The 72,089-nt window shown below is 35.1% G+C and overlaps 1 protein-coding gene across 1 annotated transcript; it reads left to right on the plus strand.

The window, feature by feature from the left end:
* Nucleotides 1-6,637: 6,637 nt before the first annotated feature.
* Rgs18 (regulator of G protein signaling 18) lies at nucleotides 6,638-33,177 on the plus strand. The gene is made up of 5 exons (XM_038349559.1): nucleotides 6,638-6,939; nucleotides 7,396-7,497; nucleotides 8,731-8,792; nucleotides 29,628-29,794; nucleotides 31,839-33,177. The coding sequence occupies exons 1-5, from the start codon at nucleotides 6,821-6,823 to the stop codon at nucleotides 32,094-32,096; spliced, it is 708 nt and encodes a 235-aa protein (XP_038205487.1). The 5' UTR covers nucleotides 6,638-6,820; the 3' UTR covers nucleotides 32,097-33,177.
* The last annotated feature ends 38,912 nt before the right edge of the window (nucleotides 33,178-72,089 follow it).

The following is a 72,089-nucleotide window of genomic DNA, read 5'->3' on the forward strand; positions in this document are numbered from 1 at the left end:
CAGCATAAGGAGACTGTTGGAAACATTTTTGGGTTAGCTCTGCAAAAGGATATAATCAACCCTGAAGGTTCCTTATTTCTAATAATGGTATATCTTCAACCAAAGCCCTCTCATCATTAAATATATTCTACTGGTCTTTACACATATTTAAATATATAGGAGAAAGGACTCTCTCTTGGAGCCCCAAACTGTATGTATACATGTATATAATGCTATGTGGATTACTACATATCTATCTTTGAAGTTCCTTAATAAACCAAATTTAATGTGCTCACTATATGATGTTAACTTTTTTACATTTGTATTAATATCAATAATCTTGTTACTCTTTGAGTTCTTGAGGTTTTTGTATTAATAGAAGGAGTGGTATACTTTGATTTTTAAAATAAGAATTATAATTCAGAAAAACTGATAATTCTATTTGTTATTTGGACATACTATATATCATGAATGTCAAGTATAACATATTTGAACTGTCGTTTGGGGTTGAAAAGTAACCAAATTGTTATGAATAAGAATAGTATTAAAGCAACGATTCAAAGGAAAACTTAATTACCTTTCAGGTTCCTCTTCTTAATGCTCTTTACACAGTTAGCTTTCAAAATTGATAGTTAAATATTATGTTAAATTTGACTAGTTTTCCAAGGCAGAAGATGAATTTCAAAGAAAGCTATAAACAATCAATTTTCAGGTAAAATCTTTTAGGCAGAATTTAGGCCTTCATTTCCAAATACAAATTTGTATTACCAACATATCTTTCATTAAATCCACAAGGGTAGTTGACAGTTTTGTTTATTTTAGTTACCTTCTCTTTCCACCCATTATTGTTAAAGAACTAAATGATTGGTCTAAAGCTTTTACACAGTCTGGATCTTAGACATTATTCATTATTCCTGTAGTTCAAACTTTTCCTCTAGCCTACTCTCCTACTGACAGCTGATGAATAGGTCCAGAGAATTAGACTGAATTAGATTTGATTATTTAGCAAATTCTAGGTAGTATATGCAATGTTACAGAAATACCATAGTGCTTAAATATCTTCGAGTGATTATAACAAGTAAGACAATTTATTACTTTTAGGAAATAATATGCTATCAATTAAAATGTAAGTTTCTAACACTTTTTTCTGTTTCTATTTGCATTTAAGGACACCTTCATGAGAACATTTCCTTCTGACTATTATATTTTCAACATTGATAGGGTGAGCTACTGCAGAATAATTTCCCTGAGTATTAACCACTTTTCATGATAATAGACTTATTATGCAATCCACTCTAAAAGATAATTCTCTTTTGCTATCATACTGAATTCAGGGATATGAAGGCTTGATCTGTTCAATCTATTATACATACTAAGTTTACTGATGCTCAAATGAACTCATTTTGCTTACTAAAACATTCCCAAAATTGAATTGGATTGAGTTGAATCCCCAAAATTTAATTCATGTTATCAGATTTTGATCACACATGCAATTGTATATGATAAAATTGGAGGTTCATTTTGCATGTTTCCTTTTTTAATTACTATTAATTTTGAATCTACACTTACATCATTTACCTTTTCCCTTTCCTTTTTCCATACACTTCCATATATATTTCTAAATATATAAATACAACTTAATCAGTCTGTAATGATACTTATTATTTTATGTATAGGTTTTTCAATTAAACTTTTAAAACAAATATAAAAATAAATTTTGAAAAGCACCTATAAGAACAAATGACATCTGGAGTATAAATCATTATCCAAATAGCATAAAGGATGAATGTGTAACCTCTTTAATAGTACTAAAGAAGTAGAAAAGCTGTAATTTTGTAGCTCTATCCTGAGAAAATATAGCCTTCCCAAGTGAACATGAGGAAAAGACATATCATGTGTTTTCACAAATCTTATATGTAAAAAAAATGATAAAAGAATAATTTTTATGTAGTGTTACTTCCTAAGAGAAAAATTATGCATGTGTGGTAATAGATATGCTAAATAGCTCAATTTTGCCACACCACAATGGAGACATACAAAGAGCTTTGGAATTTCTGGATCTGAGAAAATGTGCTATCAGTAGACATTATGTAAGGAAAATGTTCAAGAAGGCCTTTATCATAAGATGATGCCAGATGGGAAACTCTTATCTACATGAAGACATGAAGAAAGCAGGAAAATGAAGCGTGAGCAAATAAAAACTGACTATAACTTGTCCTTTCTAACAACAATTGAGAAGAATGTGTATAATAGATAGAGGACCGGGTGAAGTCATCATCAGTCAGCACCCACCTTTTCTTTTCTCACCAGCACTGGCTCCATTTGTCGAGCCTCCTTTGTGTAGTATGGAGGAGCAGGCTGCATCTCGCTGCCTGGCTAGCTTAACCCCTGAAATAACCATAAAGAAGTTGTATTAATTTAATTACTGCCTGGCCCATTATATCTAGCATCTTCTTGGCCAACTCTTACATCCTGATGTAAACCATTTCTATTAATCTGTGTTTACCACCACAAGGTCATGGCTTACAGGGAAAGATTCAGCATCTCTGACCTGGCGATTTCACAATGGCTCTCCCTGTCTGTCTTCCTTCTCCCAGCATTCAGTTCTGTCTTCCTGCCTATCTAAGTGCTGCCCTATCAAAAGGCCAAGGCAGTTTCTTTATTTAACCAATGAAAGCAACAAATACAGAAAAACCTCCTACACCACCTTTGAAGTAATGTACTTACCCCTATAATTACACAATTTCCTTTTCAAAGTTGTACCAAATAATGGAGAGCTTATCTTGCACACACACACACACACACACACACACACACAAACATTCACTAACTCATGATGTGGGAGGTCATTCTGTCTATGTATTACTTTTATTGGTTAATGAATAAAGAATTTGGCTTGGCCTATAGCATGGGAAGAGGAAGAGAGTTAGAGAGAAGTCATGGAGCTGCCAGAGACAGATGCTGGGAACTTTACCCAGTAAGCTACAGTCACACTGCGATATACAAGCTAGTAGAAATGGGTTAAATTAATATGTAAGAGTTAGCTAATAAGAAGCTAGAGCTAATAGTCCAAGCAGTGATTTAATTAATACAGTTTCTGTGTGATTATTTCAGGTCTAAGCTGTCTGGGCAGCTGGAAAATAACAAGCAGCTTTTCTCCTACAAATTGGCGCCAATGTTGTGAACTAATTCCACATAAAACCTGAGAGGGCTTGGAAATGAATTCTAGACACTAAAAAACAAAGTTTAGCTGCATTCACAGTGATGGATAAATGTACATAGGCATAAAAGAAAGAATAAAATGAGTATAACAAGTTATAAAATAAATTAAATGGTTTATAAAAAATATATAGTCTTTAAAGAGACAAAGTACAGACAGTGTAGATTTAACTGAGTATAGAAAATGAGCTATGTAAAGATGGAAAATTCACAGAGTCTGAGTCGTGAATATTATTGTTTTCTTTGAATTTTTTGACCATGAAGGAGCTAAGTAACCAATATACATTAAAGGTATTTTGTCTTCAAAATTTGAGTCTAAGGATATGTTGCTTTGGAAAAGAAGTTTTTCTTTTATTTCCACAGAGTATGAGAACCTGCGAATTGCTTCCAGACTAATACAGTTTTATGGATCACAATCCCCTGAAAGGTTACCATGAACACTCCCAAAATATTACTCCACACAACTGCTGACTGATATGAACCTAACACAGAGAATACCCATGAAAGACCTGATTAACAGCATCCCCAAACAGCAGGAAGAAGTTTGGACAAAACTACAACCATATTCCCAAATATTGTTTGTAAATGCTTCTTTACATTTAAAGGGTGTTATGCTATAGAGATTTGCATTGGTATGGATTTTTGTTTATTGATACAAATTTAAGATCAATTTTGTTATATGTATATTTCTTTTTTTTTTTTTTTTTGGTTTTTCGAGACAGGGTTTCTCTGCAGCTTTTTTAGAGCCTGGCCTGGAACTAGCTCTTGTAGACCAGGCTGGCCTCGAACTCACAGAGATCCGCCTGCCTCTGCCTCCCGAGTGCTGGGATTAAAGGCGTGCGCCACCACCGCCCGGCTGAATTTTGTTATATGTATATTTCTGTTTTTGATTAAGGTATTGTGTTTGTGCAGCTCATTTAAAATGTAATATATAATTAAGAAATATAAGTTAATAGATAATCACCTATAATAGTCAAGCTTGTAGTCATGTTAGTTAGAATTTCTAGTTGAATAAAGATATATTTCAAATGGATAGGCATTCTTCAAACCTTTCAAAGATTAGAGAATCTGGCATTTAAAATATTTTAAGAGCTTAAGACATTTCATGACCATGGGACACATCTGCTCCTGGCAGCACCAGTTACTTCAAGAGGAAGATGGGCATTGAAGAAATGCCATATGGAGTTTGCTAGCAATTTGGACAAGAAACTGCTCCTGCTGGGACTGCTGAACTGGACATGCAGGATGCACAGAAAAATGACTGCTGAACTTGCCTAACAATCCTTCAGGGTTCCTGCTTCATGAAAAAGTCTAACAGATATTCTGCAGGACAAAGAAGAAAATGGCTGACAAACTGCTAATATAGATGGAATTGTCTTTAAAATGTCCTGCTTCATGGACAAGTCTGCTAGGCCTGTAGTCTGAAGATGGGTACCCAAACAGTACAGAAGAACTTTGGGAGACTGTCCAGGCAGCAAGATGTCTCTGTCAATTCTAGAACTTTGGAATTTGCTTACAATGTACTTCCTCTTTACTTACATAATATTATATCCTTCTGTAGTCTTTGTTGGAGTTGAATTTAGTTATAGTTTTTCTTAGTTATGATAAAAGATAAAGTATACATAAATATTTTAACTGTAGTTACTGTAATTCTTGTTTGATACCTGTTTTGTCATATTTAATTTTACTATAATAAAGTTAAAACCTTCATTTTGTTTAAACAGAAAAGAAGAAATGGTGTGGGAGATCTTTCTCTCTGTGTGTTGCTTTTATTGGTTAATGAATAAAGAAACTGGCTTGGCCTATGGAATGGGAGGAATAAGGCAGAGTTAGAGATAAGCCATGGAGCCACCAGAAACAGATGCTGGGAACTTTACCTGGTAAGCCACAGCCACTTGGCAATACACAGACTAATAGAAATGGGATACATTTATATGTAAAAGTTAGTCAATAAGAAGCTAGAGCTAATAGTCCAAGCAGTGATTTAATTAATACAGTTTCCTTATGATTACTTTGGGTCTAACCTAGCCTGGCAGCTGGGAACCAACAAACAGCCTTCCTTCTACACACACACACACACACACACACACACACAGAGAGAGAGAGAGAGAGAGAGAGAGAGAGAGAGAGAGAGAGAGAGAGAGAGAGAGAGAGAGAGAGAGAGAGAGAGTTTCAAGCTTGTCTCTCTCTGTTTGTAGTAGATGAAAAATAGACTGGTAATGAAATGATAACCTGAATTCATTTTCCTCAACACTTAGCCTCATCTGACTGCAGGGAATGCTCATGAACATCAGTAGAGTTCAGGGTGGGAACTACAAATGTACTGAGCATCTAGCTGATGTAAAATCATATCATATGTAATATTTTTAGTGACAGTTTTTAAATCAATGTGAAGAACTTTAAAAATGCTTTTGAAATAAAAGTCATAGATTTGGAAGTTTTATCTTTAAATACACACAAAATGTTCCTTAGTTTCAAATAAGTGTTTTAAACTCCAAACTAGCATACTTACTAAATATTCACTTATTAAATAAAAAATTTACTGGAAATAAATTTTCTTTGACATTTGTGTAGTTTGATTTGCTACATGCAATTTATATAAAGTAAAGCATTCTGTACTTAATCACAAACTTATAAATATTACATGCGAGTTGTTGATCAAACACTGATAACATATAGGCACCTATAGTCTGTTGAGTCATGGCTTCTTTTTCTATAAACGTGGGTTCCAGGCTAGATAAATATTTCTCAAACTTTTAGATTCATGAAAGAATTTTAAAAATGACTAAATCAATTAGGGTTGCAAATTTTCTTTTGGAAAAAGGATTTAAAATAAACCAACATACAAATTGTCATTACTAGTTGAAACATTTCATTAAGAACATTTTAGCAATAAAAAGCAAGGTGCCAAATTCCAAAAAGATATTCTATATTGCAAGTAAAAGAATGTGGTGTTAAACTTTCTGTGTTACTTTTCTCATTTCCTTTCAAATACTTATCCAAATAATCTAATTTGTCTCAAATCATTTTATGGAACCATGCTTTTAATGTATTCGACGATGTGAGTTCTATTCTCCCTGTCATTTACAAATGGTGACCTATTGTCTTACATTGATGCGATGTATTAAACAAATTTAATTAATCAACACTACACTGCATTATGTGAACAAATGTAATTTAAGGTAATTTACTAAAGCTAAATAAAATTACAGTTTTCAGGAGAGCAGAAATGATCTGCTAAAGTTTGATAACAAGCCTTTCCACAGGACATTTTCAGTCCTATGGGAGATGACAACGCCACTGACATTCTCTGAAGCTTCTTCCTGCAAGCTTGAAAAGGAAGCTGCGCTGTGGTAACACCGGTTCTTATCTTAAGGGCCAAAAGTGGTTTTGAGAATGTGTGGTATCATTTCCTTCAACAACTCAGGGCAGAACCAATCTTGAGTTCCTCATTTCTACATTGCAAAAGCAGAAACACAGCTCACGGTCTTGCCTGGTCTTTCTCCTCTGCAAGCCCTGTGTGAAGGCTTTTATGCACCATGTATGACTATGAAATAGCATTCTTCCATGGAAGAGAAACAGATTGAGTGAACCTGACATCTCTTGATCATCAGGACAGAATATGGAAATATCACTAGTTTTCTTTCCTCAATTAAATATGTGTGAATCAAAAGAGAAAACCTTTTTCAAACTAATGCATGGGTCAGGAAAAGAAGAAGCAAGCATCGAGTCTAAAATCAGGTAAAATTAGAGATGTTTAAGTCAGCTTTGTACTTTGAAAAGTATGATTGGATAACTTTCATTAGCTCTGACTTTTTAAATACTTTGTTGAAAATATACTGATTGTAGTGCTGCAAATGAGGGGAGAAACTTTCTTATTTCTTAAATTTTTGGAATAAAAAAATGTTTAGTCTAATTTTGTTTCATTTTTAAGAGGTTGATAATTTTAGTCACATCAAAGCATTAAAGTAATATATAGTGAAACAGACTCTCAAATAATAGTCTGTTGAAGTAAAAAAGATTATATGTGGTACATGCTATGCTAATTCCTCTATTTACTGTTGAAGTAAAACTGATAAGTAAAAGAATGTGTATTTCTGACTGGCTGTGCGTGTGTATCAATTCCAAATTTATTGGGTAGGTTAATAGGACTTCTATGACATCAGAATTATCCTGAATGTGTTATTGCTTTTACAGAGCTAAAGAGAAAAGGAACAGATTAAGTCTTCTCCTGCAGAGGCCTGATTTCCATGGGGAGACTCAGACTAGCAGATCTGCCTTCTTGGCCAAAGAAACAAGGTTGGGACCATCATTTCCTTGTGAGCATAGTGTTCTAGTTCTATAATTAATAATTAGAGAAAAAGAAATAAAAATCAATACGCTATTAGAAATCTATTGTAACATGAACATAGTTCAACATTTTTGTTCTCCAAACAGAGAATAGTCCTAAGGTTCAACTACTTTCATAATCCAAAACAAATAATTATAAGAATTTTAAGCCGGGCGATGGTGGCGCACGCCTTTAATCCCAGCACTCAGGAGGCAGAGGCAGGTGGATCTCTGTGAGTTCGACACCAGCCTGGTCTACAGAGCTAGTTCCAGGACAGGCTCCAAAGCCACAGAGAAACCCTGTCTCGAAAAACCAAAAAAAAAAAAAAAGAATTTTACAAATATTCTATTATAATTAATAGACCTGTCCATTTTAAATGATATACTTTATAGCCCATAAATAGATAAATACTAATTTGTTTAAATACTATGAAATTGTCAACAGGAAAGGTTATTTATCTCTTTCCTCAGAAATGTATGATAGCAATACTAAATAAAGAATACCAAATAAAGAAAATTTTATACTTTGGTTAAGCATTTTCTCAACTAAAAGGAAAAGTTTGTCTTATATATTAGCTTACTTTTATTAAAAATTTGAATATGTCTAGTTAAAGAGAAAAAATATTTCACGTTTGCTTTATTAGCATCTCCAATTGTGTCAAAAACAGCTTTTGTCTTATCTGTTGAAACTTCACCAAACTTCATGCATTTTCAAAAAAAAAAAAAGAAACAAACAAACAAACAAATGAACGAACAAAACCAAGCACCTTGCGGTTACAGATTGTAGGAAATTTCATTTTTTTTTTAAAAAAAAAGGACTTTTAAAGATACTGTTTATGCTTTCTTATTTGCTAAATTTTTTTAAATGTGACTTTTAAATGTGATCTCTCTCTCTTTGTCTCACTTTCTCTCTCAAACAGATTTCTATTATTTTTTGTACTTTTACTTTAATATATGACTACTTATATTTAAAAACTACAATTGTGACACTTTGGGTAAACCTGCAATATTTCATTGTTCATTGGGGAAGTTCAAAAGAAAACGGACTCATGTTGAAGATCTTACTGTCAGTTTGACTTGGCTTATAAAATAGGAGAGCGCTTCGGAGGTATCAATGGAAAGCATAGGCTTCAGAGTCCCTGCAGACAGATTCAAAAGTAAACAGGCTGCTCACTCCTTCAACAAACTTTCTCTTTTCTGCAGAGTCTCCCCTCAAGAAGCAGAGAAATGGGCTGAATCATTTGACAAACTGCTTTCTCATAGAGGTTAGTGGTATTTTTATCTAGCCCTCATTTCTAAATAAAATATTAAAAATAGATGCCTGCAGTTATGAAAGGCAAACAGGTATCAGGTGTTTATATAGCCATAAGGAATTTGCAGTAATCTCAGTTCTCATCAAAAGGGATAACTAAGGAAAAGAGTATTCATCTAAAGAAAAAATATTTTTAATTTTTTTACTTATTCAGAAGTACTTATTATTGGTGAAATCTTAATTATTTTCTTATTCCCTAGTTAACAACTAGTACATTTAAATTTTAAATTTTTTATTTTAAATTTCCTATATTTGAAAGAGAATTAGTTTTATTAAAAGTATACTAAATACAGTAACCACATTATTTTGTTCTTAATAATCAAAAACTTGAAGTGGTTTTTTTTGATAGACATTTAGGGAACTCTTATGGAAGATAGCTTGTTAAAAATTGTCATAAAATCCTTTAAGTAGTTCTATAACAGATCCATTTTTAAAAATTATTTCTTTTATTTTTTGATATTATAATTACAGTATTTCCCCTTCACTTGCCTCTTTAGGTAAACTCCCATGTAGTCTTCATCGCTCTTTTTCAATTTCATGACCTATATTTTCACTAATTATTGTTATTTACATATATGTAGACGTATTTTTAAGACAGAATCTTATAGGTAAGTTAAGAACCAGGTGTTTGTTAATGCTGAGGATTGTGTGCTATTTGGGAGAAGAGGCCAAAATAGAACAGGCTTGATTGATTCTTTAACCTTACGTTTGGGTCAGGGTCAGGCAGTCAGGATTATTACTTCCAGTACTAGGCATGCAAACTTTTCTGAACTCAGTTCATCAATTTTCTCGAGTTTGAAATTCAGAAATTTGCACTTACTACTTAATAGAAAAATACAGTTTATTTTCTTTACTTAAAAGTTCTTACTTACTTAACTTACTTAACTAGACACACCGGCATCCTCCGCCACAGCTTTTCTTTGTGCTCTCCTCTTTCTGCATCGTAGTTAATTCTTTGAAACACCATCACTTTTATGCTACTTCCCCAGACTATTGTAAGAACAGGGCAGGAAACCACTTTACCCTTGAGCATGGCAGACCCAGCAGGCTTTCCATGCTCAAGTGCGTGCTGCTAAAAATGATTCTCATGACCAGGGAAACTTGGAGAGGAACACTAGGAACTATGCTCCTTTCAGCACTAGGAAGAAGCAATTGCCTTTGTGTTTCCTCATTTACTAGCATATACATAATGCTCAATATTTTCATTGCTTATTGGGCACATTTAATGTGATTTCTTCTGTGCCAAACAGTGGGTCACATCCTATAATCCCAGTACTATGGAGTTGGGAACAGGAGCAACGGATTTATGATTAGCCTTATTTGCATAATAGGTTTGAAGTCAGTCTGGGCTCTGATACTCTGATTCAAATAATTAAAATAATTTCTCCTAATACTTTAATAACTACAATAAGTTATTGTTCATCTTCACTCCACTATATGTATAGAACACCCAAGTCAATTCTCTTCCAACATAAGTAAATTTACATTCAGTCCCTAACCTGTCTGTATCTTCTACTTCCTTTTACCCCGTTTAGTTTTTTATACTCTATATTCTACTTTCAATTTCTATTAGTGTGTGGTGACCATAACTCTGTCTTCTACCTCTATGAGATGAACTTGTTTATATTCTACATGGAGCCTCTGGTTTATACCCGAATTATTCAGCATGACGTATTTTCACGCATTCCTATTTCCGGATGTACAATATTCTGAATATGAAGGCATACCACACATTCTTATGAACTCACCCGTTGATGCATACCTAAGTAAGCTGTGTACATGAAACATTGCGTGTAAGGTCAGCTTGACTATTTTGCTATACATAATTTACTTCAGGTAAATATAAGTTCCTTCTTAATTGCAACTTTAAAGAATTTACTTTTTAGAATTTTCTTTCAGTTAACATTTTGTACACACTTCTCATCAGTCTCAAATAATAAATATTATGTTTAAAAGAGGATTCTTCTTTAAAACTGAGAGATGATTTGTTAGAAATAGAGATATATGGTTTCATTGGTAGGGCCTCACAGGAACATGAACTCTAAAATATATCAAGTGTCTACATGTTAAAACTAAATTCATTCTAAAAAAAAAAAGTTATAAAGGAGCCCCTCTGAGATGTGAGAAGTTTCTCTAACAGAAATGTCTGTATAATCTTAGTTACTCTCGGGTTTCAGTTCCCACAGCTGTAAACCAAGAATTTTTGATTTCCCAAGCAACAGATTCAAAAAATATTAAATATCATGATGAATATGAAGCTAACAAATAGTGGCATTTACACAAATACAAATGACTTTTGCTATAATGAATTATAATAATTATCACGTTAAAATAATCTTTTTCTATTTCCAGTAAGTTATAAACTAGACAACAAAGAGAAAAGGTGTTGGAAATTCAATTGGAAGTGATGTTTGATCTGGATTTATTACTCCAATTAACTTACTATATAGCAATTTCATCATGTCCTTGACATCCAAAGTGAAGAAATATTAGTACATGGATAAGTCCTACCTCACATTCTGTAAATTCCATTTACGAGTACTGAAAAGCAAATGGGTTAAAGTGAATTTGACACTATTTTCCCTAGCAGTGGAAATATTAACAAGCTGTAAACTACTCACAAGGTAAGAGAAAGCAATGTGAATTTAAACAGTCATCCCTCACCGACTTGCATATTAAAATCACGTCTTATGGCCAAAGTACTAAATAGTTAAATAAATTCACAAATTATGTCACTAGTATTACTTTATTGGTTCAATTATTTTTCATTGCAATGATAATTGTAACACTAAATTATAAAATTTCAATAATTCCCTAAAATACTCTGGACTACAATATTAAACTCAGTCTATTACTAGTAATTTGGCACTGTGGGTGTAAAATAAAATTAGATGAGTAGTTGTAAAGTGATCCTATTGTAAAAATGCATATACAGACATTTCAAAAAAGTCTCTAATCCTTTAAACTATATATAAATTCCCTGGGTTTATATGGGATGGTTACTCAAGTTCAGTATGCCATTATCTGTATAAAGGTAATGAAACATTCAATTTAGTCAAACAAGGAATTAAGTTACATATCAAATGAGGTGCAATAGAAATTTGGTTGCATTGTTTCCTAAAATGAGCTCTTGTAAAAACCAGCAAAGACTCACAGGAAGTAGTAGCTTTAACATTAGAACTACAGAATAAGTAGTGTTGACTCTAGCTCTAGAGGAGCCTTGGAAATTCATTGGCATACAAAATGAAAGAGATGTTCCAAGCGTCAGGTAGTCTAGGTTTAAGACTTCCATTGTTTGACGGATTCGGGGAATCAGAAAAGTGCTTCTTTATTGCAGTATGTACCTTAATATCGGGAGAGTTTTTTTAAAAAAATGAGAAACAGTACCCAGTAGAGTAAAATAGAAGAGTCTCTGGGTTTCCCTATATTCCAAAGAAAGAAAGATAAGAGGTGTTTGGATAATTACCATTTTAAGATTTGTTTATATTTATTTATTTTATTATTTATGCATATGAGAGTTTTGCTGTTCACAAATATACACCACATGTATAAGAACAGGGCTTCCATTCCCTGGGACTGGAGTTAAAGATGATTGTGAGCCTCCATGTAGGTACTCAGAACTGAACTAAACCTGGGACCTCTGCAATAGCTGCAAGTTCTCTGAAATGCTCAGCTAACTATACAGCCCACCTTTGATGATTTTCTTACTCACAGTTTAATTTTTAAATTAACTTGAAACACATAGAAAGTTAAATCCAATGAAATGTGTATATGGCAAGGACTTTTGTTAATAAATAAAAACGGTTTCAGTAATATTATTATGTGTCATATTAATAAAAGGTATTAGTTGTAGAAAAAAATCAAATGAAGATAATATGAAAACAATATGTGAGCATCAAAATCTATAAAAACAAATCTGTTCTAAAATGAATATTTAATTAAGTGAGTTCAATGATACATGGCAAATTTTAATACAACAGAATCCAACTTTTGTTCCTTACGTATTTCTATGACAATTTTCAGTTACTTTTATTCTAAATCTTTATTTATTGGAAATTTGCATGTAGTTGAAAATGAATCCTAAAAAATTATAATTAAAATGTATGTATTTAGTAATTTACAAATTCTGTTTAGTAAATCAAAATGAACTCATGACTCAAAAAATAATATCAAAGTGGTGCCATTCATAGTCATTAATTTCAAATTACATTGACCACCTTTATAGAAGTAAGACTTATCAACATGAATATAAATATTGTATGTGATATAATGCAAGTGAAATGCTGTGTATATTATACACACACACACACACACACACAAACAGAAAGAGAGAGAGAGAGAGAGAGAGAGAGAGAGAGAGAGAGAGAGAGAGAGAGAGAGAGAGAGAGAGAGTATTTTGGCATAATACAAAATCAATTTAAGGCCAAACTTTGGGGAACTTTTATGCTGCAAACCTGCTCTGAAGGCCAATGGAATACCTACAAGGATTTTTCAAATAAAATCCTGTATACTGAGTAAAAACTATGTTGGAAGGAAATTCAATGATCTTGATAAGATACTGATTGTGTGCATCTACTTTAGAGTGAGGAGGTTTAAAGAAAAGGATGAGTCAACAATATCTTGGTTTTCTCTCCATTAAGTGGAAGATAATGTTCCTGTTTTACATGAGAAGTGCAAGAAAAGGCATATAGAGAGTAACAGGTTACTATTAGTGACTCCTTAGTTGACATAAAATCTTATCAGCAGTTTTTCAGTGTTTCTGAGGCTCAGACCTAGAATATTAAATGACTCTGGCACATAGATAGACAAGTTGCAAACTGTCACAAAGGGATTTGGAAGAGAATAGCACCTTCTGCGAGAGGAGTCTCTATTAATTAGGAAATACTTCACTGCTCATTTTGATTGTCCTTTCCTAGTCATTGCAAATATTCAAAATATTTTCATTAAGATTAGTTCATTAGAGGCTTTTATACCTTTAATTATGGTTCTAAAATATTTTTGCTGAAGGTCACTTGTAATATGTAAGGATAAGAATAGAATATCAGTCATTATTCCTTGGATTTAAAGATATAAATTGATTAAACTGTGGGAAATATTAGTTGTAAATTTGAGTATGAACTATAAGAAAACCTTTTGGAAAAGGAAATGAGTATTTCTCCTTATATTTTCCATTTTGTGGTTTTTGAAGTTATTCTTTAAATTCTACTTATATACCAGTTTTCTATACAATAAGGGGTTTTAATGTCCCACAAAGTTAAGTTTGTGACCCAAAATAACCCGTCAACAGATTTATAATCTAGATAAAGGTTAGAAATTTTAAAAGTCTGTATTAAATTTGGGACACATGCTTAAATCGTTATTACAAAGGAAACCATGCACCCTATGGCATCTCAGAACTTCAAAGTCAAATATTAAAAAAGAAATCATTCAATATGATACGTAAGATTTTATACTGTACCTAAGCTTCCAGCTTTAGAGTTTCTTGATTTGTTCGCTTTGGTTTCTTGGCATCTGAACAATACTGTAACAGATGCAAGATGTTCAATTTAGAAACATCAAATTATAAGTACTTCATGTTTGTATGACACATGGAGCAAGCGTCTTCCAGTGTGAATTCTGGTCCCAGATCCCATCAAGCATTTGTGGCAGCTACACTCCCAGCTTCTGCCTACTTGGGATGTTGCTGCCTCTGAGTAAGTTTTTTTTTCTTTGTGGTCTAACCTAGCACTGCCATCCAGAGTAAGAGGAACAGGATGTTCAAAGTTACTAACTTTGCTTGCATATAATTCTTAAACAAAATTTCCTTAAATTTAAAACAAATGTGCATTTTTTTTACTTTATTCACTCCTTCCATGAGTTAATATTTGTCACTGATGTATGCTTATATCACCAAAAGTTATTCACTTAAGTAATCATGTAATGAGATCTCATAGCACACCCACCAAGCACTTTCCTTGATATTATTGTTGCTTAATTATTAATATTTATACCAACCCAAGACTAGCCAAGGGGACCAAAAGTTTTTGTGCGTTGTAACAGAGAACAACGACAGATGAGGCAAACTGCCTTCGTTATCATCTAGAGAAGGACTCTGTGAAATAAGAGTTAGGATCTTTTTCTAGACCACCCATGCTTAACGGGAATACAAGCTGATTCTCCTCCTATTCCAAACAGAACTAATGACTCTTCAATTATTCTTTCTTTATCCTTGGTACACATATGTCTGTCCGATCAGCTAATTTCCATATTAGTCAACTGGTAGCCATTCATTGTCGTCACGGCCACTTATTGGCTGAAGCTGTGTATATTATATAAAATTAGCTTGAGTTCAATCTCCCATGTGCTCTTCTTTCTGAGCAAATTAGGTATCTTATATGTGACATGTACTTCATCTATAAACACACTGGGTTTAATCATGTATGATATTTATGAAAAGTAAATAAAATCATAACAAGTCCTCTGCAAATACTCAGAATTTTTGCTATAATTAATATTAACTATAATATTACTATTACTGCATTTGCATTCCTAACATAGACCCTATACTAGGTGATTCTCAATTAAAATGAACTAGAGATTATTTTCCATTTAATAAAAGTTTTAGATATATGATCAGTGACAATTTGTTTTAGGTATCTTTACAAATATGCTGCTGTAATTGAAAACTTTAATATGAAAAGTAATGGCTATGGTCTGAAGTGAAAACAATTATTCATTCACAGATATCTTCAGTGCTTCAAGTGTTCAGTCTGTTTCCACATGACAAACGAATAAAAATATAATTTGAAAAAAGTGTGTTAACCATTTACTGAGGTCAGTGCAACCACTCAAAAAGAAAATGAACAAAACATTGGGTTTTTATTTCTAAACTAGATATGACTGGAATAAAAAAATTATTGGTACAATATGACGGGCACTTGATTTTTAATTTGATTTCCTTCCATTTGTAGTCAAATAATAAGAAAAGAATAAGTGAGGACGACAAGAAACAAAAATCCTTTTTATTACGCAAGAGAATAGATAGGAGAACGTGACATAAACAGAATAATCCCCAGAGATATATTTTTAATAACTACGGAGGATACATTTCCATATGAATATTCTGTAGTTTTATGATTAAAATTATCTGGAAATGTTCTCAAAATCATTTTTGGTCCTGACTCCAATTATTTTCTAACATATATTTGAAAAGTTCCTACAGAGATTGATTTTTATCAAAACTTTTCATTTAAATATATCACCACATTGAACTTCAGTAAGAAATAAGAATTAATTTAGAAAATACCAAGATCCTAGATGCTCTGACAGTACATATTAGAGACAAATGAAATGATAAACTAAACTACTTTAAGAATCAAGTCTAAGAAAAACTGAAAATTGATTTGGAAGAAACATCTCAATATTTTTGAAATTTGGGGGGAAAAGGAAGTATGGGAGAAAAAAAAACCCAAACAAAACAAAAAAATCCAAAAAACAAAAACAAACAAAAAAAGAGCTTCTTTCTGTAGAGCCAAATATTTGTAACTAGGTCCAGAGGATGTTTTTTCCTTCGTGGGTTGGTTGACTGATTAGTTGGTTGGTTATATTTTAACCCTGATCGGAGCTGAGGTAAAGGCCTTGCCCTCAATTCTAACCATCTGATTCTCAGCTTCTTTTGTAGTGATTCTTCTTTCACTGGAGAGACGTGCTCCACTTTCACTGGAGAGACGTGCTCCACTTTCCAAATCAGCTTTAGCTGTGCAGTTATCGCGTGCTTTCCTTCCACTTCTTACTGTCTTTCTAGTCATTATAGCAGAATATGGAGACTAAGCAATGACAAAGAAGTCGACCAGGAGACTAGGCTGCAGATCTATTGTTTTAGTCATACAGATAGAAAAGGAGGAAGTTTCCCTCCGTGACCAACCAGTAGCCAAACAATGTGTTTGTCACTTATTTTTAAAGGTATCGCCCTGCTTTCCTCTGTCATGCGAAGTACTAAAAGAGTGTTGCAATTGGGTATTTACTAATTAGAGGAAGAAACCCATGGACAGTCGTAGTGACACAAGCTTTAACACAGAAGTCCAGAAACAAAGATTCAGGCAAGGGAGGTATTCAAGCAAGAACACACTGAAGAAAATCACGCCAGGAGGCCCAATTTGCTAGTCCACTGCAGTAAAAGTGGGACCCCTGATTGCTAATTCTGTTAGTTCATTTTGATAGCTGTTAAGATTTTAAAGTATAAAGGCCAGAGATCAATTAGTTTTGCTATGGAAACTTGTATATCTTCCCATATTTGGACATCATATACTACTCATAAAAATTAACCCGAAAATCTCATCCATTTATTTTTCCCTTGAACATCTCGAGCAAAACACATCCCTCAGTATGAAAAATAAACCCATAAATAATACACTGACTGAGCTAACAAAGCAAAAGGAGCGACTAAATATCACTCACTTGACCCCACTGACTGCTTCTCTGCGGTCAGTTCTCTGACTCGTTCAGCAAATGCTGAGCATTCAGTCAGCAAATAGATGTTGTTTTTGAGCTGAAAAGTCTCACAGCATGTAAGGACTGCATGTGCCTTCTACAACTTGCTAGTAGTTTCAAGTTGTCTCCTCTCGGCATTTTCGTCTGGCCTCTCATTTCCTCCATTACTCTCCTCACTAATATGTAATTACCAACATTTGTTCTTCCGGGTCCTTTTGTTACAGAAAAGCAGAACCTTGCTTGACCAGAGAAATCCCAGTGCAGAAGTACAGAGGCAATGTAACGCTTTTGTCTTAAGGGTGGGCAGCCTTTCATTGTTCTAATGCTTAATGATATTTAGTCTTCCCAGCTTTTATCTGACTACTTATTCCTTATAATTCTAATATATTAAAAGGACTAATTACAACATGAAATCTAATCACATAATGCATCATGACAATACAGATGAATTCTCTGAGTTGGAGAAATAAATGTGTATACACAAAACGTAGTTTGGGGGTGTTTTTCCTTTAGCTATATCAACTTTCCAAACTGGTGGTAACTTAATCCCAAATCCAATCTGACAGTCGTGTAGTTGAGCAGTGTAGTGCAGGTGCCATGACAATAAAATCAAAGTGTCATTAGGCACTCATTCTTCCTGGAGGATCTAAGGGAAAATCTCTTTATCACTCATCTGGGTCACCAAGATATTTGTTCTTTTCCCCAAAACAAAGGAAAATCTCACCTTTGAGAATTACGGACATTTCTTATTTCCTATCTTTCATCCTCCAGGTTTAAAGGCAAAAAAGAGAGATACAAATCTATTCTTTCTCCTGTCTCTTCCACCTTTTAAGGACTCTTGACAAGCTTGATCTACCTGGTTACTCTTCCCACCTCACATCACACCCTGAAGTCACATATTCAGGGTTCCTTTGTTTATGTCAGGTTACATATCTCTGGATAATAGAATTTTTATGTCCATTGAGATCAAGCCCATAGACTTGTATATGGCAAGCATAGTTCTGTCACTAAGCTAACCAGTCCTTAAATATAAACCTTTTGAAAATAATTATACTTATTCTATAGTTCAGATTAATCTTCCTTATACACTTGGAATGTGTTTGGTATATGTTGCTCCATACTGTCAGTTATTTTGATTTAGTGAACAATTTATATAGGTAAGTTTTGTCTATTATCATTGTCTACTTATTCATAACTAAAAATATATCTGTGTATATATTTATATACTCCTCATACTGGGTTGCTTTGACCAGCCTTAATACATGGAGATGTAGTTAGTCTTACTGCACTGGAGATGTCATGTTTTGTTAATACTCATGGGAGTCCTGCTTTTCCTAAAAAGAAATGGAGGAGTGGATTAGGTGGTGAGAACAGAGGGGGAGATAGGTCGAGGGACTCAGAATAGAGAAGGGAGGGGAAACAGTGGCAGGCATATAAAATAAATAAGTAAATAAATGTATTTAAAAAGAAAGAAATACAAAAAATAAAATGTAAACAAAATAATTTCTCACTAAATTAATAATTGTTGAGTAGGGAGTCTTGAATACAAAGAAATATTTTAATAGGTAAGTGGATCATGTTCAGAATATCTTATAGAATTAAGAACATGCTAAAGTAGGTCCCAGTGATATGTTAGAGAAAATGGTGTACTTCTGGAAAAAATCTTCCAAATGTTTAGAGCAACCGGCACGTATACTCTCAAAGATGACTCTGCCATTGTTTTAGAATGAAAGGGATTCAGATATTAGTAGAAAACTCATTAAATCAATTCCAACTTAACAGATTTAGAAATAATGATATCAGAAAACGTTCCACCTTTTCCATATGTGCAAACAGATGTTAAGATAAAATAAAAATTTTGATTCTCAAACAGGAAATTGGAACATAAAATAAATGTTTAGTAACATCAGATTGTAGTAAAGCTTAATTTCTCAAAGAGAAGCTACCATACTTGACTATTACATTCATCTGTGGTACAAAAGTCAAACAATTTTGTTTTATGGTTTTTTATGCTACATGACTTTGCTTTAACAATTTCTTGTTTTGTTTTGTTTTGTTTTGTTTTTTTTAAAAAAACTATTCCTTAAAATCATGGACACCAATAAACATGCTAACATAAAAAAAATATCTAATGGGTCCCATCCTTAGAAAAAGAATTACAAACAACTAAAAAATGTTGAGAACAAGAGAAGTAGTCTTTCCAAAGTAAAATCCTCTTCATTAGTTGTCAAATACCAAGTGGTCAGTGCTGCAATCACATACATACAAGTACCCTTCTAAAGATTGAGCTGATTACTAACCCTCTGTCAGATGTACTGATGTGATACAAAGATTTTTCTCCATTCTGTAGACCACTTCTTAATTCAATGAATAGTTTCTTGTGCAGTATAACAAATTTTTAATATAATATCCTATCAAATGCTGAGTACTGGTCCTATTCCACTGGTGACTGAGTCCTTACATGAGTCAAATCTTATAATATACATTCTACTCTTTCTTCGAGAATTTTCAGGTCTAACAATGAGATATTTGACCATTTGGGATTGATATTTGTTCAGTTCTAAAAAAGGGTCATCTAATGGGAGCTCACCAAGGCCAGCTGGACTGGGACTGAACAAGCATGTGATCAAATCGGACTCTGTGAATGTGGCTGTCAATGGGGGGAGGGGTGACTGAGAAGCCAATGATAATGGCACTGGGATTTGATTCTCTTGCATGTACTGGCTTTTTGGGATCCTAATCTGTTTGGATGCATACCTTCCTAGGCCTGGATGGAGGGGAAAGGGCCTTGGACTTCTCACAGGGCAGGGAACCCTGACTGCTCTTTGGACTGGAGAGGGAGGGGGGAAGATGAGTGGGAGAGTGGGAGGGAAATGGGAAAAGGGAGGAGGTGGATATTTTGAACGGCATTATTTATAAACAATAAATAAATAAACAAATAAACAAACGAACGAATGAACAAATAAATGAATAAATAAATAAATAAATAAGGGCCAATTTTCATTCATCTACATGGAGATACCAGATTTCCCTATACCATTTCTTAGAAGGTGCTATCTTTTCTCCAGTATAAATTTTGACATCTTTGTGGAAAATCAGGCAGTGCACATAAACTTATATCTGGGTCATCAATTCCATTCAGTTGGTCCATATGCTTTGTTTCCCCAAATATTGTGTTACTGTTATTATGGCTCTTTGGTATAAAAATCATGTATAATAATACCTCCATCCGTATTTTTATTTTTCAGGGATATTTTTCTTATCTAGGGTCTTTTCATGGGTAAGATTTTTTTTTTTTTTTGTTAACTCCCCTAAAGAATTGCATTGGAATTTTGATTCTAATTGCATTGAGTATAGACTTCTCTGAGAATGGTGGTCATTTCACAATATTATATCAATCCATAAGCACTAATGGTTTCTCAAGCTCCTACTGTCTTCTTCAATTTATTTCCTTATATATTTGAAATCTTAATTGAATAGGTCTTTTATTTCCCTTGTTAGGTTTATTTCAACATGTGTTTAGGCTATTAAGGTTGAAATTGATTTTATTAATTGTTTCTCATTGTATAAGTCATTGGCATAGATAAGGAATACTGATTTGGGTCAATCAGTTTTGTCACATAGTATCTTTGATAAAAAGAGTTTATTATTTTCAAAAATATTAGTTGAACATATTGGGGTATCTCATTTATAGAATCATGTAATTTTTAGAGATTTTTTGACATCTTCTTTTCCTGTTTTTATCCCTTTTATATCCTTCACTTGTCTTATTCCTTTAGGTAGGACTTTGACCTTATATTGAATAATAATGTTATGTGGGCACCCTTAAGAGAAATGATACAAGAATTTTCCATTTAAAATGATGGTGTTTATTATTTTGTTATAGATAGACTTCATTACCTTAAGATATTTCCCCTCCATACTTAGTAACTCCAGGTTTTTACCATGGAGGTTGAATTTTGGCAAATAACTTTGCTGCATCAACTTGAATATTGATTTACATATTTTAAACCATTGCTGCTTCATTGGAATAAAGACAACTTGATCATGGTTCATGATTGCTTGGATGGTCCTTGACTTGGTTTTCACTTGTTTTCTTAACAGTTCTTGCATCTATGTTCATCAGGGAGATTAGTCTATAAAGCTCAGTTTTTCATTGATTTTCATATGGCCCTGTTTTGGGGTTTTTTGTTTTTTTTTGTGTATGTGTGTGTGTGTGTCTGTGTGTTCAAATGCCTATGTCTTTATCTGGTTTTTCATGGCTCTGTCTTTATCTGGTTTATTCATATACAGGTAATATTTGATTTGTAAAAAGAATTTAAAATTTGTCTTAGTGTTTCTATTGCTGCAACAAACAACCACAATGGAAAAGCAAATTGGGGAGAAAAGGGTTTGTTGGGCTTATACTTCTGGACCATAATCCATCACTGGAGGAAATTAGAACAGGAACTCAAGGAGGGCTGCAACCTGGAGGCAGGAGCTGATACAGAGGACATGAAGGGGAAACTCCTTACTGGCTTGCTTCACATGGGTTGCTCAGCCTGTATTTTTACAGAACCTAGCACCACCAGTCCAGGGATGGTCCCACCCACAATTGGTTGGACCCTCCCCCATTGATCACTAAATGAGAAAAGGCCTTACTGCTGGCATCTCATGGAGACATTTTCTAAACTGAGGCTCCCTCCTCTCTGATGAATATAGCTTATGTTAAGTTGATACACACAGCCAGCCAGTAGAGAAGTGTTTCTTCCTTCTCTACTTCATGGAATAATTTCAGTGACACCAGTATTAGGTATTGTGGAATTTGGGGATGAATTCATCTGTCCCTACGATTTCTTTAGTTGGAACATATTTAATTGCTGCTTCTTACATCATTGATGGTCATTGATGTGTTTAAATAATTACATTATGTTGATTTAATTTTGGTAGGTCACATGCTGCTAGGAGTAGATCTATTTCTTTTAGGATTTACAATTTATTGAAATAAAAACTTTAAAGTATTTTTCTGTGATTCATCAGATTTCCTTATTATGTCTTCTAATGTCTCCCTATTCATTTCTAATTAATTAATCTGGGTCACTTTTTCTCGTTCTTTTGGTAATGTAAGTAGGGGTTTGTTGATTTTATTTACATTTACAAAGTTAACTCTTCATTTTAGTGATTCCTATTAGAAGTTTTATTTCTATTTTGTTAATTTTGTCCTAAACTTTGTTATTTCTCTCTATCCATTGTTTTGGGGATTGTCTTGTTCTCATTTTTTGTTTGTATTTATTTCTTATATTCATGCATAAAAATTTACCTTATGGCCATTTATTTAATATCTCTGACATTTCTTTTCATTGTACACACATAGTGCTATAAACTTTTTAAACTATCTTCATTGTACCCATATAGTTAAGTGTGCTGTGGTTTTATTGTTATTTAATTGTAGAATATATCTCATTCCCTTCTTGATTTCTGTAATATCTATTAATAACTCAATAGTATATTTTCTAATCTTTATAGGTATGAGTATTTCGTGTAGTTTCTCATGCTGTTGATTAAAAGTTCTATTCCATTTTGGTCAAATAGAAGGCAGACTTTCATTTCAATTTCTTATGTTTATTTTTTATTCCCTAATGTTTTAATATGTCCTATTTTTTTTAAAGAAGATTCCATGGGGTTCTGAGAAGAAACTATATTTTTTGGTATTTGGTGGAATATTCTATAATCATTTGTTTAGGCTTATTTTACTTTTGATGTTTTCGAATCCAGGAGTTATTATATTTATTCATGTTTTGTGTAGTTGATCTACTACTACATGGTAATTAAATTGCACACTAAGCTGGGACTATTTTGTGACTCTATAACTAGCAGTGTATCCTTAAGAAAACTGTAAGAATTTTATTTATAAAATATATTCTTACAACTGTAATTTCTTCTTTATGGGTTGTTACTCTGATCAACATGAAGTAACCACCATTTAAGTAAATATGTCATCTGATAAAAATTGCTTTGGAGTCTATTTTGTCAGATATTAAATGAACAATACCTATAGCACAATTAATAAAAACCCAGAGACAGGAATAGGGGTTTAATATGAATGTCAGAAAAGCAAAACAGCCAGCCACTAGCTCTTACTTCTACCTTGGTCTAAAATGGTGATCCTGCCTCCAAGAATCTCAGAATGAGATTGTGAGTGAGAGCTGTCTCCTCTTGTTTTATATTCCTCTCTAGTGCTGAGATTAAACATGTGCACCACTGCCACCTGGTTTCTATGGCAAACTAAGGTGGCGACTTGGATTAACGGTATGTGTCACCACTGCGTGGCCTGTAAGGCTGATCAGTGTGCCTGTTTTACTCTTTGAACTTCAAGCAAACTTTATTTATTAAAATATAAATGAAATATCACTACAAATACCTGCTTGATACCTGGTTGCATTTTTTGGAATTTTCTTCCATATTTTTATTTTATGTCTTTGTTCTTCTGTTGTGCCAAGGTATTTTTTCATAAAGGTAACAAAAAAGGAATTTGTAAATTTGTTTTCAAACTCAGTGTACTATCCTATCTCTTTTGATGGATAATATGAGTCCATTGAAAATTAAAGTTATTATTGAAAGGTATGTATTTGTCATTGTCCTATAGTGTAGACATGCTTTTGTTTAATTAGTCTTTCTTTTGTCATACTATAATTTCTTTCCTTCTTGTAGTCTCTTTAGTTGTTTATATATTTTTTTCTTTAGACTGACACATTTCTTCTTGCTTCTTTTGTAGCGATGGCATGGTGGTCAGGAGTTCCTTTAGCCTGCTTTTATCAATGAATGTGTTTCTTTTGTTATTAATTATGACTGATAGGACTGAAGAAACAATTGTGATCTTTCAGTGTTTAAAACTTGTCAATATTAATCAAAGATTTTATATTTGCTAATAGAAAAGAGACTTTATTAGCTAGAGAAATATTTGAAGTCAGGAGATTATTTTCTTTTGATAATTTCTCATGATTTTATATGAGAAAGTTCCAGGACAGGCTCCAAAGCTACAGAGAAACCCTGTCTCAACAACCCCACCAATAAATCTTTTAATAATATTAGTTCAGAGAAGTTTCATTGTTTCTGAAGGTTTTTTTTGACATTTAGTTTTCCTCCTTCAAGTTCAAAAAAATGTATAAAAAGTACAGCAAGAAAGAGAAGTTTCAGGGAAAAAATGTTGACACATAGGAAGAAGCTAAGGAAAAAGGATCAGGCAGCACTGAAGAGAAAATAGAAGAATACAACGTTCTGAATTCTTAAATTGAGGCTTACTGGAGAACAGAGAAAGTTAAAACATGAGAGACAGATTCAGAGAATGGATCAGACACTGGACATGTAGATAAGATGTTTTAAAACTTATTAAAGTGAATTATTGTAACACCCGATTCTGTGTTACCCCCTTGGTACAGTTCGCGTGCCACTGTACCTTACTCGAGTCGGACAAGGGCCTGGAGATAGAAAGAACACCGTTTATTTAGCCTTGGGGAAAATCTTATATACCCCACTCCTGCCCAAGGAATTCCACCCAGGCAGGTGGGAAATTACCATATCTAACAATAGAGTCAACAATGCCCTACAGCTAATCACCAGGCGGGGCAGAGGGAGCACAGGAACAAACAGGATGCTTAGTCATCTGACCAGAAACTGTCCTCAAGATGAGCCCCAGGACAAAGGCAGACCCGGGCCCTACAAATTATATCTTATAAATAATTTTTTATTTGAAGGGATTATAATTACATTATTTCTCCTTCCCTTTCCGTACTTCCTCAAAACCCTCCCATGTACCCCTAATTGATATTAGATATTAATGGTTATCTAATATCAAAGGTCAGTCCTGAAAAATATAAATACAAGTGTCATCATGAAGATTTAGCATGTTACATTTGTATTTTGATGACTATGTGCATAGTGTTTGTGTGTGTGTGTGTGTGTGTGTGTGTGTGTGTGTGTATGTGATGTTGAAGTGTGTATGGGTTCACATGGGTTTGTAAATGAAGACTCAGAAAGTTTGATATTGAACTTAACCTTTAAGGCTTGCAAGGATCCCACCCCCGTTGGACTGAAACCCATCTCTCCTAGTAGTTCCACTTGCTATGTGCCTATAGGATTCATTTTTATTCAAACCACCACAGTATGTGCGGGTTTGAGCATGTGTGTAAAAAGAAAAGAAAAAGAGACTATGAATTTGAAAAGAAAGATTTTAAAGCGAGAGTTAATTCAGTATTATACATCTGTCCAAATATTCAAATATCGCTGACAAATCCTCCCCATGTAACAACTATGACAACAGATATAAAAAGATTTTTTATTGATTTTATTGAGCTATACATATTTCTCTGCTCCCCTTCCTCCCTCTCCCCTCCCTTTCAACCCTCTCCCATGGTCCCCATTCTCCCAATTTACTCAGGATATCTTGTCTTTTTCTACTTCCTATATAGATTAGATCCATGTGTGTCTCTCTTGGGGGACTCGTTGTTGTCTAGGTTCTCTGAGATTCTGATTTGTAGGCTGGTTTTCTCTGCTTTATGTTTTAAAACCACTTATGAGTGAGTATATATGGGATAATTGTCTTTCTGGGTCCGGGTTACCTCACTCAATATGATGAGTTTTCTAACTGCATCCATTTGCCTGCAAATTTCAAGATGTCATTATTTTTTTCTGCTATGTAGTACTCCATTGTGTAAATGTAACACATTTTCCTTATTCATTCTTCAGTTGAGAAGCATTTATGTTGTTTCCAGGTTCTAGCTATTACAAACAATGCTGCTATGAACAGAGTTGAGCAATTTTATAACTAGAAAGTGAGACAAAAATCCAAAGAAAGTTTGTTAAAATACTTTCATTCCAACTCAAAAATGATTTCCTCTAATAAAGTTTATCTAAAAGTTCACATAAAGTGTATTTCCCTTCTCTCAACACCTTTTCTATAATACCACTCCAATACAAGCAAGCAGTTTCAAAATTTTGCACTGATTACAAATGAAAACCTATGTTTAAAAGACAAATGATCAATATATAGTACATATAATTTTTCACATAATTTAAAACTTATGAACTCTAACTTATGATCCTCTTGTCTCCATGTATTTCAGCATATCCTACTGACTAAATAAGAGACCAAGAAAAGACAATATGAGGTGATAATTGAGGACAGAATGAGAACAGAAAGATAAAAGGAATCATAAATGATAACATAGACTGAATTGTCTTAATAATTACAATTCCGTAATAGATTTTTTTCTTTTGTCATAAACAAATGCATAAAAATTCTGGTTAAGTAATTTTTCCTTTTACCAAAAATAGATTTTTTTCTCAAATAATATATCCTGATTATGTTTTCCCTCCATCTACTCTTCCCACATACTCCAATATTCACCCCTTTTCTATCTCTCACTAGAAAACAAACAGACTTCTAAGGGATAATAATTAAATATAATGAGACAAAACTGAAACAAACAAGTAGGAATTAGATAAAAACAGAAAACAGACAAAAATAGTCCAAGGGAAAAAAACATAAGGAACAGATATAGACGTAAAATCTTACTTGTTTTACCACTCAGGAACCCTACAAAAACACAGAACTAGAAGCTATTACATACACAGAAGGGACCTGGAACTTAATAAATTTTAAAAGGAATTTTTAAAAGGGTGAAGAAATTAAAACTAAAAGATGAAATTTAAAAGGCAAAAGAAAAGGCTTTGACACATTATGAAGCAAGAAACTTCCAAAGACCTCATAGAGGTTGTTTTCTGTTGTCTGTTTTTGCTGGGTATGAAACCTACTTAAAGAGTGTTTTGTTTCCCCAGTAAGACATCCTTGGAGAAACTAAATATCCTTCTGCAAGTGGTTATCAATGGAGATTGTTTCTGGGATAGGGATAGAGGCATATCTCCAATTCATCTTTTATCTCTGGACGCTCTCCAATGTAGACCAATATAGTCCCTGTGAATGCTGCCTTGGTCTCTGTGAGTTCATATTGCATCAATCCTGTTGATTTAGAGGGCCTTGTTTCTTGATGTCTTCCAGTTCCTCTGGCTCTTGTTCTTTTCCACCTCCTTTTCCATCATATTCACTTATCCCTGAGTGGAGGGATTTGAGGGAGACATCCCTGCTGTAGGAACTGAGTGTTCTAAGATTCCTCACTCTCGGCATGTCTGGCTGTGGGTCTATTTGTTCTCATCTGCTGCAGGATGATGCTTCTCTGATTACAGCTGAGCAAGGCGCTGTTGTATGAGTATAGCAGAATGTCATTATGAGTCATTTTATTGCTACATTCCTCATTTCTAGACAGTAGTATTTCTTTTTATTCCAGATCTCTGGGCTCTCTAGTCTCAGGTTCTTGGTCACCCAAGCAGTGTTGAGTATTGTTTCCATATCACAGAGTGATCTTATGTCAAGTCAATTATTGATTGATTTCTCTTACAACCTTTGTGCCATCATTGTACTAGCATATCTTGCAGGCAGAACATCATTGTAGATCGAAGAATTTTGTGGCTGGCCTTGTGTTTGCATTTCTCCTTTGGTACCATTCTGCTTTGTCTTCAGCAAAACAGCTACATCCGAATCTACTGCTATTTCAGCTACTGACTGTGGCTCTGCAATCACAGCCCCGCTGCTCAGGTGCAAGTCCTAAAGGAACTGCCTCTGCAGCAAAATATAGTTTTTAATTAAGTCTCTAATTGTTTTATTTTACCAATAAAGACTTGCTAGTCAGATACTGGGGGGAAAACTTTCTAGCTCTGAGAGGGCGAAAAGCAGCCAGCTGACCTTCCTTTTTAGCCAACAACCCACACTCAAAAGTTCCTCCCAACTACTTCCTGTGCATTCTTCTATCCGTTTTCCAGACTCCCTCTCTCTATGAATACTTCTTGTCAGCTCGTCGTTGGCTCCACCTCTTGGCCCAAGGTTTTGTTCACATTGCGATCATATATCCTGTAACAGTATCATGCGGCACATACTCCGGTACCAAGAACACTAGCTAGTGGAGGTAAAGGTACTATGTAGGCACTGACTCATCTTTTCCGTGTTCAGTATGTTGTGTAGTTGTTTTCTTCAACAATAATGTCTTTCCTTTAGATCCTCCCATTTCAGCCAATAGCCTCAATTTTAAAAGTCTCATAACCAGAAAAAGAAAAGATAGCCAAAGCAGTTGAAAGAACACAAGCTTAAAGTCAGAATGTCTTACAGTTGAATTTGAAGGTTGTTATATTTTAACTATAGAAGCTTTTCATGGTTAAACATAAATTATTTATAATGACCACAAATATTACCATCCTCGTCATTCCCACCGCCACCACCACCACCACATGATCGAGTAGTTATCATGTACCAGTCACTTTTTTTAGCACTTTGCAAAGGTCGGCACATCTGATTCACCAGTTAGCTCTGTCAGGTGGATAGCATTTTCTTAATTTTACATATTCAGAAACTTGATTGTGTAAAAGAAAAAAAACATTCAAAGATACATAGGAGGTAGGCAATCATAATATTGAGTCCAGGTAATTTTTTAGAACTTATTGACTATCTCAAGCACTTATAGCATATAAGACAAAAGGACAAAAATAGTGTGTATTTAAATGTTTAAATGGTAAATGTCAAGTTGTTACTTTATATATTTATCTTATTCTTTTAATATTAATATATATATATATACTTCAGAAAATAGTATTTGATTTTATATTCCTCAAAAATTTCACAAATACATATTACTAAGTTATGCCTTTTTTCATCCTCTTTCCATCATGAATTATTTCCTTCAAAGCATGTGAGAAGTCTCATGGAATATGTTAGTCCTGAGAATTTAAGCCTGTTCATACTCACGACAGGCAGGCAGTGTGAATTTGGTGGAGAGACTTGGAAAAAGAAGGCAGAGCATGTAGAAATTGGAAATGTAGAGGCAATGGAAACAGAACTTGAGGGTCTCCAGTATGGTCTGATAGTGGGCAGAATGGAATACAAGAGAAAAAACTTCAGAAGTCTATAAACTTCAGAAGTCTATAAAACAATCCATCTGTGTCATGAATAGAAGAGATGTAAATTGGGCTGTGTAGGATGATTCCTTTTACTCCTAGATTTAAGGATTTAGATCTTTGTGTGGTTTAGCCTTATTTCATAGAAACAGTGCCCTTCTTCATTTGCTCAAAAAGTTATTTTATATGAAGCACTCCACACATACTGGTTAAAATGCAGGTGTAGAATTAGAAGGAGACTAACTTTTACTGTTAGTACTTGCCTATGATTTAATATCAAGTAGGGCGTCTTTCCAGCACGACTGTTTCATAGTAACAAAATATTATTTGGTTTTGGCAGATGGACTGGATTCTTTTACTAGATTTCTTAAAACTGAATTCAGTGAAGAAAACATTGAATTTTGGGTAGCCTGCGAAGATTTCAAGAAATGCAAGGAACCTCAACAAATCATCCTAAAAGCCAAAGAAATATATGAAAAATTCATTCAGAACGATGCTCCAAAAGAGGTACAGTAATGAATGAAAACACATGTAACTACTTAACACTTTTATGGGTTCTGATTCATGCCATTTATTCTACCAGAGAGCTCAAGATTTTGTTAAAGTAAAACTGGTTAATTGCAGATTTCTACTTATTGACATAATATTATAGTGTATTAAAACTATAAAATCAATCTTCAGAGTTAGACAAAGAGTGAATAAAGTTGCAACATTTTGATTCTTTTTATAATCTTTATTAACTACATTAGCAGAAACAACTCCTAATTAGAAACTAAAGATTTATGAATGTGATAAAAACAAGACACACAAACATAAATATGTTGAACACTGTTTAAAAATCATGTAATACATTACAAGATTATACTAAGTCAGCAGCATTAAAGGTGGTTAAACGTTTTTATCTACAAGCCTGAAGACCCAAATTCAATGCCCAGCCCCCACATTGTGGAAGAAGGGAACCAGCTCCTTTAATATGTTCTCTGATCTTCACACTATTGTATAGCATGCATGTTCTCAAAATAATAAATATAATTTAAAAATAATTTTATCTACCTATGTAAAATTTTGCTTGTCCAAAGAAGTTATTTTGTCATCTTAAGACAGCACAAAAGAAACTATTTAATAGACAAATGATGTAACTCAACTTTGGCAGTGTTTTGATTGAAAAACAATTGTCCTTTCTTTTGATTACAACTAAATGAGTACAGTCCATAAATTGACTATAAGTTTAGCAGATATTGGCTGCCATAAAATAGTAAATGATTTGATGTTTCTAACTGTATTCAATAAGCAGTATTTCTACTTCCAGCGTAGAACCAATGCCCTCAATATTCAACTACACATTATTACTCTCATGCTAATTTTTGCTTATTAAACAAATACCTAAGATCATTCAAATTTAAGAAAAAGAAAGAAAATATTTTGCTCCCATTTCAGAGGAAATGTGGTATTGTTGATTTGGGCATTTTGACAAATATATACATGTAATGACAGAAATGAATGGTAGAGAAACTTGCTCACTTTATGGTGCCTGGAAGTAGAGACGGGGAGCAAGAGATAGGAAGAAATGGGAGTTCACCTTCTTATTATCTTCTCAAGGATCCCAAACTTATAGGCTCGATGTCCTTTAATCATGGCTAGAAACCGAATATGAGTGAGTACATCCCATGTTCATCTTTATGGGTCTGGGTTACCTCACTCAGAATAGTGTTTTCTATTTCCATCCAAAATGGAAACAAACTGAGGGAGAGACCAGAATTCCAGTACCATCTTAAAGCAGGATTTCAAGAACCTAACTTCTTTGAGCTAGATCCTACCTCCTAAGGATTCCATCGCTGTCTAATAGTGTTACAGGGTGACAACAAAACCTTGATTACTGTACTTATATTAACAAATCTCTGGAAAATCTTTAATACTGAAGCTATAACATACTCTGTAAATCAATACTCTCTATATGAATATATCACTCTAAGAAAGGGTGTTTGCTTAATTATGTAAAAATATAACAGGTTATATGGTTATCCAAAGTGGAAAACAGGATAGCTTCCTGAAAATATAATATTAATTCCAAATACATCAACAGGAATATAATAAAATTAATTAGATGAGATTGTATGTTAAAGACACATTCATCTGTTGACACATTTTTGCTTGTAGGAAAAATAACAGGATGAAAAAAGTAGCAGCTTGAACAGAAGGGTCTTATTGATATCCCAACCAAGCCCCAAGCTCTCATTTCCTGTAACTTAAACTCTTTAACTTCTGTGACTTTAGTTCCCCACTGTGAAAATGAGTGAGTTAAAGTGATGATCACATGGAAGCCACCATTCCATTATTCAGCTGTGCAGTGATGGAATAAGCATGACTATTAACAAAGGGATAGGAGAGCCAGGTAAGAAACCTCACGTGCACTATTGTATTCCTAGACCCTAGGAGGAAGAACCCCATATCCAAACACACCATAGCCCTTCCAATACTATAAGACCATGAGCTGTTCTCAAAGACATTGTATTAGATAGCCTGTAATTATACCTTGTCCCTATTTATGCAGGTTAACCTTGACTTTCATACCAAAGAAGTAATTACTAAGAGCATCACACAGCCAACTCTCCAAAGTTTTGATGCAGCACAAAGCAGAGTCTACCAGCTCATGGAACAAGACAGTTACAAACGCTTTCTGAAATCCGAAATCTACTTACATTTGATAGAAGGAAGACCTCAGAGAAGAACAAATCTTAGGAGACGATCACGATCATTTACCTACAATGAGTTCCAAGACGTAAAGTCAGAGGTTTCCATGTGGTTATAAGTAGAAGTAATATTCCTTATTTTGGTGGTAAATGTGTGTAACTGCTTCTAAAACACAGCTTGTGTGCAGTAAAAAATTATTATACTTTTCAAATAACCAGGCAATAGTATTTTTAATAACTTTTATATTAAAATAATTCAGTCTTTCTTCCACCATATTTTATAAAAACATATCTTGATATTCTATTCATAATAAAAAAGCCTTTATTTCTTCATTAACCATCAATAAAAAGACACCAGAAGAGCACTGTAACATGTTGAAATAAAATGTAAGCATTTCAGCTATGTCAGGTTTAGTTTGGATCATTTTTCTAGGTATAGAAAATGTACTTAGATAACTGTATATCCATATAATATTGTGTTTAATGATGGGTTGCAGCATATAGAAATGATCTATTTCTTCTCATGGGGAAGGGTGGACATATGTTGTTGTGTACTAATTCTGACTCCAGAATAGCTGTCTATCACTTCAGCATTGATACCAGCAACAAAAAAATGCATACAAACACATTTCTGCCTATAGATTAAACAGATTAATCATAACACAGGTAGATATGGGAGACTGGACCCACACTCACTCTAACTGATGAATATTCCCCATTAGATGGAGGTACACTCTTGTTCACCAGAGCGTGATCCTATTAATATATCTCTCCATATCCACTAAGAGGACAACATTCTTTCCCAGCAAATGAATGTGCCACTGAAATAACACCAATTAGTGCTTGTATGATGATGACCACATACTTCCACAAAAGTTTTTATGTCTCACATTTAGAATTTTAAAATTGGGGTAGAAATTTAAAAGGAGAAGCAATGATAAAATAAATCTACAAACTTGACAACATCGGCATCTGCCAATTATGTTTTTTAACTATTACGTTCTTAAAATCCTTGCCTAATAATATATGATGCAGTAATAAGCATATATCTCTATATCAAAGAAATAGTTAATTGCAATGTGTTACAGGACCTGTACATGCATTAAATATGGTGTACTTTTAGATTACTAAATGCTATCATTTTAGTTGAATTGTAAATAAATTCTACCATTGATAATAATAAAAAACTGTTCAAACTTGTCTATTAATGTCATTTATTTCTTCCAATATCTCCATATTCTTATTTTTGAATAACACTGAGATAGAAAATTCTTATCTATTTTGTCACTTATCTTAAAGTTAAAAATTTATACTTTTTAAAATATGGAAATAATCTACTGTATATTTTAAAGAGCCTCTGGAAAGGTGATTTTTTATTTTTTTCTTAAGTGGATTTATATTTCTTAAAAGAAGCATGTCTCTTCCACAGAATATAATTGTGTTATATACTTAACTAAGATGGCACATGATTATAAAATTTATGATTTTATTTTACTAGCATTATTTTGGAAATACACCCACGATACTAATTTATGTATTTGTTTATTTATTTATTCAGATTTTACCAAGAAAAATTTAAAATATTCACAAAAACCAAATCATTCCTGAGCCTGAGAACCTGGTACTCTGTCCTTGAGATTGAAAGTCTCAATAGTAGTAGTCTCAGAACAGCTGTTATCACTAGCGTGTAATCAATGGACAGGTAATTTTCCAATCCACAAGGCAGGATACTGAAGTCATCCTAATCTTGTGCCTCAATTCTCTGAAGTTCCTGGAAAACTGCTGGTTCCCTTTCCAGGATGAAAGTTGGAAACTCTAGTTTTACTATCAGTGAAGGGATTAGCTGCAGAAGCAAAAATGGGGGCAAAACAACTCCCTGGCAATAGGAGAGGACACAAGAGAAAAGAGAGAGAGAGAACTTCCTTCTAAAATACTTTATTTACCTCCCCCCCACACACATCTTAACAGAATGAGTTGCATTCATAGAAGTGGCCTTCCTACATCAATCAAGATAATTCTTTATATGAGACTCCCTACTGAGGTTATTCTAATCTGCTACAGTTTGACATGAAAACCAGTTATAATAACTTTTAATATTTTTTTTCAAAATGATGCAATGTCTGTGTTAGATATTTAGTTCACTATGATAAGATACTTGAGAGTTACAAATATAGAAGTTATATATTTTGAATGTTTTTGAAATGATCCTTTGGTATTTTACATACCTATTCTAGTTCCTACTTTTTCCCTCTCCTCTTCCCTTCTCCCACCTTCTCCACACCCCACCACCCATCCACTCCTCAGAGATGGTAAGGCTTCCCCTGGGGAGTCAACAATCTTTGACACATCATTTTGAGGAAGGACCAAAGCCCCCAGCCCCCAGCATATTTAGCCTCAGCAAAATATTCCTCCAAAAAGAATGGGCTCCAAAAATTCAGTTCAAGCACTAGGGATAAATCCTGGTCACAGACTGCCAGTGGCCCCACAGACTGCCCCAGCCACACAATTGTCACCCACAATGAGAGGGCTTGGTTTTGGCCTATGCAGGTTCCGCAGCTGTCAGTCAGGAGTCAGTGAGCTCCCAATAGCTCAGGTCAGCTTCAGCTGCTTCTGTGGGTATCTCAATCACAGTCTTAACCCTTTGCTCATATTATATTATCATATATATTATATGTGTGTATCTATTATATGTATGTATATATATATATATTATCAATATATCATATATTTTCTCATTTCTCCTTCTCTTCGACTGGACTCTGAGAACTTGGCCCGGTGCTAGCTGTGAATGCCTGTATCTGCTTCTACCAGTTGCTGGATGAAGGTTGGAGAGATGGCTAAGAGGTTAAGAGCATTTGTTACTCAGTTCCAGAGTTCTTGCATTCAATTCCCAGCAACCATGTGCTGACTCACAACCATCTTATAGTCCCCACTTCTGGCATGCAATCATACATACAGGTAGAATACTGCTATACATAAAACCTAAAAATAAAAAAATAAAAAACAAAAAAATTAAGGTGAAAAGCTATAGGACATCCTTCTGGCCTTGAAATATACACATACAGATACACATATTCACTTACATGTGAGCACACCCAAAATTTAAAAATGTAATTACTTCTTTTGACTCGTGGTTTCAGTCCCTAGTTCTCTGCTTAATAGATTGTAGGGTCGTTATGTTTGCAGAAGCATGTGGGAGAGTCTGTGCCCACAATGGGGCACTGGAGTCAGAGAGCAGGAAGAAGGAAAACTTCTGACATTTAAAGGCATTCTTCCAGGACCCACTTCTTCCATCGAGACCTGCTCTCCCAAAACAGCATCAGTAGCTGGAGACTAAGTAGGCATGCACCTGTAAAGAACATGACATATTCAAACTGTAGCATTCTTTATTAAATTATAAATTATTTGGTGAGTTGTGTAGAAAATAGAGCAGTATGTCTGGAACTCAGAGGATTGACAATCACTGACAGGAATAACACACACACAAAAAAATGAAAGAACAATTAGACATATGGTAGAAGAAAAACATCGACAGCCAGCACAGAACTTTGAGTGAGTGAAGGACAATGAGGGGAAACTAACATGGGATCTCAGAAGCCCCTGTCTGAGCTCCCTCCATGAGATTCTGAATCCCCAGAAACTAAAACATCTACAAGCCTTCTATACTTTTGTAGACATGGACTTGGGGTTTCTAGTTATTTCTGTTCTTTGGTTTTAATAAAACTTTGATGCACATATGAACAAACTCACAGAGACATGAACTCACAGAGTTCATACAATGTACATTTGAATTCACAGAGACTATGACCGCATCCACTGGGCCAGCTGCAAACCAGACAGGGTCCTAATGCTAAGAGAGGGAAATATCCAGGAGCTCCCACTCCTAAGCAAGAAGGTTTCTCTAACTCACAACCACCTGCAAATGAAAAGTTAGTTTTCTTCAATGGAATCTCACTGGGCACATAAACCATACACCTAAGTGTAGGTCCCAGCCTAGCCCTAGACAACCAATACAAAAGAAGCACATGGTATATTTTAGATTTTTAAAATTCTTTTTGTCTCAAATTGCTTTCTTTGTGGATCTTATTTTTAAATCTTCCTAAGCCTTTGGTTTTATATTATGGATTTCTATTTTGTGTTTTTAGAGAAACAGACACAGAGAATATGTCTATGTATGAATTTCTTGTGCTTTATCTTTGTCTTTGCTTTAATTCCTTTTCCTCCTTTTCTCTCCCCCCCCATTTTTCCAAGGAGATAAATGGGTGAGGATGTGGGAAGGATATGGCAGAAGATAGAGAGGAGAAATTGTAATTAGAATATATTGTATAGAGAAAAAACTTCTATTTTGAATGAAAGTAAAAGAAATAAAAAAGAAATCTTTAAAAAATATCTGTGAAAGACAAATAAATATGAAGAAGAGAAACCACATTAATATTAGGAAACTCATTGACGTGGCATATAGCTGAGTGCTGCAGTTTTTACCTAGCATGTATGAGGCCCAAATTTAATAATGCTTAGCACCATAAACAGAGACAAAGAGAGAAAGTTGTTTTCCATCAGCTTACCAGCTGTACCTGAAGCTACTGATATTTTCGTTACTATCTGCACCCATGCAGTCCCACAGTTAGTGTCCCACTAACCACTCAGGCAGAGGTCTGGAGGGACTGGCTTCGCATGACCTCAACATGTAGGTTTTAACTAAGTATCTATTGTTTTACTTATCAATAAAGATTTGGGAGTCGGGTATTGGGGTAAAAACCTGCTATTTCAGAGAAGCTGAGAAGTAACCAACTGACTATTCTTTATTGCCCAGAGACCCAGCACAAGAGCTTCTCTCTCTACACAACCAAGATGAAAAAAAAATCCAAGAAATCTCTTAAGTCCCTGCCTACTGCTTCCTGTGTGTGTCTCTATCCTTCTCTCTGGGTCCTCCATATACTCTATGACTAATTTTTTCCAACTAATTGCAGACTCTGCTCCATGATCTAAGGTTAATTTTATTAACACAGTCTCAGAGTTTCACAGTGCTATCAAATATCCCACAGCAGAAAAACAGAGCAAGAGAGAAAGGAGAGGGGGGGAGGGAGGGAGGGAGGGAGGGAGGGAGGGAGGGAGGAAGGAAGGAAGGAAGGAAGGAAGGAAGAAAGAAAGAAAGAAAGAAAGAAAGAAAGAAAGAAAGAAGGAAAGAAAATTTTAGGAATATTTGAAATGTAGGAAAACTCAGAAAACACAGCTTGGATGTTCTGACCAGTGAAATGAATGACAGAATGCTTTTTTATGCCTTTTTATGTTTTACATACAAATTATTTCTGAAACTACTTGCAGTTGTTGATAATAAAGGGCATGGTTTACTTGCCTCTTGATTTAAGCAGAAGAATGTCTTTAAATGTAAGTACATACACAGATTTGGTTTAATTCTAAATTTTCAGTTCTTGAAGTTCATAAACAAAAGTTGATACTGAGGCTGTTAGTTTTATATATAATAGGTCAATTATTGTCTAGCCACATGGAATCAAAAGAACTTTATGTAGAAGGCAGCACAGTGTTTCTGTAAAGAATGAAGATTTTCAATGAGGCACATGTAAATTTAGACTCTGACTGCGGCACTTTTTCAGAGTAAAATGAGCAAATTAATATAGAAAAATTCATTATTTTGATTTTCAAATTAGAACAAAACATTTTCATACTCAATTTCGTATTTTCTTCTGGTTGACATTTTGACAAGAATTCACTAGTGAGAAAAGTTTCAAGTTGTTTTATACTCACATAGACAGCTTAGATATTTTAAAGTATAATAATTAAAATTATTCTTTTATCTACAGTATGCTGTTATTTTTTCTGATGTTGCACTGCAACAAAATTCATTTGGCAAATATTTAGTTTGATATATTATTGTGAAATCTCTACTTTCCTGAAGATTTTATTGGAAAAATTGAGATTGAGATGGGACACATGTGTTAGCTAACGGTAATTAATGAGCATGAAAAACAATTGATGAGCTTTAAAAATCATGTGAAATGATTTATTATCTTAATCTCCCACATTGCTAATATTAATGATCATGTGTAATCCAACAAATGTCAGTGTCTTACAGAGGAACTAGGTGATTTAATCTACATGATTTTGTTTTTTATGCAGAATACTGAAGTTCTTAGAAAGTTTGAAATAACTGGAGATGTTAAAAAAATCATTCCGTGTTAAGAGCTCCTGCTGTTCTTCCAAAGGTCTGAGTTCAATTTCCAGCATATACACTGAGTTTCACAACCCTTTTTATCTCCAATTCCAGGGGCCCTGATGTCTTCTGGTCTCCATGGGCATTAAGCATGCATGGAGTGCTCAGATATGCATACAGGCAAAAGACCCATACACACTGAATACATTAATTAATCAAAATCACTTTAAAACAGAAATTTAAGAGAAACTTAAATTTGAAGTTTTACCTTCTTACATCGTGGGATCAGAAAACACACCTCAAAAGACATAACTTAGTAATGCTGCAACATAAACAATATTTCAAAAATAACTTAGAAGGTGATTGGTATAACATAAATCATCCTTAACACAGTAATCACACTTATATGGAGATAAATTGATTAATCTCAATGTCAAATACATTAGCAATTAAAAGAATATACAGGCAAATAATCTTAGTAGTAAAAATTATGAATTTAATTACACTAATCATAATTCTTAATATCACGTCATACTAAGTGGCAAAGAATCAAAGAGAAAACAAGATTAACTCTCCAGTTAATCACATGGTGGTAAGCAAGTGTGAGAAAGGTACATGTTTAAAAGGACACCCGTTCTCTCCAATCCAGACACAAATCACCTGAGAATGAGTACAAGTCCTTCTATTTTTTAAAAAATAAGCTTTAAAGTTTCAACATTTAAATAGTGGATTGTGTATGAGTACTAAATATAAGAGAAATCTACTGAGTAAAAATCATAATATCTTAAAGTAAAATACTGTCTGAAAAATATTTCATCAGCTTTTAAAATATAAACATAGAATGTCACTAAGAATTAGAAAGCTTAAATTATGAGTAAAGTATGACTCTTAAACATTACCAGTGGCCTTATATTTGAGGCAAACCACATGCAGAATATGGAAGAAATGTTTAATTACATAGCACTGAAGAGAAGTATGAGGAATAGTAAAGAAATCTGAAAGCTAACTCATAAACAATTTCTAAACAGCAGTTCCCTCTCTCTCCTTCTCTCTCTCCCTCCATCCCTCTCTCCTTTCCTCTCCATCTCTTTCTCTCTCCCCAAATAAACTTATCAGATCTATTTTAATGAAATAATGGTTTTCATAATTTAAAATCTGCTATTCAAAACATGGCTTGCTCTGAGAAGATAAATTATTTTCATTTCTCTAAACCTGAGTTAGACAAACGGTAGATTTTTATTGTTAATTATTATTTTATTTTAATTATTAATTAATTTTTTAGATTTATTTTACATACCACCCCAGCTTCCCCTTCCTCCTCTTCTTCCTTTCTCTTCCCCTAGACTCCCACCTACCCACCTCCATTCACTCATCTATTGCCTTGCTCAGAAAGGAGCAGGCCTCCCATAGGCACCAACAAAGCATGGTATAACATGAGGCAGGACCAAACTCCTTGCCTTGCATCAAGGCAGGGTGAGGGAAACAGCCTTGGGAATATGATTCCAAAAGCCAGCACAATAGATACCGATCACACTGCTAGGAACTCCACAAACAAGTGGCTCAGGTCAGCTGTCTCTGTGGGTTTCCCACCAAATGATAGATTTCTTTTTTTTTTCTTTCTCATGGTTTATTTTTTTATATATTTAAAAATTTCCATCTCCTTCCCTCCTCCTCCCCCTCCCTCCACTCCTCCTCCCCCTTCCCGCCCCTCCTTCTCCCCCTTCCCTCCCCTTCCCTCCACCCATACCTCCCCTCCCTCCCTCTCAAGGCCAAGGAGCCATCAGGGTTCCCCACTCTATGCTAAGTCCAAGGTCCTCCCAACTCCCCCCAGGTCCAGGAAGGTGATCAACCAAGCTGAGAAGGCTCCCACAGAGCCCGTCCATGCAGAAGAATCAGAGAAGCAAATGATAGATTTCTTAAGTTTTGCTTGTCCCCTAATCGCAGTGCAACAAACCTAAGAGTTATTATTTCCTTGGGGACATAACACCCTACAAGTCAGAATGAGGACTTAGTCTCTAGAATAATGAAGCACAGAAGGATAGAGAGAAGTCCCATGAGAACATGGCTCAGATATCATCCAAGACTCACGGTTGATCCCTCAGTGCTGGATCCCTGTTGGCTAGGTACCCTCAAGTTTGTATTTAAATAATACAATATAACTGAGGGGAGGGTGGAGGAGAACTTGAGGGAATGAGATACTCAAGATGAAGGAAGGACAGAGATGAGAGCAAGGAAAGAGATATTTTCACTAAGGGATTTATTATGGGGCTACCAAGAAACCTGGCACTAGAGAAACTCAAGGAATCGACAAGGATTACCCCAGCTAAGACTCTAAGAAATAGAGGAGAGGGGGCCTGAACTGTCCTTGCCCTGTAGTAAGACTGATGAATGTCGTAAATATCACCATAGAGTCTTCATCAGCACCTGATGGAAATAGGGGCAGAGACCAGCATCAGAGAACAGGACTAAGCACCCAAAGTCTAGTGGAAGAGTGGGAGGAGAGGACCATGATGAGTATATCCACTGAAACAGTCTATGGAGCTACTGGGAGCTCACCAACTCCAGCCAGACAGGGAAAGAAACAGAATAGGTCCAAACTAATCCCTCTGAATGTGGGTGACAGTTGAATGGTTGGTGCAGACTTCAGGGTCACTGGCAGTGACAGCAGGATATATCCCTACTGCTTATACTGGTGTTTTGGGAACCTATTCTCATTAGATGGATACCTTGCTCAGCCTAGATATAGTAGGGAGGACCTTGGGCCTTCCCCAAAGCAATGTGCCTTACCCTATTTGAGGAATGGATGGGAAATGGAGTGGGGGGTTAGGTGGAAAAAAGGAGAGGAGGGGAAGGAGTGGAAACGGATATTTGTATGTAAAATTTAAAAAGATAACTTGTTTTTGTTAAAAAATAAAAACACAATATAACTGATTAAAAATAAAAACTATACAAAACTCTCACAAGACTTACATGGTTTGCTCTAGTAGAAATTAAATTTCAGCATAACTCAACAAGAAATTTGATTCTGTTTTTTTAATATTTATTTATTTATTATGTATACAATATTCTGTCTGTGTGCATACCCGCAGGCCAGAAGAGGGCACCAGACCCCATTACAGATGGTTGTGAGCCACCATGTGGTTGCTGGGAATTGAACTCAAGACCTTTGGAAGAGCAGGCAGTGCTCTTAACGCCTTGAAAAATAATATTCCAATATGTTTTAGTAAACATAAACTCACGTAATTGGCAATAGGTAAATGACAATGAAGTTAACTGTGTGGAATTTATAAAAACTAAAAACACTACTTGAGTGATGATGATCTTTGGAGCAACAGAAATGCACAAATGATGTAGGTGTGTCTTCTTACTATCTGATGATTTCATTGGTTAATTAATAAAGAAACTACTTGGCCTGATAGGTTAGAACATAGGTGGGTGGAGTAGACAGCACAGAATGCTGGGAAGAGGGAAGTAAGGCAGATGCCTCAGACAGTCACCACACCTCTCTCCTCTGGGAGAGACGCCATGAAGCCAGCCACCAGGTCAGACATGCTGAATCTTTCCTGGTAAGACACTACTTGTGGTGTTACACAGATTATTAGATATGGGTTAGTCAAGATGTGAGTAAGAGGCTGAAACTAATGGGCCAGGCAGTGTTTAAATGAATACAGTTTGTGTGTTGTTATTTTGAGGCATAAGCTAGCCAGGCATGTGGGAGCTGGGCAGGACAAAAAGCAGGCCTGCTCGCCCCTCACTACATAGAAAATTTTACTTTATAAAAGAAGTTAATTATATTTAATAGTATAAAACACAAATACTAGACCTTGTCCTATTGTGTCTAGTTTTGTTGTTTGGATGATGTCTTTTGAAGAACTGTTTTTTTTTTTTTTTCTGAAAAGCAGACAAAGAAGGGGGGATTTGAGGGAGAGAGAAGATGTGAGGGAGATAGGAGGAGTGGAGGGAGAAGAAACTGACTGGGATGTATTGTATGGGAGAAGGTTTACTATATATAATATTATATATATATATATATATATATATATATATATATATATATCAAGAACTCTGATACTAGCAACTTAATAACATACCTCAAAGATCAAGAACAAAATGAAGAAATCACAACCAAAAAAGAATATACAGCAAGAAATATCAACATCATGTGTGAAATCAATAAAATAAAAGTTAAAATGCAAAGAATCAGTGAATCAAAGAGTTAGTTCCTTGGGGAAATTAATAAGAATGACAAACCCAATTCAAAGTTACAAAAATCAGAGAAAGAATATACAAATTAATAAAATTATTAATGAAAAGTGAGCCATAATAACAGATACCTAAGAAACTCAAAGAAATATAAGGACATACTTTCAATGCCTATTCTCCACTAAGTTGGAAAATTTGAAAGAAAATGGATAATTTGTTTAATAGGTAACACTTTTCAAAGTTAAATTAAGATGATGATGTGGGATTCACCCCAGTATGCTATGTATATATGCTTTATAAACATTCGTTAATAAAAAGCTGCTTTGGGCCTATGCCAGCACAGAATAGGCAGAAAACCTAAACAGAGATGTAGAGAGAGGGTAGGCAGAGTCAAAGAGAAGCCATGTAGCTACAGCAGGAGACAGATGCCACCAGACAGAATCTTACTGTTAGGTCACAACCATATGGTGATACACAGATTAATAGAAATGAGTTAATTTAAGACTTAAGAGCTAACTAGAAACATGTATAGGCTAATGGGCCAAGAAGTGTTTTAATTAGCACAGTTTCTGTGTGATTATTTCAAGTCTGGGTGGCCAGTAAATGAACAAGAAGTCTCCACCAACAAGAATAGATAAAACTAAATATGCCTATAATTCTTAATAAAGTAGGATCAGAAATTAAAAGTTCCTTCAACTAACAAAATCCCAGAGTGAGATAGTTTTGCATAGAATTCTACCAGACTTTCAAAGACTAATTAATGTTAATATCTATCAAATTATTCAACAAAACAAAGATTGAAAGAACACTGCCCAACTCATTTTATAAGGCTACAGTTACCCTGACACCCAAACCATATTGGTGTTATTCAACCAATAAAGAGAACTACAGACCAAATTATTTCCCCCTGAACATAGATGAGAAATATCTAATTGCAAATTGAATTCAAGAATTTATTCATTTCTTATGAATCAAAAATATAATACCCCACTATCAAGTAGGCTTTATTCCAGAGATACAGTTCAACATATGTAAATCAATAAATGCAATCCACCATATAAACAAACTGAAGACAAAACCCACATGATCATTTCATTAGTTGCATTAAAATGGTTTTGGAAAAATCCAACACTTGTTCATGATAAAAGTCTTAGGGAAATTAGGGATACAATTTACTTACCTAAACATATCAAAGGTAGTTTACAGCAAGCTTATACCCAAACTCAAATTAAATGGAGAGAATTCAAAGCAATTCCACTAGTGTCAGAAGCAGAAGGTTGTCCACTCTCTCATACCTATCTATATAGTACTTGAAATCTTAGCTAGAGAAACAAGACCTGAACAAGAAGAAGGGGACATAATTGGAAAGGGAGAAGTCAAAATATATTAATTTGTAGATTGTCTGGTAGTATACATAAATGACCCTAAAAATTAACTCACATAATTTAGTATTCCCTCTTGCACAAATGACGAAAGCAACACTCTTACAACATCTCAAATAATATAAAATACATTGAGATAACTCTAACCAACCAAGGGGAAAACTTTTATAAGTAAAACATGAGGACACAGAAGAAAGAAATTGAAGAAGATATAAGAAGATGGAGAGATCTCCTATGTGCACGTATCAGCAGGATTAATGTAGTAAAAATGAACCTTCTACCAAAAGCAATCTACAGAATTAGAGCAATCTCTATCAAAATCCAAATATAATTCTTCACAGATCTTGAAATGACAATTTTCAGCTTCATATGAAAACACAAAAAAATAGCTAAGAAAATTCTAGATAATAAAAGAACTCCTGGAAATATCATTATTCCTGATATCAAGTTGTACTATGAAGCAATAGTAATGGAAACAGTATGGTATTGACACACAAACAGACATGTTGATCAATGGTATTGAATTGAAGACACAGACATAATTCCACACACAACGGATAAATGACTTCTGATAAAGAAGACATTGCTAGTGCAATGGTGGCACAAATCTTGTAGGAGTAACTAACTAATATCTGATTTGATTTAGTACCCAATCCATGAGATGGAACACATACAGGGCACTGTTTGAGTAACCAAGAATCAGAAACTAGATAGTCTGGGGACCTCGGGTAAAATCAAATAGCACTAGTCAAAACCACATACCCACACATAGAATGGAAAGCTCTACAGACAGGAAAGATATTTTGTGTGTGCGTTAATGTTTTATGACTTCATATATTTGTATTGGAGCTTTATTTTGTGTTACAATTCCTCAACCAACAAAAATAATGGTTTTATTACTTTACAAATTATTATACATAATTTTATTGTTATTTCTAAAATGACAAGTTTTATTTTTCTCTTATTTTGGACTAAGGGATCAAATCTATGTTATATCCATATCATTCTGTGAGATTTGTTATTTTATCTCCTAGACATCATGCTTCTAAACTAAATAGTAGTTTATTTATTTTGTTCAAAGATCAATATATTTTGTGCTAATTGGTGTTCTTTCTTTCAATATAACATAAACAATCATGATCTGTATGCAAGGATAAACATCAAAGTCTATGATTTTGTGCCATGTGTGATGTTACATTTGAAATCACTTTGATTTGAAAATGAAATCAAAGCATTTAGATAAAGGAAGTAAAGCCTGTGCAATACAATTTTAGTCTTGAAAATAAAAATCAATGTGAATTTAAAGCTAAATGATGCATGGCTAGCCTGAAGTTTATTTCCTTCAGTGCAGAAGACATTGGTGCCATGAGTCATCATAGGTTTACATTTCTAGATTTTAGTAGACAGCTGGGATTTGGAAATCATAAAAAACATACAACTTACAGTTTTATTTCCATCAGAAATCATCATACTTTAAAAAATAAAGCAGATAAAACGAAAAACAGTTTATGTGTAATTCCATGGAAACGTTGAGTATAGTGTAAATCTAGCTGCTTAGATTTTTTTTTTTATTTCTTAATGTGAGAGTACATCATTCAAAGAACAAGTTTAGTGTTTTCAGATTTTCAACAAAACAAAATATGTCTTAATATGTGGCTCACCAATCTCATACACTGATACAATGTCTAGCAGGCCAGTGAAAGGCTTATAAAACAGCATTAAAGTAAGGGAGGTTCCAAGCTCACTCCAGCACAAACTTCTGCAGTATTGTGATACTTTAAATCCTGGCATTTCATTTCTTCCTAAGTAAAAGTAGTTTACTATTAGTCTGTATAAATTAGTTAGATATTTCTCACTATGTGATAAAATTGATAACTTGTGATGCTACAGGCTTCTCCTTATGCTTAACAATATAGAGGAAAACACGTTTTCAGAAAATGATTTCCCAAAGCAGATTTGTTCTACAATTTAATTTCTGCATGAAGTAAAGGTCAGCAGGAGACTTTAAGAAAGTTAATTTCCATAAGGTATGCATATCGAATATGAAAATAATATAATATAAAATATTCATAATTCAAGCTTTGAAATCCTACCTCAGGGCTGAAAAAGCAATTATTGTACGCAATGGCTCGACAATTACAACAAACTTTTTTTGAGGATATTAACTAATATACTCTCCTCCTGAGAGTCTTAAAGAGAGAGTTCTGAGAAATAGTAACAAACAACTAATTAGCTATCCTCTGTAGTGCTTCAGTCGCACATTCATTGGTTTTAGAAAACATGTATAAAAAGCAAGTTTCACAAACAAGATATTTCTGTGTGTAGCTCTACTCATCATGTATTTCCAAGTCAGCTTTGTGTGCATATGCTTATTATCTCTTAGAATCTCACCCAATTTAAACCAATAACTTCAACCTTGGTGACCAAGAAGGCATTTTTTTGACTTATCCAAATGTCAAATTTTTACTTATTTGCACCAGATATAAATAACATTTTATTTGCAAGAGTGTAGCACATCTGCTGATGTGTTGTTTCTTAAAATCAAATTATTGCAATAAAAGTGTCATCGAATGCTGTTTGTGTTGGGGTTATTCAACTGATTCACATGCTGTTCTTCTCAAATAAAAAATCTGAGAACTCTATTTTCTAATAAAAGTAATATTTTCTTATACTTTATTGAACATTCAAAAGAGGCTTTACCATGTTGCTATGGGTTTTGCCTCATTTCAATTCCGGAACCTGATCCTGTTCCGTTGTCTGTTTACATTTCTGTAAGGAATAAAATCCATACTTTTCAAGGTGTACCCTGCTTTCAGGTTTCTCCTACAACATCCAGCTTTCACGTACTAAATTTTCCACACCTCTGTATCTGCTGCAGTTACTTCTCTTCACAGCCCCTCTACCCTACGGCAACAGTTAGATAGAATGTGACTTCTAAATGTTTGCTTGACTTTGTAATCTCTGCCTAGGTGGAAAAAAAATGTATTGAGAAAAAAAATCAATACTTGAAGGCAGAAGACATGGTGATGGGGTCAAAGAAAAGAAAGTATGCAGCTACCTTACAAACAGTCCCTGGGGAATAGGAAAAAAATGTTCCATCTTCCTGTTAGAATAACTAAAATCAAGTGGAGATGGAATGGGTATGAGGCATGGGGAGTACATGATTTTCTTCTCCATAGATAAAGTGTGTTTGTCTAGATAAGGGCTATACCGTTAGTCACTATGCTTTTTCTCAAATGCAGTGGAAATTGCATCCAGTAGTAGTTAAATATTCAGATATAGTTTTCCAGGACCATTGTAGCATTTGTTTCTTTTTCTTAATTGTTTTTTAGTCAATAGACTGAGAAATGGGGGAACACAACCATGGCTACTAAAGAACTTATTTTCAATTTGTTCTCTATCAGTTTGATTTAATGCTCACAGACAGTCTCCTAGGGCAGTTCTCAGAATGATGTGCAGATACATGCGTTCAAGTCCACTTGATGCCTCCACAGCGCTTCTCCTTCTAGCAATAATAAACAGTAATTAAATTATATTGAACACACAACATACATTGAGCATATTGTCTTGATACTAACACTGTTCCTGATAATAATAAACATGTTTCTTATGACTTACTTTTTGGCTTTGAAAATAGCCGTAATACCTTTTGCACTCATTGACGTGTGTGTGTGTGTGTGTGTGTGTGTGTGTGTGTGTGTGTGTGTGTTTCATGCTCTACATGCATGTCTCATTATTATAATTATATTAAACAATACTGACCCATCTTCAGGCTTTATAAGGCCATATACTTTAGAGTGTGGGTATAATATATGGACAGCCCTTGATTACTGCTATTTTATCATTACTAAACAGCATACTGATGGGATATGTCCTGATATAGTTATGTCAGCTAGCACCCTACCTTCCGTGATTTCTGCCCTGTAAAATTGTAATCAGGAATGCATTTACATATTCAAACTCTGCCAATTTCCACATTCACTGCTAAGTTTGTGGTAATATATTATACAACAGTGTTTAAAAAAACCTAATTCCTTTAAATCCTAAGGTCTTCTTCTCTACTCTCGATGTATTTCTTTTATATTCATATAATCATCATCTGACATTAATGAAAGCACTAAGCCTTTATTGAACAATCGTATATGTGTAAATGTGTGTATATGTAAAATATATATTATATGTATGTACACATAAGAAAGACTGACAACACATAAACTGGTAAATTATACTCAACAATTCCTTTTCAAACTGTTATACCCATAATTCATCAAATACATTAACTCACACTGTAGAGTTCAATGAGACCATTGATCTGACTTTATAAATTTAGGTTCTGAAAGATAGCAATAGATTTCTTGATTACTTATTCAATGCCAGGTCACTTATTCCCAGAAAGAAAATTATTTTTTCAATGACATTTTTGGAAGTAGATATGTTTTATTTTCATATAGATTATGTGAAAATGAAATAAAAATTATTTGAGCATATTTTTTTACTTATTCCTTGGGAACTTCACGTCATGCACCCCAGTGTCCCACTCTTCTCTCTGTCCCTCTATATTTGTTCTTCTCCCTTGTAGCATTCCCAAAGCCCAAAAGAAAATTAGAAAAAGTAAAAATATTATAAAATAAAACAAAAAAATCACTTCACTCCTCCATCTTTCTCAATTCTCCATCACTTGTTCATTCATCTTAGTGGCACTTAGAGCTGCCATTTGTCAGGCAGTAGACCCTTTGTCCAAACAAATTCCTTGCAAATGTTCACTATAATGAGTTGTTGGTCTGGGTCAAGGGCCCTGGCTTCCGCTACACCATCAAAATTGGTATTCACTGAAATGCCTCTTGGATATTCTCCTTTGCTTCAACTCATGGACATCTTGCAGCTCTCGATCCACAGGACCAGTCCCTTCATGTGCTCCAGCAGGTGGGGTAGAAGTTAAGGTGAGCCAACTCAAAGCACTGGCTATGGGCCTTGGAAGTAGCTGAGTTAGTCAGTCTGGACCTCTCCTGGAACTGACCCCTTAGGTCAGGGGTAGAGTTAGCTCTCCTACACCAATGCCATTGGGGTCAGTCCTGTGAGGGTTGGGGCCTTCATTCCTAAATGCGGAACCAGCTATCCTACTTGGAGTAGGGCAATGTCTTCCAGGGTTGATAAGGAGTAGAGCCATATTTCCCAGGGCCTGTGAAGGGAAAGGCAGGCTCAGCACAGCCCTCAGATTTCAACATGGAAGATTTGCATGGCACCTGGTGGTAACACAGGCCAAGGATATATACAGTCCACAGGTTCAGCAAGACTATGGACTAAGACATGGCCCTTGGCAGTCCCTAATGCCTGCATGCCATCATGGCCCCTGGTGGCAGTGCAGGACATTTAGATCACTATAGCCCCAGCAACAGAATGGCCCCCAGACACTAAGATAAATAACTTCCGATTCTGACCCAGACCTCTGCACAGCCTTCTGTGGTAACAGGAGTCACCAACATCAACACAGACCCTAGTTGCAGTAGTATTATTTTAAGTTTTAGTATGTGTTTTGGTCATAGTTGATTAATATTTCTTAAGTCAAATGGAATAATGTTTCTATTTTTAATAGCTGGATTTGAAAGTTGTAGAAACATATATTTAACTAAAATGTTGTTTTAGCCCAAAACTATGATTGTTCTACCAGCATTTCTTATAGACCTTTGAAAGGACAGTTACTAACATAAATCCCTTATTTCCTACTCTCTCCTGCTATACCTGATAAATTCAAGAAATAAAATCCTTGTGTTTGAGTTGGGGAGATGTTTCAGAAGATAAAGCACTTGCTGCAAAGTCGGATGACTGAGTTTGACCCGTTAAAGGAAATGACTCTAAAGCTGTCCTCTGACCTCCACAAGAGCATTGTACTATGCCGTACATATGCACGTGAAGAGGCATGTGAGTGTACTTGGGCACCCACACACAGTAAAGGTTAAAACATTTTTAAAACCACTTTTGAATTGACTTTCACTTAGGGATAAAAAAAATGATCCCTAAAAACACAGAGCAAAAATACTTCTTCCAGAAGCTCAATGCTACCTAACAGCAATTTTGTTTTTAAAGAGAACACTGATAACACGTAAGTTCTTCACACCACACATATACACAGCCATCTGCCTTTATCTTGAAGCCAAATAATGAAATGTCAGTTTGAAGCAACTTTTGGTTCTATGTAGTAATTCTAAACTGAGCAGGTTTTTTTTTTTTCTATAAATATCTACAGACAGTATAATTGTGGATTTCTATATTTACAATATGATCTTATAAACAGCTTACATGACATGAAGACTTGAACCTCTAAACAGCTCTTTCATGAATATTCAAAGTATTTTAAGGAATCGTATGACCTCTAAGACGTATATACAAACATTAATTTAAAAGCAAAAACATTTCATATAAAAAAGCAAACCAGTAAACTCTGCTTTATCTAGACTTTATGAAAATTCCCTTGTCACTTACACTTTTCTTTGATCTACTCAGTTACATATTAGAAGGGGGTGAACGGGGAGACACTGAGAACAAGAGAGAGGCAAACAAATTTGGAAACTGGTCTGTAGGCGGAGCCTGCTTTTTTGTTTTCCGGCTGCACAAACCTGAAAAAATCACACAGAAACTGTCTTAATTCAAACATTACTTATCTAATCCCTTACACATATTTCTAGCTAGATCTTTTTTTCTTAAATTAACCCATCTGTATTAATCTGGGCATCACCGTGAGGTTGGGGCCTAACAACAAGTTTCTGACGAGCTCCTGCAGGCATCTTTCTCCTTGGGTGACTACATGGCATCTCTCTGACTCCATCTGCTCTCTCTATATATCTTGTATATCTATATCTATATATCTTTTCAAGCCTGGCTATATTCTGTTAAGCCATTAGCCAAAAGAGGCTTCTTTATTAACCAAAGCCTGGCTATATTCTGTTAAGCCATTGGCCAAAAGCGGCTTCTTTTAACCAATGGCAATAAAACATATTAACTGCATACAGAGGGAAATCCCACATCAGAACTCTCTGAAATACAGAAGCCTGTCAAAAATGTTTGTTAGAAACTAATAATGATAACTTTAATAATATCCTGCACCTAATATCCTGTTTACTTGTTGCTTTCTCCACAAAAGCCTTGTATTCCTTGTGAAATGAATTTCATAGATGAAACAAAATTATCATTGCTACCTATGCTTTTTGCTAGTGTTTAATTCTGTGATAATTTGTTAGTCAAAACCTAGCAGTAGTTTAAAAATAGGACCTTCATTTTGTTTTTGTTTTTGTTTCTTTTTTTACATAAGACAACTGAATAGTCTGGCTCCCAGGACTATGACTATAGACTGTTCATTTTGCTTTTTGTTTTAGGTTTGCTCTTTTTTGCTTTTGTTTTTCAGCCATTACAAATTTACCGACATAGAAGAGTAAATTGGAATTGCCAAAGACTTCCTTCATGCACAGCGCCAACTCTTGGTGGAGAGAGTGGCCATTAACCACAATGCTGGCCAAAATATTCTATGACCACAGTTACGTTTAATGTATCAATCAGATGACTTTAAACAGAGTTGACTGTCACTGGAGGAAGGGAATATCCTTGAATGCTTGGATATCTTTGTTGTTGGGCACTTTTTGCTCAAACATTGCTCAGCAATATAACAATATGGGACCTCTGTCTGCAGTGTGCTGATGTAGGTGTGTCTTCTATCTATCTGATTATTTCATTGGTTAATTAATAAAGAAACTGCTTGGCCTGATAGGTCAGAACATAGGTGGGTGGAGTAGACAGAACAGGATGCTAGGAGTGAGGCAGATGCCTCGGGCAGATGCAATGAAGCTCCAACCCAAGATGGACGTAGGCTAGAATCTTCCCGGTAAGCCTCCCCTCGTGGTGCTACACACATTACTAAATATGGGTTAATCAAAATGTGAGAGTTAGCCAGTAAGAGGCTGAAGCTAATGGGCCAAGCAGTGTTTAAATGAATACAGTTTACGTGTTGTTATTTTGGGGCATAAGCTAGCCAGGCGGCCGCCAGCCTGGCAGCAGGAACACAGCCCATAGCTCGTCACTACAGTGTGCTTCATCATGGAGCAAAATGTTGCTGTGAAGCTTTTGACTGTTTTTGAAGGCTATTAGAGTACCTGGACTAAACTGACAAAAATGAATATTGAACATGTACATGAATATATAAAATGTAATTATTAGGTAAAAATAATCTATTTTGATGTTATTTTCATATGGCAAATGTGGAAATTTATAATAAAATATATTGGTTTTCATTTCAGCTGTTAATTTATTATGATTTGCAAAACTAAAAAGTTTTCTAATCTTATTATTTGGCAAGTCTTTTACATATACTTATATATGTCTGTGTTTATAAACATATACATATATATTTCTATTTACCATATATTTAAAAATATCTGTATAACTGTTAAGATATTATACAGTTATTAAAATTATTTAAATGAACCACATATGAGTTATGAGATCAGTAGGGAAAGACTGAGATGCTGTGTAATTTGTAGAAGAATATTGAGTTTTATATGTAGGCATTTATCTGTATTAAGTATTTAAGTAGAAATATCTTGCTCTGTGGTTTTCATGTGTGTTTTATTATTTCATGTGTATTTGTGTGTTTGTGTGAGTTAATATTATGTGTGTTGGTGCCTGTAAAAGCTAAAACAGTGTTGCAGTTACAGGGGATTGTATACTGCCCAATGTGGGTATTGGGACTTGAATTTGAGGCCTCTGGAAGAATAACAAGTGCCCTTAACCACTGAGCCATGATTCCAGCCCCAGAATACAGGTTTTTAATCAAAATAAGAGTTTTATTCATCTCAGTTTACAAGTATGATATTTTTAAAGTTATATAACATGAAAATTACTAGACTATACCAAGACTATAAGGATTATAATACACAGGTGAATATTAGATTGAATAAAATTGGGAGGAATATAGTTGGGAAAAGAATAATGCTTTCGCATTTGTGATACTTTATTCTTATAATGAACATAATACATATTTTTGGGTGATGGTTACTATAATTATCTGTCCCTGTGACTCTTTCTATCCCAGCATTAAGATGTTGCTAACAGGAGGAATAGCTACTTCAAATCAGTGAATTTTGGACTCCACATTATTTAGTGTGTTGACATTGCTTTAGGTATGCCTTTTGTTCTAACTGGTTATTTTACCTTGGATCTATAAACCCTGTAGTGAGCATGTTTGAATTTCCTTCCTTAACATTATAGGAGTGTAGAATATTGATAAACATATAAGCTGGATTACAATGAGGCAGCCCTAAAATATTAATTGCAAAACTAGACAGTTGCAAAGATTTTTTCCAAGTTGTGAATTTCTTTCTCATTTATTTTTTAGGTATAAGTTATCAATAGTCATTGCTATTACATATAAATTATTTTAAAGACATGTTAAATTAAGTATATATAATTCAAATAATATTTATTCAACTTCAATTGTTCTGAAACTCAAAATATATGACTTATTTATATTTTATTAATAATGGTTTCAGCACTTGGGGAAGTACTCACCCTATGATTCGCCCTTTGTTATGTCCTGGTGGAACTTCCCACAATACTTTATTGTCTTCCCTCCAAGCTACTCTTTTCTACAACTTCTGTTTCTTAATTAAATATTTTTAATTTTTCATATTCTCAATTTTGCTGTCTATTTTATCTTATATTTCACTTGAATAACTCCTATCTCTTTTTCTGTGTATATTAGCCATTAATCAATGTACATGTGGAAATTTTCCATTTCTTTTCTGATCTTTGTTCGAAATTGATTACAGAATTATGGCAATTCCTAATTTTAGAGTTTTGCCAGTGTTTATCCTTCTCTTTACCAAGGTGAGCACGTTGAAGATATGAACAAAGTTTATATATCTTTGTATTCAACATAAAATTTCATACATAGTGAGAAATAGGCAACAAGTGTTTAGGGGATGAAGATATGGCTCAGGAGTTAAGATTGTGTATTGCTATTGTAAAAGTTCCAAATTCATTTCAAAGCATTAATGCAGCACAGCTAACAGCTTGTTATAACTAAAGTTACATAAGAGCCAACATTTTCCTCTGGGCTCCAGCAGCACAAGCACGTGCATATACACACACACACACACACACACACACAAACCCACATACACACACACACATCAATTATAAACAAAATAAATCTTAAAGAAATAAATGTTAAGTAAATGAATGCATGTGTGGAGTAAAAAATAGATATCAACTTTTGCAAGTCTTAATCCCTGAACTTGAAAATCTTCAGTGTTGTATTAACTAACCACTTTAATAAAACAGGAGTTAAAAAAGAATCAGAAGTCAAGTCCAATTTTCTAATTAAAATCTTTTTTTGATTACTATTCCTTCTGATATCATTCCCAGTGATATGTTTCAAAAGGACAAGTAAGAAACACAATGCTTTATCATTTTAGTTTCTCTGCTTTGAAACACTTTTGGCAGTCATAACGGTACTTGACTCTAATCCCAGTACTCAAGAGGATGCAAAGGAGCATCTTGAGTTGAGGTCATCCTGTGCTTGCAATGAGTTCCAAGTCAGGGCACACTACAGAAGAAGACTTTACCTCCTAAAAGGAAAACAAACTAAAATATATATATTACTGTTTTAAACTGTACTTGTTTATAGACCATGATATGATTCTTTGGTACAGATACATAATAATGAACAGTTAGAATAACTAACATATTTACCATCTTAAATGTTCATCAGTTTTCTGAAATGAGAACATGAAATTCCTATCTCAGTATCTTGACACATAGAAATCACTAAAACATTTAAACTATAATTATGTCATTGATGAGAAGGGTTAAATTTAAGGAAATAATTGTATTTCTACAATTTCTAGTTTTATGTTAAAACTGCAAAAAAAAACTACACCTGGAACTTTAAGAAAAAAGCAGATTATTCTATATGCATTGTCAAAAATTACACCCTAAACATATTTTATTTTGAAACTTTTATATTATGAAGATGTCAGATATTCTCATTCATATTCTTTCCAAACAGTTGTCATTCACCACCTGCTAAGGAAAACCCACTCACACTTTTAAAAGTCTCTAGAATTATGTAATAAGAAAAGTCTTCCAGATCTGTTAACCAAACTTGAAATGTCACCCACACCTTTGCTTGGCAGTATAAAGAAACTCTCAAAGTGTGAAGGTAATAACATGAAGCTTTATTCTTACCCTCTCCACAAACCTGCAAAATCTCTGCTAAGGTAATACTTTGCTCTAAATTGTGCTGAAGTCCTAGGGAGCAAAGGTGGCACAGGAAGTTGCCTGTATTTCATAGGTATGCCTACCTGGAAGCTGAGGTATTGATTCACAAATGAAGATATTAAAATCATGATGAAGGGGACCCCATAGCCTTGGGGCTTCCCCTCAAACCATGGATTAGCCTCAAACCACACCTAAACACCCGTTTTCAAGAGAAGTCTTTCACAAAGAGGGGAAGAAAAGTAAAAATGGCTGGTCTCTGACTCAGGTAGGAAATAACCTTGAGGTATAATTTTTAAGTGGATAAAAGGGGAGGTCTGTGTTAGAATGTGCTAGGATGTAGTAGGCTATTTTGACTGGGCATTTTAATTAGGTGAACCCAAAAGGAAGCTTTTCATTGCTGTATGTTGGTACTCAGCCTCAGGAAAGACTCTGGCATAAGAAAGTGTTCAAATAAGGAAAGAGATCTTGACAACTAGCTTTAAGGGTGGATTACAATGGATGGGAATGAGGAAGGGTAAGGCCTACTAGATGTTTGCCCTATAAGGACCTGCTGGAGCCCTTTACAAACTTTTAGGACTGAGGCCAACTATTAGGAACAGATTATTTTCTGCTTTTCAACATCAATGCAATACTTCCAAGTCTACACTTAAATCATATGAACTTCTGAACTCTCCCACCAGACCAACTCAGGTGCAGAATCAGGCATCTTACTCAGCAGTTCAAAGATGTCCCTGGCAGGGATTTTAAGAACCTGGGTTCACTGTGATTTTTCTACTTCCAAGAGACCATGAGGGGTGCGTTCACCCATTGAGACTGTGGGACAGAACTAACGGGAGATCTCCAAGTCCAGTTGGAATGGGACTGATGGAACAGGAGACCAAACTGGACTCTCTGAATGTGGCTGACGGTGGAGGAGGACTGAGAAACCAAGGACAACGGCAATGGGCTTGGACTCTACAGCATGGACGGGGTCACTGTGAGCTTTGTCAGTTTGGTTGCTCACCTTCCTGGACTTAAGAGGAGTTGGGAGGACCTTGGACTTAACATAGTGAAGGGAACCCTGATGGCTCTTTGGCCTGGAGAGGGAGGGAATGGGGGTATGGGTGGAAGGGAGGGAAGGGAAGGGGAGGAAGAGGGAAAGAGATGGAAATTTTTAATAAAAGAATGAGGAAAAAAAGTTGTCTGAAGTGACGTGTGAAAAGTAAAACTCAAAAGTTTATCTCTATTTAGTAGAAGAACTAGAATTATGGCAGAAAATAGAGACCCAACAAACTAAGAATGCAATGAACAATAAATAGCCCTGATAACAGAGTAGATTTGTTTTTTTTAAACTAAACTAAAAATAAAGTTGGTTTTAAAATATGACAAACCTATGTGCTATAGACAGAAGCACTATGTCAGAAGGTAATCTATTTGAAAAAATATATCTAGCTCACCAATGACTGCTTAGTATAGCATTAACTTCAATGAGGTATATTGCAACAACTAGACAGTGGGTAGGTCATCAATATTTGTTCACTTAGAGAATTAATTTCTTTGATATTGTTAGGAAATAAAATAACTATCATGTTTATTCCTTACCCTCAATGCCAAAGGTGACATTTACTCTAGAATTCTATCCCACATATATTTGTTAATTCTTTGATTCCTATGAGCTATCTTTCATCCTTCTGCCTTTCAGTTTTTATGGATATGTGTGCATCATATAATATTAGAAAAATATCATTTTTTTCACAAGTTAATTCCTTAAGATAGTTTTATTTTATATTCATTTACTTGTTGAGATAGCGTCTCACTATGTAGCCTAGGCCTGCATCAAGCTCCAGACCCTTCTGTCTTAGCCTCCTTTGTGCTAGAGTTACAGGTATATGACACTGCTGCAAACCACATTAAAATATAAATTATCTAAGTTTATAAGTGCATTTCATGATTGGAATTGGTTTCTGTAACAAAATAAATTCTATTGTTTGAAGAAACCACAAATAGATTATCCCTTACTCATTAAGGATTGGAAAGCCACACCAAATGTAAAGTACTTGAACATCTGAACTGTGCTAAAGGCATTCTTTCTGCCTTGAAAATAGTTCCCTTTTATTATGGCTTAGGGAAAAACTTCAGATTTTTTGTTACAAGAGAAAAAAAACACTACCATTAAGGCACTATTTTCATAATCTCATATAAGCCTCAACTTTGGGATACCATTCTATTCTGAAACAGGATTTTCATATGGAATTTTGGTGGGAAAAGATGCATGTAGTACATAGAGTTCCATCTCTGTCCTTCCCCAAATCTCTGTCCTTCACATCCCAAGAATCCCTCATCTTTATTCATTCTAAATTCTGGAACATAAGGTCTCATCTAGGCATTATCCAGGTCAAATACAAATGAGAATCAAGATGGATTTCTTCTAAGAATCTCTGAAACAAAGCAAATAATATAATTTGTAAATCAAAAGCCATTGGATAAGCACACAAATTTAAAAAATATAGAAAAGAAAAAGGCATTAGTACATAAGTGAGTTTTAAATCTATCAAAGCAAATAGCATCAAATACTTAGGTTCACTATAATTTCCGCTAGCTTGATCATGCATTTCTCAGGGAAGTCTTCATGGACAATATTACCTTCATGGCTCACTAGTGTACCAACACCAACTGTCCTCTGCCCGTGAGGGATTTCACTCCAGGGACTCTGGCAAGTATGAGTGAACTCACTATAACTCTAAGTGATCCCACTTCGTGAATCTGATGAATCTGCCCTATACCATGGCCATGAACCACTCTGGAACACCTTTGAGAAGGTTCTTTATTTTAGCACGAGTTCTAGCTTAACATTATCCCTGCCCTATGGAATATAAAAATCTAAGACATATGACAGTGTTCCTGCATACCATCTCCCTTTCTTCATTTCAGACAGGTATTTTCCCTTATGGTAAAACTCCTACTGAGTATAGAGTTCCTTAGCTTTATCATAAGAGTTTTCTTCATGTTTGCAAAAGATCATTAATTATTGGTTACCTTTGTCCAACAAGTCCTTCTTTTGTCATTTCACCTTCGTCATATTTTGTTATAAACAGAATGAGGCACACTAATCATTCAATATCTTGTCCAAGTGTCCTCTGCTAAATACCACTTTAATGTCTTGAAACTCCTTCTATCCAACATGCATTAGAATGTAAAGTAAATTCAAAATTTTTTGTTATCATAGTATCACCTTCCAGGCATTGTTTAAAATGTTCCATAATTGTATTGGAGATGTCATTATCATTGAGTTTGACTTCCATAGCTCTACCAATATTCTATATATTTTACTGCTATGGTTAGAAATTTCTGTAAACTGTCTAAGAAGATAGAACACTTGTGATCCATCTAAACTCTTAGTTGCACCATCTGTTGTTGGAATTTTCTGGTATACTTTTCAAGCTCTTGTATTTGTTATCTGTACCCAAGTTCCAAAGTGATTTCTATATTCTTTGGTATATTCTATGTAGGCACTCACCTCTCAGGTGTCACTTATTTAATTATTCAGATAGTTAATGAAGCTATGATTATTATACCACAGATTACACTATACACACACACACACACACACACACACACACAAAGACACACAAAGCTTTTTTCATAGTTCTTGAGGTTAGAAGATGCTGTATTTAATAAGATCCTCATAACTGACTTGTAGGCAGCTGCCTCCTCACTCTATTCCTGTGCACCACGAAAAATTGCCTCCAACTTCTCATTATAAAAACATCAATCTCATCATGTGGGTTTTTCTTCAGGCCCTGGCCTCTGCTAGTTACTTACCAAGGCCCCACCTTGCATAGAAGTTAAAGTTTCAGTATGGGATTCCAGTGGGAAGAACATACCACAATCATACATTCCAGAGTAACTATGTTTTATAAGCCTCTGAAATTCATGCCACTGAAAGGACCAAATAACACATCCATTTACTAACTTCTTTCATATTAAAGTATATGAATATATCAATGCCATCTATCCTTAATTTTTCCCTAATTGTTTAGAAGCTGCTTAGATTGTTTTAGAGGGTCTAATTACCCTCAAATTAATGACCATGTACAGTGAACACACCACTACATTAGCTTTATTAGCTGTGTGTAACTCTTTTGTTTTTAGCCAGAGGAATTGATAGACAAATAATAGCATATGTTCTATTTCACAGGTTAAAATAATTATTCTTTGGGGAACATTTTGTTAACTTCATTTATAGAAATTTAATTTACATCCAAGTTTTAAAAATGTGATAGTTGTAAACCCATTTGAAAAATAAGCATAAAGATGTTTTTCCATTGTAGGAACAGACTTTAAACTGTATTGACTTCCCCCATTAAGCTGACATGCAGAAGCAAAGCTAAGCTGTCATCTGGAGGTAAACTATATGTGACATACAGAAGTACCCAACATGCATCTGGTCCTCAATGTGGTTATGAAACAAGAAAAGTATTCCCTGCTTCAAATCTGAATTATATATTGGATAGGATTTAACACAAGAATTGAGCTGCTTCATGGACGGGCTCTGTGGGAGCCTTCTCAGCTTGGTCGATCACCTTCCTGGACCTGGGGGGAGTTGGGAGGACCTTGGTCTTAGCATTGAGTGGGGAACCCTGATGGCTCCTTGGCCTTGAGAGGGAGGGAGGGGAGGTATGGGGGGAGGGGAGGGGAGGGAAGGGGGAGAAGGAGGGGAGAGAAGGGGGAGAAGGAGGGGAGGGAGGGGGGAGGAGGAGGGAAGGAGATGGAAATTTTTTAAATATAAAAAAAATAAAAAAAAAAAAAAAAAAAAAAAAAAAAAAAAAAAAAAAAAAAAAAAAAAAAAAAAAAAAGAATTGAGCTGGTATATGATATAGAAAAGTGACCAGCAGTTCTATGAAATAAAACACTTATTATAAAAGAAAAGACATTGGCTATTACCAGATCTTTATGAGAGGCTCACACAATTCCCATACTTTCTGAACTGGAGAAATTCACTGCCACATGCTCAGTTTGCTACGGGATCATGCTCTTGTACACTGTAAAGCTTTATTACTCACATTGGTTTAATAAAATGCTGATTGGCCAGTAGCTAGGCAGGAAGTATAGGTGAGTCGACCAGCCTAAAAGAATTCTGGGAAGAGGAAACGCAATTAATTAAAACTGGGGCTATATAAAACATAGAAAATGAATCAATTAAGAAAGTGACACTTTTATTGGATTATTTGTTTGATGACCAATTTCTTGAGTTCTTTGTATATTTTGGAGATCAACCCTCTGTCCTATGTGGGGTTTGTGAAGATCTTTTCCCATTCTGTAAGTTGCTATTTTGTCTTGTTGCTTTACAGAATCTTTTCAGTTTTAGGAGGTCCAATTTATTAATTGTTTTCCTCAGTATCTCTGCTACTGGGGTTATATTTAGGAAGTGATCTCCTGTGCCAATGTGTTCAAGTGTACTTCCCACTTCCTATTCTATGAGGTTCATTGTGATTGGTTTAATGTTGAGGTCTTTGATCCATTTGGACTTGAGTTTGTGCATGCTCATAGATATGGATCTATTTTCATTCTTCTACATGTTGATATCCAGATGTGCCAGCACCATTTGTTGAATATGCTTTTCATTTTCCATTTGGTATGTTTTGCTTCTTTGTCAAAAATCAGTTGTGTTGATTGATATCCAGGTCTTCAATTTGGTTCCATTGGTCCTCCTGTCTGTTTTTATGCAAATACCTGGCTGTTTTCAGTACTGTAGCTCTGTAGTAGAGTTTGAAGTCTCAGATGGCGATGCCTCCAGAAGTTTCTTTATTATAGAGGATTGTTTTGGCTATCCTGGATGTTTTTGCTTTTCTATATGAAGTTGAGTATTGTTCTTTTGAGGTCTGTTTCATAGTAGCATTATTTATAATAGTCAGAACCTGGAAACAAGCCCATTGACTGAAGAATGGATAAGAAAAATGTGGTACATTTACACAATGGAGTACTACACAGTGGAGAAGAATAATGGCATGTTGAAATTTGCAGGCAAATGGATGGGTCTAGAAAATATTATCATTAGTGAAGTAACCCAGAACCAGAAAGATGCATATATGTACTCACTCATAAGTGACTTTTAGACATAAAGGAGAGAAAAACCAGCCTATAATTCCAAACCTCATAGAACCTAGACAACAAAGAGGACCCTAAGAAAAGACACACATAGATCTAATTTACGTGGAATTAGAAGACAAGATCTCCTAAGTAAATTGGGAGCATGGGGATCATGGGAGAGGGTAGAAGGGGAGGAGGGAAGAAGAGAGCAGAAATTAGATAGATAGATGATAGATAGATAGATAGATAGATAGATAGATAGATATTGATATATATATATATAAATAAAAACAATTTTAAAAAGGAAAAAAAGAAAGTGACACTATAACCTGATAAGTAGAAGAAAATATTTTTAAGCTACACTTCCGATAAAACCTTAGAATCCAAAATGAAGTCAAGCCCTCTTATAAAATAGAAGAGAACAGTGTGGTTTTAATAATGGTATCCTCACAAGGGTTCATGTAGATATCAGAAAGACATTGAGAACATCCTATATTTTGGAGGATTTTGTTCTTTAAAACCCTGACGCATACATGCCTATTATTTATAATTCATTTACTGTGTGATATTTTTGTCTTCTAAGCAAAATGTACACCACACACACACACACACACACACACACACACACACACACACACAAACATACTGAAGTGTTTAAGTTGAAAGTTTGTTTGGGAAAGCAAACCTCTATTTCCCATGCTTTTTTTTTTCTTTCTTTTTTTTTTTTTTTTTTTTTTTTGGTTTTTCGAGACAGGGTTTCTTCTCTGTGAGTTCGAGGCCAGCCTGGTCTACAAGAGCTAGTCCCATGTTTTTAATCAATAATGTGTCCTTAAAATATAACATGAATAAAAACTGAAAAACTAAAATTGTCAGGAATATTTCTTACATTAAAAAACTAAGTTGTAAAGAAAAAATAAGAGAAACTGTAAAAATTTGTCCAAAAGAGAAAACAGCCAATAACTGGGTTCAATTAAAGAATAGCTAAAAGGGGGGTGCTAGAAATCTGAGGGTAAAGATCTGAGGGTTAAGAAAATGACTCCAACAGGTTTTATCCATCTATATTTCTATATTCTTCATCTTTCTTTTCTTTCTCATTTCTGTCAGTTCTCCCTTGCTCTTTCTTGCTTTCTTGTTTTTTCTTCATCATTCTACATGTTAGAAATGTTCCCAGTTACATATACTCTTAAAACCAACAATTTCCCAGCCCTAACAAGTTCCAAGGCTGAAAGAATTATTTTACCCCAGAAAGAGAGAGAGAGAGAGAGAGAGAGAGAGAGAGAGAGAGAGAGAGAGACACCCATGGGAGTGGCTAGTACATGTCCTCTGAACTTCTTAATGGAGAAAACTAGTTCCAAAAGGAATTAAATCATCAGCTGATTTTAAGGAGGGAAGGTTACTGTACAACATTATTAGCTGACAGATAAAAGAGCTAAAAGGTTTGTTTTTAGTAAAATCATGAATAGGACATGGAATTTTTTTCAATCAGCATGCCACTACTTTTCTCTCAGTATTTATAGACAATACCAGGTAACCAGGCAACCTATGTAAACAGTCAGGGAGAATTTGATGCTCCTTAATCAGATAGCACATACAACAGATGCTGCAGTTCCTATGGGCCTAGGTCTAGAGTTAGATTTACTGCTCTAAGTGAAAAAGAGACCCAGGCCTCTAAAAGTCAGTTCTGGGTGATGTTGTTATCAGCTGCTTTGATCTTGGGTGTCGTGGGTCTTTCTCTGGGTTGCAGTTAATTATCCCTTCTGTTGTCCTTCAGAGTCCTGAACTAACATCATCAGTAAACTGAGGTGAAAGTGAGATAAGGAGTTGGGAATCTGTTCTGTGAGGTAAAAGCAGAGCAGTAACTTGGACAGGTAGCAATTCTGTGTCCTTGGAGATCTGTGAATATCTTAAATGAAAAGCTCTATGCCTGGACCCAAAGCATTGACCAAATGCCTGCTGATAAAGATAATTGCAAGAAGGCAGATCTTGCTCTTACCTAGGAGACAGGAACATGCCTGGCAGTAGGAAACTCTTTTCACTAAACAGTTCTTAATGGTGGGAATTAAATCCCAAATATGTAACAGAAAAGTGAAGTCAGCTGCAATGAGAAGTCTACAGCAAAAGACAGCCACCTTATTTACAAGGTAATAACGCCAAAAAGCCTTGCCTTTTGGTTTAGCCTTTACCAGATCCCTTGCTTCTGATAAATTGCTTGTGAAGAGATGTCTGAGCAATTACTGTATAATGTTGTGGCTTGTAGCAAGCCAATAATACCAGTTAAATAGATGTAAACAATATGTATTTCTACTTTGCTATATTTTCTCTACCATTTTACATTTCTCCCGCTTTCTTAAGATTCACAACTTTGTACCTCGTATGGGAATGCTTACGACAAATCCAAAAGGTTACATACTTGAAGTTTTCTTCCTTCTCTCAAATGTCACTTATTAAAAGTTCAGTTCCCGATGTTACTACTTGTTACTTAAAATGGCAAGGAAGGCAACATTACTAGAGGCATTTCAAAACTGGAGCACGCTATGCTATCAAAATTAACAGTCTCCAGTCATGGTTGAGAAAGTGAGGGAGGTAGCTCAGGCAAGAGCTTTACCGCTTACCAATGCAGAGGAAACCTTCAGGATTATGTAGTCACCTGATCTTGGAGCTTTTGAAGAAAGCAATAGACTGAAACATTCGGATTCCATTAAGCAGCATACACAGAAATTTATTCTTGATGAACTAATAATTAACTGCAATGATCAGATCAGGTTCTGTCTGAAAGTTTATCATCATGATCTTGGAGTTAAAAAAGATGAAGTGTGAGCAGATGCATTGTGTTCATGTCTAGGCCCTGACAGGCCAGGACAAAGTAAGACATAATGTTCTATGATGGGCTCATTTAGTTTAACATTTTAAAAACTTGAACTGTGTTTCTTCTCAACCTACCAAGCTACCAGAAACCACTTGGTCTTCCCAGTCTTGTCAGAGACAATCTCACTATTGTCTAGAGATGAAAGAAAAACCCTACTTGGGTTAAAACCCACTTATTAACACTTGTCTTCACTCTTTGGCCTTTCCTCTTAGCATTGCTGTCTGTCTTTAAAAGAGAAGAGTTTTTTCATCAAGGTATTAAACAACCTGATTATTCTTTGCAAGCAGGATCAAGTGAAGCTAAGTGTCTTGAACTATTAGACACACAGGATGATGGTAGAAGGAAAATGATTAAAATTTAGTCTTTATCCCAGGTCTGCAGTGTCCCAGTGTTTAATTTCCTGGCTAAGACATCTGGAGCCCTTTTTAACAATTTGCAAAACTGCCTTCCAAATATAGATAAGAGTGTTGCATGCAGCAATTTGAAAAAGCTGAAACAGCCTTGATCTATAACTAAGATAGATATAAATATCTAAATATTTGTTTATCTGTTGTGGAATATTACTTAAAATGTGTTACTTTTGTTTATGTTCTGGAATATTTAATGATGTAAAAATGTTATGCATTCTTTTATATTGCATCTGTTTATTTCTCTGAAATTCTGATTCTTTGCCTGTCTAAAACACCTGATGGTCTAATAAAGAGCTAAACAGCCAATAGTGAGGCAAGAGAAAAGACAGGCAAGGCTGGCAGGCAATGAGATAAATATAAGGAGAAATCTGGAGAAGAACGAGGAGCAAAAGAGATGAAGGGATGAAAGAAAGAGGAAGACTCAACGGGCAAGCCATCCAGCAATACAGCCAGCAATGAAGTAAGAAGTAAAAGGTATACAGAAATAAAGAAATGTAAAAGCCCAGAGGAAAAAGGTAGACAGAATCATTTAAGATAAGAAAAGCTGTTAAGAAATAAGCCAAGCTAAAGTCTGGTACTCATAAGAAAGAATAAGACTCCATGGGACTTACTTGGGAGCTGAGTGACAGGACCCCCAAAAAGTAAAGAATAAAAAAATGTCAACTGCATTTATCTAGATAAATAAATAGATAAATAAATAATCTAAATGTCAGGAGACTCAGAAAGATGCCTTTGTTTCAAAAAAAATATTGCTTTATATCAGAAGATTTGTTTTCAAAGACAGGTTTTTTCTGTAGTTCTTGCTGTCCTAGAACTCACTCTGTAGACCAGGATATCCATGAACTTGGAGTGTTGCCTGCCTCTGCCTCCTAAGTGCTGGAATTAAAGACATGCACTACAGCCTCTGCTCCCGCTCCCCACTCCATGCATATAACAATAATGCTGTGGGAACTCCTTCCAGTCCTTCAGCCAATAGCCTTTAAGAAACCTGCCCCACTCTCCCCAGGGGACAGAGTACTCCACAAACATTTAACTCCTAGGTCTCTCGAACCTCGATGGACAGGACCTCACACGGTAATCCTCACCACACCCTCGGCTGCCAAGCTCTTGGGACACCCATGCTGATACCATGGCTCAAGCGGGCACCTACTCAAGACATCTCTGTGAGTTCGAGGCCAGGCTGGTCTACAAGAGCTAGTTCCAGGACAGGCTCCAAAGCCACAGAGAAACTCTGTCTCGAAAAAACCAAATAAATAAATAAATAAATAAATAAATAAATAAATAAATAAATAAAATAAAATAAAGACTTAAAAAAAAAAGACTTAAAAAAAGACTCAAGACACTTGGTCTGTCCAGCAGACAGGACTTTCCACCCTCCAGTTTTCCAGGATGCCGCAATGAAGGGCCTACCTGCTCCTCATTCTGGCACACTCATCTTTATTGATAACAAGTTTTTCCCTAGACACCTTCCTTCTCATCTCCCCCAAGGAACAGATGCCTACCTTCTCCGGGATGAGAGTTCATGGGATGCCTTTCCAGCCACACCTCTCTCTAAATGTGGGCACCTGGCTCTCCCCTTCCCCATGCCACTCAGTACCCGCAGGAAGTAGCCAGATTTGAGTCTATGCCCTTTTTCCAAAGAGAGCCTAAGTGTTTGTAATAATTAGCATTCCAATTTTCTGTCACACCTATATCCAAAGAGTCTGGAGTGTTAGGTTGGGAGCATAGGTCCCAGTCCCTCACATCTATCCCAGCCCCCAGGCCTGATCTGGACTTCAAATCCCAACAAGCCAGGTCCTGATCCCTCCCTGGGGGTGGGGTCAGGACCACTCCCCAGGGTACTTAAGTGATCCCCCAAAAGAAGAACACGTGGTCTCCCTTTCTTCCTTCTGGGGGTCGCCTTCCTGAGGCTTCCTGGCTTCCACCTCAGGGCCACCCGAGAGTGCAGTTCTCCCATTAAACTTGGATATTTCTTAAAAAAAAAATACCAGCCCACTTAGGTGTGGTCTCTTATAATATAAATTCAGCTGTAAAGCATGTGCCTGCTCTCTTGCTTTCATCTCTTGATTCCAGCTGCTAGACTCTGTTCCTGTTTCCCGTTCATGCAGAGGACTGTTATCTAGGACCATGATCTGTAAGTCTCCCCTAAATAAATAACCCTTTATTATTCATAATTCTGAACTAGTGTGGGATAATTTTGTGACTTCTGCCATCACAATAACACAAGCGTCTGCTAGGTCCCAGGATAGGAACAACTAGAGAACCACCATAATTGGGCTGCCCATGCATGCTTAAGCATTTCAGGGGCATAAATGCTGAAATGATGACTATGACCTTCAAGCAACACCAGAAATCTTACCTATTGATTACACTCCTTCATTAAAAGTGGCAAGAACATGCTAAAGCATAGTCAGTCCTAAAATGGAGATTATGTCTGTTCTCTATAGGTAGAGTCAATGTCAAGAAATGTCCCATTTCCCAGTATTTCTCTGGGTAATAGATGACTAGAATGGCAGAAGCTGATAAGACAGAAATATGAATTAGTATTTTATTATCATAATATACAGCTGTGGCTAACTAGCAAGCAGAATCACAGCCCTGAAAGATCCATGGTAAATCTGTGGACGTCACGATGCTCTGAAGGGCAACACAGACGTACAATCCATTAAGATGATGCTTAGTGCTTAATCATGGAATAAATCAGGACTGCTTTGTGAAAATCTTAAAATAAAATCCTACAGAAGAAGAAAGGGAGCAAAGATAGGAGCCATGGGAAGAAGAAAGATAAAGGGAAGGTTGAAAGAAGAAAACACTGCAATAGTTTCTAGAATTAAGTCAATGTTCAGATACAATACCCACAAGTTAGAAATTGAGTTCACTGGAGAACATTCACAAATTTCATCAGAAGTGTATATGTATGAGATTATAAAACACATAGCTATAAAAGAAAAATTATAACTTCACTTAGAAAACAATACTAATTCTTTTACATCCTCTAGATCAACTGCAGAAATTTGAGTTTAACCTAATTATTTAGCATTACACTCAGGAATTTGTTGAGAGATTGTATCTCTAACCCTTATACATGCCAACAGCCTGGTGTTTCAATGTGAGACATGGGTAAATTTGAATGGCATAAGATGGAGGCAGCTGCATAGTGTTGATAGCCATTCTCAACTTCCTTGGTAAGCCTGAATTCAGCTGAGGTTGTCACTTCTGACACAGAAGCAGTCTTGCTTTGCCACCACAAGAAATTGTTTCACACTGAACTACATAGTGGAAGTGTTGAGAATGAAAAAGGTGGCCCTCACCAGAACTACCACCCAGATTAAAAAACTACATCCTGTGCCTTGTAAGGTCATTTAAAAGCAAGTTTCCCAAATGTGTTTCACAAAGAATTTAGCAACAGTTGGTCAGAGCAATAAGCAATAATTATAAGTTATCTTTATCTATTTATTTGCCTTTTTCTTTTTTCTCATTCTTATCTACATCCCCCTCTCATAATTTTGTTAGAAAGTGAGAGACTCCTCAGATTACTTTCTAAATCTATTATCTCTATTCCAATTTTATTTTAGGAAAGTTTAATTTAAGTCCTATACTATTTAGTATTAGTATTTCTAAACTATACAAATTAATAGATAAACATAACAAAACTGTCACATCACTTTTTACAGACCTTGACTTTTGTGCTTGTCAGAGGCTCAGCTTCCAGAAGTCACGTGGATTTAAGGAATATGTGAGTCTTTCTCTAATCCTAGCAATGGGTGACAAAGTAGAATCCCTTCAATCTGTTACAGTCACAGTAGTCATACTATAATTAGACCAGAAGATCAAGCAGAGAATTTAAATTCCAGATGAAGACAATGAAGATTGCCCCCATAATTCATGCTGTGAAACATCCTGGACAGCAGTTGTTTTGGCACGATGATGCAAGAACAAACAGGCTGCACAGTGGGGTGACATCACACTCCCCAAAAAGACAGTGAGAAAACTTTAGGACGAAAGAATTAAAACCACAAAATAGAATGAGGGAAATTGGCTCCTTTTATTTAAATAACAGAATTACTTTATGCATCTTTAGAACAGTTACCTCAATGCCCTTTCAAAAACAAAATATGTATGAAGTTTTACGGATTGTACTGTATGGGCACATAGTCCTCACAATTTTATCCTACTTCCTATACCTTTGTATATTAAGGATTACAGTTGACCATTATTTATCAAAATACAAAATTTTGAAATTTATTATTACTTCTCAAATAAAATATTGAAATGTATTATACTTACATACAGAGACCATAATTAGAAGATTATTCTTCATAAAACATAACACTTTGAATATGTTATATTTTTAAGTTTCAGTTCAGTTTTATTCATAATTTAATTTTCTCATTTAGAGTTTATATTACTAATTCTCTTTGAAACAATAAAAACCAAAACAATGTAAAATATTACTGTTTCCCCCATAGGCTCATAACAATCTCACAATTCAAAATGCCTACAGTCAAACTTCCAGAGTTCCTATAGTCTTTGACATCTCTACTGGTCAAAAATGTACGTGTGTAGTTTCATCTGAGATTCAAGTGATATCTTCAACATGATCCACTAAAATATCAAAAAGCAAACCCCAAAATACAATGGCGCAGAGTAAACATGAATACTTGAAAAAGGAAGAGCTGTGGTATAGCAAGGCATGATTTCACTAAAGCAATACAAAACCCAAAATGGAAAACACTGATTTCTATAGCTCCATGTCAGGCATTACAGTCTTATGTGAGAATCTTGTAGACTTCCAAGAACTGAGTAGTCCTACCCTCTCTCCTCTACCTCCTATGGCACATGAAGCCCTCTCTAGGACCAGTTCCACTCTTGCTGCAGCTGTTCTCATTAGATAACTTTGCTCTTGGTATCTTAAACATCATGTATCTCAATTGCAACTTAAGCTTTACTTTCCCAACCTCTCATCAGGCTCTCATGACCTCCTTGAATGAAATATTGTCATTGCAGAAGCTTCCTGGACCCTTGGCACATGACTGCATGACGTTTTCTTTCTTGCATCTACCATATGTGTAGAAACCAGTACCTACAGACCACTTGGTCAAGTTCTGCTACCAGCTGGAGATGATCTCTTGGCTGCTTAGATTTCAGTTGCATGGGCATCTGTGCACTGATGCAGTGAAATGTTTCCCTAGACCAATGTTTCCAAGCAGAAAATCCCGTCCTTATCATTTTCAGTTCAATTTATTTCCTAGCAAATTAATTTGAATTTTTACCACGTATCATCAGTGGTTGCTTTCTTCTTCCTAGAAGAGAAACTTCCTATTGTTTGCATGCACAGCATGATTCTTTATTGACCCTAAGCATTAACAACCATAGATACCGACTCTATACATTTTTTCTTAGTGACATATAATTTGGTCATATTCCCACCCTCAACAAACTTTGCATTTCACCAACCTCTCTCTGCCTTCCCCATTTCTTCTTTCTTTTTCTTTCACTACCCTACCCACAGGTGTAATTCAAATAAGAACCTACTCCTTTATTCAGATAGCTCCTTAACAGTGCTGTGTGACCTTAAAAATTAACCCAAGATATGGCATCAATGCCAAATAAAAGAGAGGATTCCATTCAAGTCCAGTGGAACCAGTGTGCTTACTGGGGTTAAGAGATGGCTCAGGGAGTGATTAGGAGCACTTTTTCTCTTGCAAAAGATAGAGATTCAGTTCCTGGCACTCAATTGGCAGCTCACATCATCCATAATTCCAGCTACAGGAGGATTCAGTCCTCCTCATCTAGCCTCTCTCCTCACCAGTCATGCTCACAATACACATAGACGCATGCAGGCAAAACACCCATACACATAAAGTAAATTATTAATCGTTTTGGAAAAATTCAATGAATTCTTTAATCTAGCACTGGATCACCACTGATGAAGTAACATTTGCATACTATTTTTGGATGTCTCAAAAGCTGAATCTAGTTACAACATAGTGACACTTCATTTCCTTGTTAAATTTTTGTACAGGATATGGTCTCCAGAATGTAGGAGGAAGATAGTTGAAAATTTTTGTCATTCATGAGCTCAGCAGTATGATCTGCCTGGAGCCAAAACCTCCTACATAGACGTGATGGTAATAGATGAAATGAAGGGAGTAGTAGGAAGGTCCATTGACTGTCATTCAATTTTCTGAAATTGCCCACTTAGAATAGTTACTTAGACATTATAAGCTCCATGCTCTGCAGTGCAAAGCCTGAGTGCACAGAACTGGCATAGGTGTGAGCGCTCTCTCTCTCTCTTTCTCTCTCTCTCTCTCTCTCTCTCTCTCTCTCTCTCTCTCTCTCTCTCTCTTTATCTCTCTCTCTCCCTCTCTCTCTCTCTTTCTCTCTCTCTCATCTCTCTCTTTCTTCCATGCACTTTCATGAAAATGGAAAGACTATAAAGTTGAGAAAATAGGTGAACTGCACCCAGGAAAAAGGTTGTGATGCACACCAGCCAAATGCAGATGTGTACTTTGATCCTAAGGGTCTGATAGAGATGTTAGCAGAGGAAACATATTAAGGGCAGAGTATCTAGTGGCTTCCTTTGTGTGAGCATCTGGCCTTTCTCCCACTTTGGGAGTCTGACTGACAAAATTACATTCCTCATAGAATATTTTCAAAGCAACCATATTTATTTTTTCTTCTTTATAATAGTAATTTTTAGGTTGTTATTTTAAGTAATTTTAGAAATTAGCCATCTCTTGATCTTTGAAAGAAAGCCTACTTTGGGTTTCATGAAATACTTCAGAAAATAGAAGGATTAAGGTGTTGCATGCATGAACAAATTTAGTTAAAGAATAGAATATTCTTTTCTTAAAGAACATAATTTTCTAGGCTGATAGAGGCTGTTCCTTAACAATTCAGAGTACTGTGAATTTAAATATCTGTGTCAAGAAATGAAAGATATTCAGTGCTAAAAAGAACCAGATTCCTGTAGTCCACAATGCAGCTTGACCATGGATAACAGATATCATTATCTTGGTTATGTAGCAAAAATAGCCTTGAAAAATTAGTGTGGAATAGCCTTTAAAATTTTTCTCATGTAATTATGGTTGTTCACCTTGCTATGAAAACAGAAAATTTACAGATTTCCTCTGGTTATTAATATTATTTATTAGCTTTCTTTTTTCTAATTTTCTGGATTCAATTACAGGCATGGAGTTGGGATAACATAAGCAAAAGATCATAGATCAGAATATTACAGAGTCTCAGCTAACGTTATTCAAGTCTTTGGACTTCTTTTGTTATCAGTTCTTTTTTTGGACAGAGTAAACATGATCATTAATTTCTTCTCTAATATTATTAGTATTCATTAAATGGCAAGCATTAGTGTATCTCTCGAAAGTTCCAGATTCTCCTCGTGACCAGGTACTTGGTAGATTTGTGCTTCCTGGCCCCTGTGTGATGAGATGAAACCATAAGACCAGGTCTGAGGAATGACTAGTTGTTGACAGAGGCTGCTTGTTTTTGTTCCTCACTGCTTAGACCCAAAATAATCACTCAGGAACTATATTATTTGCAAGACTATTTGGCCAGTAGCTTAAGTGTGTTGCTTGCTAGCTCTTACATCCTAAACTAACCCATTTCCATTATGTGTGTATCACCACATGGTCATGGTCTACCAGCAAGTTTCAGCAGGCTCCAGTGGAGGCATTTGTATCTGGCTGCAGCTACATGGCTTCTCCCTGAGTCTGCCTATTTTC

Source organism: Arvicola amphibius, chromosome 12, assembly GCF_903992535.2.
Source record: "Arvicola amphibius chromosome 12, mArvAmp1.2, whole genome shotgun sequence".
In the NCBI taxonomy this organism is placed as follows: Eukaryota; Metazoa; Chordata; class Mammalia; order Rodentia; family Cricetidae; genus Arvicola; species Arvicola amphibius.

Coding starts and splice junctions, on each gene's coding strand:
- Rgs18 (XM_038349559.1), top strand. CDS start 6,821: ATGGAAATATCACTAGTTTTCTTTCCTCAATTAAATATGTGTGAATCA. Junction 8,793..29,627: donor CAAACTGCTTTCTCATAGAG/GTTAGTGGTATT, acceptor TGGTTTTGGCAG/ATGGACTGGATTCTTTTACT. Junction 29,795..31,838: donor AGAACGATGCTCCAAAAGAG/GTACAGTAATGA, acceptor CTATTTATGCAG/GTTAACCTTGACTTTCATAC.